This window comes from Crocodylus siamensis, chromosome 3 (genome assembly GCF_052110815.1).
Source record: "Crocodylus siamensis isolate JL-2025a chromosome 3, ASM5211081v1, whole genome shotgun sequence".
Lineage (NCBI taxonomy): Eukaryota > Metazoa > Chordata > Crocodylia > Crocodylidae > Crocodylus > Crocodylus siamensis.
Window position 1 is genome coordinate 96,268,207 of NC_143397.1, and position 72,089 is coordinate 96,340,295.

At 44.9% G+C, this 72,089-nt stretch overlaps 1 protein-coding gene across 1 annotated transcript; it reads left to right on the top strand.

Moving 5' to 3' along the window:
* The first annotated feature begins 11,502 nt into the window (after positions 1-11,502).
* On the top strand, positions 11,503-46,674 carry LOC149868556 (uncharacterized). Its single transcript, XM_090037242.1, has 5 exons — positions 11,503-11,772; positions 30,714-30,836; positions 45,556-45,604; positions 45,992-46,123; positions 46,553-46,674. The coding sequence occupies exons 1-5, from the start codon at positions 11,752-11,754 to the stop codon at positions 46,594-46,596; spliced, it is 369 nt and encodes a 122-aa protein (XP_089893368.1). The 5' UTR covers positions 11,503-11,751; the 3' UTR covers positions 46,597-46,674.
* The last annotated feature ends 25,415 nt before the right edge of the window (positions 46,675-72,089 follow it).

The following is a 72,089-nucleotide window of genomic DNA, read 5'->3' on the forward strand; positions in this document are numbered from 1 at the left end:
TGAAATACCCATCTATGTTTTCAGGCACCTTAAGGCAGAATACAATTACAGTTGTAATCCTGAATACAATTACTGTTGTAACCCTGTAGTAGCTTAAATCCCATGCGCACTCAGAAAGACACCGGTTCTTATATACCTGAGGGCAGCTCTGCACTGCCTCTGGAGTGAACCTGAACATACCTCTGAGAAGTAAGTCCCACTAGGTCACTCTTGCTCAGGCCCAAAAGTTAGACAGTGAAGATATATTGGACTTAAGTGGCTTGTAGTGGAACTGAGCATGTGTACCAACCCTGCACTAGGATTCTCCTGGGACCAGAAGCCCGAGCATGTTGCCAAGGCAAACGCTCCAGTCCACTGCAAACTACATAGGCTTATCTAATATGCAAGCATGGGCACAATGCCAGGGGTCAAGGTTATCTGTTGACTAAGGTTGGTGACGCTGCATTAAAACCCAAATTAATTCAATTTTTAAATCACAGAAATGTTTTTGAAAGTATAGTCTACTATTTCTCTTTTAATGAGGCAAGAAGACTCTCTAACTCTGTATGAAGTCCTGGATCATACTATCTTCTTGAATAGGTACCAGGAAGAATTTGGCAAATCTCACAGCACATCTAATCCATGTCTATGACTGCATAAGGGATAATCCAAACTAAGGAACTTTTAAGTGGCAGTGGTTGTTTTCACAATAACATAAAGGAAAAAGCTGACTGGGAATTGTCTATCCATTGCTTTACAAAATAAAAAGGGCAGAAAAAGAATAACTGGTGGAAGTTTGTACAGATGTTGTCAAAAGAAATGACATTCATTGACAATCATTTTATTTATCTTCCATGTTCAGCTTCCATGGCCTGCTCTTCACTGTCAGATATTATCCCCCTCTCTTCATCTGTGTAAAAGAATTATTTTCCATTATATTGTTTTTGACAAGGAAAAAAAAGAAAAAAGGAAAATAAAGATTCTTGCCCTCACAGGAAGGTTTAAAGAAGTAAAAGGACATCATGCTTGTGCAATGAGCATTTTGCATAAGCTATCTAAGGTACCTAGATAACCTTCATTACCATTGTATCTAGGTGCTTACAACCTGAAAAACATTTATCCTTGTAACTTCCCTGTGTGGTATGCTCTTCCTCAAATGGGGACAAACCAGGTACATAAAGACTTGCATCCAAGGACTCAGGGCTTGGCTCCAGGAAAGGTAATCACAACCATACATTAGGTGTCTGCTTTCTGTATATAGTATACAAATAAAGTTAGGTGCTCAGGAGAAAGATTCACAAGTCATACTCTGAGTGGATGAACACTCAACTAGTCAAAGGAATGCTGAAGAGATGGTTATGTCTGAAATTCTACTTCTTTCTTGATCTTGGATGATTCCCTGAAGCTTTGTGTTAGGAGCCTGTGAGAGTTCACATCCCCAACTTTTTCCTTTCACCAGGAGCAAAATCCATTCCACTAGTGTATAAAAACACTAATTAACTCATTATATGTAAAACATGGGGTGTAGCAGCAGTGCCATCTTTACATAATACTCTACTGGTTGGAGCCTGCATTAAGGAAGTGGGTTTCATACTATTCTCTGCCTGATCAGTTTTAGCTCCACTTTCCTACCTCTCAGGAGCCTTAGCAGGAGAGTGGAAGTAAAACTAATATGCCTTTATAAGCTATTCCACTGTGTAGCCACAAATGCAAACATTATGAGACTCAATAGAAAGAGCAAGCAAAAGCAAACATGGTTCTGTTGCTGGGTGATTAGGGTATTCAGCTGGGGCTGGGGTGGAGGCTGCACCTTTTGCATATGGCAGAGGTTCCTAACCAGCAGGCCGTGGCCTGGTACTGGGTCGTGGCAGGTTGGCTGCAGGGTCATGGCATGAGCCCCCCGCTTGGAGCCCCATTTATCCACCCAGGCAAGTGGCTTCTGAGATCACAGCTGGGCTTCCAGGGTTAAAGCTGGGCAGCGAAGGAGCCCCGGGATGGAGGCAGAGGCTTCACGCACCACGTCCCACCTGCCAGGCTACGGTAAAAAAAAGGTTGGGAACTGCTGGCATAGGGTGCTTTGCAGTTGTGGTGTACCAGACCAGTTGGAGCAGATAATCTTGTGGACCCTTCAAAAAAATCATTACTAACAAACAGAGAATTACATTCAAGAACCATGGCCCTTTCAGTCCCAGGTTTCCATTGGGTGACCAAACCATGGGCAGTCCATAGCAGTTAGGGTCTGGGGTCACAGACCAAGCCTACGTGTCAAGAGATAAGTTAAAGTCAGGCACTGAATTTATAAGACAAAGCCAAAACTTGTACACGGAAGACAGATCCAAAAACCAGGACAGGAACAGAGAAACTACTGAGGAACCAAAAGAAGCTGCAAACCATGAATCATTAAGCAACCAAAGTAGAATGGAAAAGATGGGGATTGCATCTTGGACTTATCTCCCTGCAGTCAATCAAGCATAATTACAGCTCATCTGGAGTCAGGCAGATCCTGTCAGGTTTTCACCTGGGTACAAGCCCCTATGTTCCCTTTGGATGGGTTGAAACTGCAAAACACAATATCTAAAGGTGTAAATATCAGAGGGAAATATATATACCATAACTCCCATAAAATACCCCATAACCCATATTATAATTTAGGAATGGGTGAGGTTTGCAGTGCTGAGACATAAGCAGATAACCACGGAGTTTCCAAGAGCCGTACCTAAAATTAAACCTCTTAAACACTGTTTTAAAGTGACTTCAGATGAAGTTAATTGTCCTTATTGAGATCCTGTGGGGCATATTTGTTAAATTAAGGCTAATTAGTGGATGCCTTGGTGATACAGCAAGCTGATGTAATATATTTCTTAGAGGTCTGTTGCACCAGGAATGAGCTTTGACATGCAATAAGCAGAGGGAGTTGAACAGAAATGTTCTGAAAAGAACATTTCTAAATGAAAGCTTAAGAAAGGTCTTAATAGGCTCCATACTAAGGAATATTTGTGCTACTCAAAGGAATATGCATTTTACCCTGCACTAAAGACCTTCCTCAACTTGACAGGCCTCCATTTTTTGCAGGGAGATATTTCAAATGTAAATATATGAGAAGAATTTGCAGAAAGCAAACAAAAAATATTCCTGTGGCAGAAGAGGTGAATACATTTTCCTGGGGAACCTCCCCCGCTACACAAACATGAGCAGTGGTGTCCAGATTTTATCATATTCAAAGACTTATGGACCTGATGACTACTACTTTAACATTTTGTGTTTTAAAAAACTGTGCTTAAGAAGTATGCTCTGGGAACATCTGTAGTTACCACCATATAATCTCAGCACTGCCCATGTTACCTAGATAGGCAAGTTATTCAGAGTTCTCAAACTTTACCTTCAAAGGGCTGTATCCTGGGAGATTAGAAGAGCAAAGTCCATCTCCCTCACCCCACCTATGAGGTTAGGTCACAAGGCTCAACCTGTATTACTAGCTATAGTCCTTCTGCCATCATTACAAGGGCACACAGAATGTACAGGTATATGCAGATCTGCAGACCTTCCCTAGGCTTGGCCTCCAAGAGAATTACAGTGGATACACCCAGTACAAAAAGAAGATTCACAAGAACATCTCTGTGTTTGCTCACCCAGCTGTTCTTAATATTTAAGATTTAAAAGATGCAAAGGAACTTTTAAAATGCTCTTCAATTAAAGTTTTAAAGACAAGAAGGGTTAGGCATTTGTCCACAATAATATGAGATTATAAAGCCTGACTTTGTGCTGGGGTAGTAGACTACATGACCTCTAAGGTCCCTTCGAGCCCCATGATTGGAATACCATTTTCCACCAACTAGCACTAATATTCCCTGGGAGATATAGTATTTTTATAACCTGCTAACAGCTAAAGCAATTGGGTTAAGATTTGTATTAGTAGAAGAGTTGAAGTAAAGAGATGTTACCTCCCAAAGTCTTGAAATAATACTCTGATTTGTACTCCCCCACCCACAGAACTTGTAAGAGATGCAGTAACATTACTATTGTGACATTATGATGCCTCCAGGCTGGATCTCATCCCAGGGGAAGCATGTTGTGAAAATCTAGATTTACTTTATAAAGAGGTAACAGTACAGACTTCTAAAAAGAAAACTGTTTTTGCTGTTTTGTTTTTTAATAGGAATATAAGATTAACCTGTTACTCTAATCCATGTTTCTGCCATATAGCCTACAAACAAAATTCTGGTTCATTTTAATGTATTGCCATAACAGTTTTTCCCTGCTATGCAGTCACATTTAAAACAAATCATTCTGCAGTACATTACTTTTTGGTGTAGCCCATTCAGTTGAAAAATATACAGAGGTGAAGCAAAGGCTTTATTTATTACTTTTATTGATCCGAGCTCTGCTTCTCACTATTATTCATTCTTTGCTTTGAAGGGGGAACAAAGCTTGTTGGGCAACTAGTTGGTTTATGTTTTGCACATATTTTTGTTGAGGAGTTGATAAGAAGGCCAAGGTCTAGAAGAACCTGGGAGCTCTAGCAATTACTGAACAACAAAGGGAAGCAGGTAGACTTACCTGTTAGTTGTATTTTCTTTTCTTTTCAACTAACTGTTGGTAGCCAGAAGAGGGTGAGAGATTCTTGCTTGCAAATTGACATGTTTACTACATTATAGAAGTTGAATCAGCCCCAGTGTTAGTTTTCTTGAGATGGGCCCAAACCACGATTATGACTCCAAACATCTTTAAACTGAGACCATGCCTCAATCCATGGCTCCACAACCTGAATCTAAATCTTCTAAGCATCTAAAAGGTACTTACAACCACATAAAGTAACTTTCAAAGTCACTAGTTGCAAAGCAGTAGATTAGAGCGAGAGAGAGAAGAGAGAATGATTTAAATTACTTGTCCTGCCAAAAAAAAAAATGGAAATGTTACAAATTGCATGCAAACAGGCAAATGGGCAGATACACCTGAAAGCTGAGGTACAGTAAAATGAGCAATTCCTCTCCAGTCTTAAAATTTGGCTCACCACAAAAGAGAAGGGAAACTGAGAGGGAGGCATCAATGAAGCTGTTACTTTATGGCAAAAAAGGAATCTCCTCAAAGAGTTTCTATGGTGAAAATTTAACAAGGATTATAGGCCCGTTGTAGATGTGCCCAGGTAGTACATGTGTGCTTTAATGCAGAGTGTGCCTAAGTTAAGCCACCAAGTATTCTGGGAGCTAGAAAAACTGGAAAAAATGTACAAATGACTATTGTTATAGAGGCCCCTATAACTAAGAACTGTCATCACTTACAGGGACAAAGGTTAACACTTCTAAATGGAGCTTATCTTAGTGGTCTAGGTCCCATGGGCTTTCAGTTAGACTAAACCTTCTAAGGCTCAAATCCTCAAAAAGTAAATAGCCTCCTAACTTCCACTGAAATGCCATTGATAAATTTTAGGATTGTGAGTTGTAGCCACATTGGTCTAAGGACATATGCAGATCAAGGTTCATATATTCATAGATGTTTGAGTCAGAAAGGACCTTAGCAGATCATCGAGTCCAGCAGGAAAGAGCACTGGGGTCAGACAGCCAGCTGCATGTCTAGCCTTCTCTTAAAGACACTCCAGGTAGGGGAGAGCACCACCTCCTTTGGAAGCCCATTCCAGATTCTGGCAACCCTGACCGTAACAAAGTTCTTCCTGATGTCTAACCTAAATCTGCTCTCTGTCAGTTTGTGGTCATTGTTCCTAGTGACTCCAAGGGGTGCCGTGGTAAACAAAGCATCTCCTTTTCCTTGCTGCCCTCTTCTCTCCCCCCTGATGAATGTGTAGGCGGCCACAAGATCACCTCTCAGCCTTCTCTTGCAAAGACAGAAGAGATTCAGGGCCCTCAATCTCTCCTTATAGGGCTTTGCCTGAAGTCCCCTAATCATATATGTGGCCCTCCTCTGAACCCTCTCAAAATTGTCCACATCCCTCTTGAAGTGTGGCACCCAAAACTGGAGGCAGTACTCCAACTGTGGCCTGACCAATGCCACATAAAGGGGAAGTATCAGTTCCCTGGACCTGTTTGTCACACACCTGCTAATGCATGGTAAAGTGTGGTTAGCTTTACTGATCATTTTGTTACACTGACAACTCATGTTCATCTTGGAGTCAACAGTGACTCCAAGATCTCTTTCTACTGCTGTGGTGCTGACAAGGTCCTCACCCAGCTTGTAAGCATGCTGGTGTTCATTATCCCTAGGTGCAAAACCTTTCATTTGTACTTATTGAGCTGAATCCTATTCTGTTCTGTCCACTTTTCCAGCTTGTCCGGATCCACCTGTATTCATTCCCTGCCCTCTGGTGTGTTAACTTTTCCCCATAACATGAACGGCATATGCCCTCGGCTGTGCCAGCAGTGGCAGGAGCATGGCAGCGGGAGCCCACCGGCAGTGAGCGGGGAGCTCTTGCAGATGCCACCAGCACTGTCGAGGGTGGGGGCAGTGCCAACCACAGGTTGGTGGGCATCCACAGGCGCCATCAGCAGCAGCAGTCAGCGGCACCCGTGTGCACCCCCTATGCATCTCGCTGCCCCATAATTTGATATTATCTGTGAATTTGGACAACGTGCTTCCAACACCCTTATCCAAGTCACTGATTAAGACATTGAACAAGAGCTGAGTGTTGTGGGACTCCATTGCCTATATCTTTACAGGTTGGTACTGACCCATCCACCACCACTCTCTAGGTGTGACCCCTAAGCCAATTTGCCACCCACCTGAATGTGTAATCATCTATGTCACAGCTTCTCAGTTTATCGGTGAGAATACCATATCAAAGGCCTTCTTAAAATCCAAGTAGATGACATCTACCTCAGTTCCTGCATCTAATCATTTTGTGATCTGGTCATAAAAAGAAACAAGGCTAGTCAGGCAGGATCTACCTGATATGAATCTGTGCTGGTTGCCCATTAGCATTGCTTTTGCTGCTGGTCTCCCACAGATGTGACCCATAATAATTTTTTCAAAGGTTTTCCCAAGGATAGAGTTGAGACTAACTGGTCTCTATTTACCTGGATCCTCCTTCCTCCTCTTCTTGAAAATAGGGACCACATTGGCCCTTTTCCAGTCCTCTGGGACCTGACCTAAGCACCAAGAGTGCTCGAACAGCTGTGCCAATGGCTCTGCTATGACACTGGCCAATAGGGCTATGCGAAATGTTACCAGCAGTTTTGTTGCAACTTGCGTTTTAACATTTTGACAGAACAGCATTTCATTTTGAATTTCATTTAAATTTGAAATCACTGTTCCATTTCGTTTTGTTGAAACAGTTTCACTTTTTCAACCGTTTCGATGTTTTACCCATAGGCTATGATGGTGAAGCTCAAAATAGCCTATAACTTTGTTATTTCAGGCCTGACTTGAATTAGACTTGTAAGACTGGTAGGGCATGAAACCTTGCCAAATTTCAAGTAGATTGGTGCAGGGGTTTCAGGGAAACTGTACCTTAAAGTCTTGAAAGCAAAACTCATGTCACTGCATGTGTTAAACCACAGCAGGGTCAAAAACTGCAGGCATGTTAGCCCCTGCTGAGGCCACAAAGCCTGCCAAGTTTCAAGGAGATAGGTCAAGGGGTTTGGGGGAAACTGCACCTCAAGCTGCAGACAAGCAAACCTCATGACATAGGTGACACTGTGGGTGTTAAGTCACAGCAGGGTGTAAGCTGCAGGCCTGCTAGCCCCTGCTGCGGCCACAAAGCCTGCCAGATGTCAAGGAGAAAAGTGCAGGGGTTCTGGGTTCTGGGGTCCTACAACTAACTCTGGCTGCTGGCAGACAAAACTCATGACATGGGTGCTTGGGCAACTGACTGTGTCTGTCTTAGGGCACAGGGGGGTGAAAACTGCAGGCCTCCTAAGCCCTGCTGAGGCCATGAAGCCTGCCAGCTGTCAAGGAGATTGGTGCAGGGGGAGTCTGGGGCCCTCCATCTCTAGCTGCTGACAGGCAAAACCGGAAGACACAGCTCAGTAACTGACACCATGGCAGAAAGCAGCCCAGTTCAAACAATGCTTCCTTTTATGCAGTTCTTCCATCCCTCTCCCAGAGCACTGGGATTGGCAGAGACCTCAGAATAGGAAGGCTGACAGGTGCTGGCCAGCTACAGAGTCAATAATGAGAGCAATGCTTCCCCCCACCTTCCCACCTCTTTCCCCTCCCTCTCCTTACTTTAGTTATTTTCCCTGCATGGAAGACCAGCTTAAGCTTTGAAACTCAAAACTTTTAGAAAATTTTGAAACATTTCAACTTGCCTCATTTTGTTGTGAGGCTATTTCAAAGCTCTCTTTCATTCCAATTTCACTGTTTTGAGCTCAAAAGGAGTCGAAACAGCATTGAAATGAAACTGCTGGCGAAATTTTGCACAGCCCTACTGGTTTCCCTTTTATGCCTGTCTATGATCCAATTGAGAGATTTGTCCTGATCTGAGTTCAAGAATAGAGGCAAAAAAGTCATTGAAGATGTCAGGTTTGTCCCTCCTATCTGTCATGAATTGCCTTAGTTTGTCCTGTAGGGGTCCTATGCTACCCTGCACCCCCTTTTTGCTCACTATAGACCTGAAGAAGGACTTTTTGTTGTCTTTAATTTTGTGTTGCCAGCGTAAATTCCATTTCTGCTTTGGCCTTTCTGACTGCCTCCCTGCAAGTGCAGGCCAAGTAGGTATACTCTGCTTTGGTAGCTACCCACTGTTTCCACAACCTGTATGACACTTTTTTTGCTCCCAGGCTTTCCTGGACTTCCCTGTTTAGCCAAGATGGTTTCTTGGCCCCTTTGCCCCACTTGCTGTGCAAAGGGATTGTCTCCTTCTGTGCCCATCAGATTGCTCCCTTTAAGAATGACCACCCTTCCTGGAATCCTCTCTCACCAATTCTCCTGTTTTTCAGGGCTTCACTAACTAATTTCCTGAGCACACTGAAGTTAGCCTTTATGAAATCTAGCACTTCTGCCCTACTCGTTATCTTTCCCGCCCTTTGCCGGATAGTGAATTCAATCAAGTGATGAACACTGTCCCATCCCCTGTAGCCAGGACCAAGTTCAGTAAGGTGTTTCACCTAGTGGAACCATATACTTCCTGTGTTAGGTGAAGGTCCTGTATGTATGTTAAGAATCTACGTGAACAGTTGGATCTAGCTAACTGCTCCTCCCAACACATCACAATAGTTTAGGTGATCAATGACAACCATGTCCCTTGACTGTATGGCCTGTGAGAGCTGTCTAGAGAATTCCTGGTCCTACTCCTCCTGATGTGGAGGTCTGCAATAGAGCCCCACTACCAAGTCCCTTTTCTTTGGGTAGATGTGATATCTTTTATTAGACCAACTAAGAAGTTGAAAAAATTGTCCTTTGCAAGCTTTCAGGCACAAACGCCCTTGTTCAGGCATAGGGAAAGTCTGCTGGTGTTGTGTGTTCTTCATGGTAGAATAGATGCCAATATTCAAAATGCAGGTCTGTGAAATGTAAATGCATGGCAGTGAGGATCAGAGGGAATGGGAGACAATAGGTGTGAGACAGGTATGTGCTGGGGGGGGAAGGCTGAATGTTGAACTGGTGATAGAATGTAACTGGTAAAATGCTGACAGGTTACCTGGAGTTATTGGAAGGCAGGCAGGTTATAATATGCCACCGCTCTAATGTCTATATTTAGTCCATGATTTTTTTATATCCAGTAGATTTATGAAGTGAAGTCTGTAGGCTCATCTATGAAAGGTATTTTGAAAATTCCCTTTGAGGATTACAGCTGAGAGATTGGACAGAGAGTGGCTGTCTTGTGAGAAGTATACATGTACAGGTAATTGTGTATTTTTGTCTTTGATAGATTTTCAGCATGCATTCATTCTACTGAGCAGTGGTTGTTTAGTTTCTCTTGCGTATATTCCAGCAGGGTGGATAATTTTTGAAACTGAGATGTAGGCACTTCCAATGAGGTTACTCTTCACTGTTCCAGTAGGATGTCCCAGAAAGTCTGAAATTCCCAAATCTCCATCAACCATAACCTGTGCATCTACTTCCAGTTTAGTTTTTATCAGTTAGAGCTGAGCTTTTTGGAGAACTTGAGTTGAAGTGTGAGGAATACTAAAAAGTACAGTTTTGACAAATGTCATATGGTTTCAGGCCTTTGCCATTGTAAACATATTACTTAGTAAGAGAGTTAAGATCTTCCTTGAAACTGAAGGACAAACTGAATTATCTCTTCACTTCAATTTAACTAGATATGATTAATATATTTATTAATTTAGTTTGAATTTCAAATAGTGCAGGGCAAGAGTATATTACTTTAGTTTAATTAAAAAGCAATCTTATCTGCTATGATAGTTTTTTTCCCCCTTTTTAAATTGGCTTATTGAAAAATCTTCATAGTGAGATAAAGGGGTAATTTATAATATATGGGTTCAAATACCACTTTTGCTTACACTACTGCATCTCTCCATGTGTGTCAGGGAGCATATGTCTACTTTCACACTGGGCACTATCAGGCAAATGCCAGCAATTTTTTTATAAACCACTATGAGGAGAACTACATTGTTTCCAACTATTCTGTAGAAGGCTTCTGTGAAAATGAGCCTGGCCCACTCACTTCTGCTTGTCATACACTAAATGCCAGGGCTTCCCATAATCCAGCTGTGCCTGGATTATAGGCAGCATTCAAGATTGAGGGTTCCACACATCTCCTGGGATAAGAACATAACCCAGCTTGAACTGAAACTGCTGTAGCAAGTAGCAGCCTGAAAAGGGTTCTCAGATATCAAGACACAGCAAAAGTACTTGCCTACAGGTTCAGCTAAAAAAAAGAAAAAGAAACTACAACTGAATTCATTTATAGTCCATCTGTGTAGGTCTTTGGTACCAGTTTTTTGGGTTTCTTTAAAAAAATGTTATTAGACCCTGACTCCATGTGGCGCCCAACGATTAGGGAGACAATGATCCAATTGCCCACGGATTCTGTTACTCATTAGCCAGAGCAGGCAGGGAGCAAACACCAGCAGACATTGTTCAGAACAGCTTTATTCAGAATAGAGACAGCTTCGGACTAGCTCCTAAATGTCAAAGATTAAAGTCTTTGATTTCAGATGCCGATGGCAAAAAGTCAGAGGACAAAAGGTCAGAGGCTAACACAACAAACTCTGTGTTCGTAATTTATCCCTCTGTATTAACAGTGTTGCATATGCACACCCCTGTCTGTGCCTCATTTCAAATTTCTTGAGTTCTCATATGAGAGAGAAAGAAACTGACCTTGACAGTCCAGCATGAGAGATATTGGTACCCATAGTGACCAGATAAAAATGAAACTACTTTAATGAAGTTGTAAAATTAAATATGCTACGCGCGCCATCCTGTGACCAAACAGAACCAGTACCACCCAAGTAAAAATAACCCCCCTTTTTTATGAAACCTGAGCAAACAAAGAAAGCACAAGTGCCAACTCATTAATTATTTATGATTGGCGTATAATAATTGGTCACCTGTGTCAAATAAAACTTTGAAGGGACTTCCGCCCAAGGGGAGAACCGTGTATACACTCAAGGCACAACAAATATTTCTCTCCGCCTCTGTATTTTATTTTATTTTTTTTGGCGTACCCCCGTCTCGTCTTACCGGTCCATTTAGCTCTCTATCTTTGGCGTTATCTTTCTTATCAAGAGCTCTAAGTAATCTGCAGACTGCAATGACTTATATGAATCGCTCGGAAGCTGCTGTCTTACCCACCCTGTAAATGCTGGGTAACATGATATCTACATGCTCTAACCAAATCAATCAGCTCCTCTGCCTATGCTGCAGCACATCAGAAGCGTAAGTAAAATAAATCTTTTGTGAAACCATCCGCTGTGTTTAAATCATACTGACTCCTGCTCACCGTTATCACCCACCTGCCCGGTCATAAATCCCCCTCCTCTCGCCAAGCCGGTCGTGCCGACCTAGGCTCACAGGTCAAGGGTGCACCGGCGTTATGGGGCGCAGCACTAAAAAACCAACAAACTGGGGAGCTACAGTGAATAATAGTTCTTTTCACATTTTATACACTTTGATTCATGCTCATTAACATTCATTCCATCCTCGCTTCTCCTATGTTCCATCCATTTCTCCTCCCATTTCAAGCTCCACCTCTGTTTACTGTTTGTTTCATTAGCATGGACTTGCCTATGCACTGTACTCATTTACATGCCTTTCTGCTAAGAGCACATGTCTAAGACCTTGACTTTACTTCTTTGGTCAATGGGTGGACTTTGGAGGCTTCTTTACCAATCATCATTCGCCCTTTTGCATATGTTCATCTTGGATTCTGTTACCAATTATATGTTGTTTTTCACATTCCAGTTTGTTTTTCTGTTCTAGGTTGTACCATCTTCCACATTCCTTAGGCTTTACCTCATTCACAGCACACAAACTCACTTGAAAATGGTTGGCAGTTAAGATGGTTACTTAACATAAGCAAATGGCTTAGATATCATTCTGGCTTGTGGTTAGCAGCTCTGCTAAGGCCATAGGTTAAAGCCTTGTATTCAGCTGCAAATCCAGTACTCCCCAAGATCCAAATATTGTCACCATAACAATTATTTTTTTTACTCTCATGCTAAATTGTAACTTATTTTATTTATACATGAATTCAGTAAACTACTTGTGATGTAATATGCTACTCAAAATAAGTAAAGGTATTGGGATTTGGCCTTTTAAAAGCAGTTCGTGCCCATCTCCGCTCGAAGGCTTGCTCCCGAGCCGCCTTTGCCTGAGCAGCTGGTCTTGTTCACCAGTGGACCTTGCGTAGACCCCAGAGGGTACCTTGATTACCTTCGGAGTGTGCCCCAAATTTTCCTGCCATGACTTTGGATTGCCTTTCAGTGATGGGGGTCTCCTTTGAGGGTGCCTCTGGAGTGGTTACGCGTCCTGGCAGCTGTCTCTGGGGCTCCAACCTACCCTACACCTTGGCCATATGCCAATCTTCTAGACGAGCCTCAAGATCTTTAGCGGCTATTCCCCGTTAATATCTTCCTGGTCCCCACGTCCTTCCATGCCAATGGGAGCCTTGGGCTCTGAGTGGACACAGAGGGTTTGGTGACTTGCTGCCTTTGGAGATGTCCCTTCCGACGCCCAGCACTATCTATGGGAGATGCCACTGTTCCTCTTTGTGCTCTCTCATGGACTCCTTCCTGCCTTCGACTGGGGTCATTGCTACCCTAGCCAGGGACGGAGGGCTACGCTAACCTGCGCTAGACAGGGACCTAAAATAGAACAGCCTGAAGAAGGGAAACACAATCAAATACCTTCACCAACGTAAAGCCCCAAGCCCCAGAAGCAACCTGACGTGAAAAACAAAACTGATACCCTGACAACAAGAACAATGAGACAGGGAAGGACAAAATGGGCAAGGGGGAATCACGGGAAGTGTCCCATACTCCTTCAGTCCCCTACCGCCCCTAAGCAAGCATGCCCTCAGGGTCAGGGACCACACCTCCACCCCAGCCAGGGTCTCCTTTTTCCCCCCCGGGACCCACATCTGCCCTGTAGCTGCAGTCCTCGTCGCCTCTTGTAAGCACTTCCATGCTGGCTCTCCCTGTCAGCTCTTTTGATCCCCATTGGGCTTCTCCGGCACAGGGATTCCCCACAGCTCCTGCCACTGCTGCTGCTGCAGCCAGCTTCCCTGCCAGCATCTTCGATCCCCACCGATCTTCTCCAGCATGGGTATCCTTTGCAGCTCCTGCTGACTCTGCCGCTGCTGCTGCCGGCCTTCCTGCTGGGATCTTCAATCCCCGCCGGTCTTTCTTGGCTCAGGGATCCTTTGCAGCTCCTGCAGCTGCTGCAAACTGCAGCAGCAGGCCACTCTCCATTCACTAGTTCCCCACCGGTCCTCCAGCCCTCGGCATCCCCACTCCCGTGCTTTCCAGGCTGATTCTTATCTTCACCAGGTGACACCTCCTCATTGCATCACCCGGCCCCACCTGGAGATGGGTGTGGCTGATAAACCGCTCGGGCGGTTTTCCACGGCATGCCTCTTCACTCCCCTGGGTCCCTGAAGCAGGGTTTGTTTGTTTTTTTTATTTGATCAGGGGTCTGCCTCTGACTGAGGCTTCCCCTTGCCTGACCCTGTGTCCCTGTGACACAGTTCTCTAATTCAGCTATGAAAAAATAAGTTCTGGCCCTCAGAGCCACATTACCCAGAACCCAGCATTGCCCCTGGTTCTGAATTGACCATATGGCATGCACTGAATTAGACCTATGCATATGGCCCAGGACATGTGCTGCATACAGCATCTGCTTCAGGATTCCTGCAATGCATAGCACCCACCACAGGACTGTACTGCCCATGGTTTCCCCCCAGTCCACGAATCACAGTGCCCACTTCAGCTGGTCTGTGACCTGTGTTGTATGTGGTGCCTACAGGTCCAAATCACAGGCCAAATCAGGGTTCTATAGTCAGAGACTAAGTTACTAAAGCCAAGCAGAATTTCCAAATGTCAGATTCCAGAAACCAAGCTGAGGAGGGTCAGAAGTCAGAGAACCAAGAGCATGGGATTCAGAGATACCTACCACAGCAGACCAACAGGGAGAACTGTTGCTTAACCTCCAATCTGGTGTCACCGGAGGACTAAAATATGGAGGCTGGTCTCCCCACATCCACTCAAAGCCTAGAAAGAGCCTGAAAAGGGTTTATGAGCAAAGGTTGTGCTGTAAGATAGAAACTCAGCCAGCTTTAGCACTAAGGAATTCATTCTGGCTGGGCTGCCTGTTAGAACCCCTGACACTTAGTTCTGGCATTTCCTAGGCTCTGAATGTTTGACTTAATATTCTTAATATATATACACACACTAAATTATATAGAGCCAGTTTCTGCCACCTCTATGCACCCTGCCACATAGTTTAATTCACATAGGAACTTTACTGTACCAGATCTTTTGCTGGTATAAATCAGCATAGTTTCATTAAGGTCAATAGAGACCTACTGATTTATGCCTCCTGACCATTTGGCCTATGGATTTTAATAGGGCTACTTGCACAGTGAGGTGCTGTTCAACTTGAGCAGCCACGGGAGAATCTAGTCCATGAAAAGAAGTCAGATGAATATGTAGTGAAATATCTCTAGGTTATTTAAATATGCAATCTACTTCAGAAATCAGTGAAGGCAAAGTATTTAGGACACCATTTAAAACATATTTCATTTATGCCTAGTGCAGGAGGCTAATATAAATTTCAAGTTGAAACCCTTAGAGGGTTGAAATCAGTATAACTGTTTTGGCTGCAAAGAAACTACACCCCTTTATACCTAATGAGAATCTCTTGGATTTCAAAAAAATCATCCCTACTCTATTTCAAGTCCTCAAATCACTCATTTATCTACCATTTCAGTCATGCTGAATAAAATCAGCCCTGTTGACACATGTATACTTTTTTTAGATTAACTTATTGATTTTTTTTATATTCTAATGACATGCAACCAAAAATAACTGTGAACATGAAGTCACAATAGAAGAGAGAGAACAAATTTAAAACCTGATGTTTCAGACAGAAGCAAATACTAACATTATTTGTTATACAGTAAAAGCTCTGTTATCTGACATCCCCCGGGAATGGGGCATGCCAGATAACAAAATATACCAGTTAATTGAGTGGCCCCAGCTGCCGCTTCTCCTGCTGTGTCTGGGGCATCCCTCCACCCCTCCTGTGGCATCGCTGCCCTTCCCATCACATTGTTCCCCTTCCGTGGGCCCTGCAGGCCCTGTGGGATAGGGGGGCTGGCCCCACACAACCCTACACAGCATGTTATGCCCCCAGGCCATGGGGGCTCAGAGAAACTGGAAGTCCCACGGTGGGCACTTCCAGTTCCAGTTTCACTTTTCCTTACAAGCCGGCATACCAGTTAACAGAGCATGCCAGCTTGAAAGGTGCCAGTTACCAGAGAGTTTACTGTAGTAGTTATTTAATCCAAATGATTTCAAGTACATTAACCAATTAATGGGAGTTGAGATCAGTTAAATGAGACTATTCTCTTTTAATTAAAGGAGAAAATGGATGGAGATTTTGTTGGTTCTAAGTAGTCACAAATATTGAGTGTAGTAGAGGGACAGAAATGGGAGGCGAGTGTTTGTGTAACCCCTGAAATGGGGATAAGAATATTTATTAGTCTTTTGTAAAGCATTTTGACATTCACAGATGAAATATTACTGGACGAGAACTAAATGACTATTATTTCTAAGAAGTTAATCTGCAAGAATAGTAGTTAAACCTCAGGACTATCTAATACATACTTCCCCGTACCCAGCCCCTGCCTGGCAGATTTTTAGAAACTACACACGTACGATAACCATTACCTAGGCCAGTACAGCAGGGACTTAGATGAAAGCCTTCAGAGCCAAGAACATGAACTACTATTGTTTGAGTTGTAGCTGAGGGAGTACCAGACGTACTCCCCTCTCCAATTGAAGATATGTTAGCAGCGCATGTGCGCTGTGGGGTGAAACTACCTACTACATGCAGATTCATAGTTTCATAGTTTGTAGGGTCGGAAAGAACCTGAGCAGATCATCGAGTCTGATCCCCTCCCATGGCAGGAAAGAGTACTGAGGTAAAACGACCCCAGCAAGATGTTCATCTAACCTTCTCTTAAAGACCCCTAGGGTAGGAGCCAGCACCACTTTTCTTGGAAGCTGGTTCCAGATCCTAGCCACTCTGACCGTGAAGTAGCGCCTCCTGATATCTAGCCTAAATCTACCCTCTGCCAGCTTGTGACCGTTATTCCTGGTCACTCCTGGTAGTGCTTGGGGGAACAGGGACTCCCCCAGTGCCTGCCGGTCTCCTCTGACTAGTTTGTAACAGGCCACTAGATCCCCCCTCAGCCTTCTCTTGTGGAGGCTGAACAGGTTCAGGTCCCACAGCCTCTCCTCATAGGGCCTGCCCTGCTCCCTCCTGATCATGCGAGTGGCCCTCTTCTGGACCCTCTCTATGTTGTCCACATCCCTCTCCAAGTGCAGTGCTCAGAACTGGATGCAGTACTCCAGCTGTGGCCTGCCCAGTGCCGCATAGAGGGGGAGGATCACCTCCTTGGATCTGCTTGAGATGCATCTGTGGATGCATGACAAGGTGCGATTGGCCTTCCTGACCACATCCCCACACTGCCAGCCCTTGTTCATCTTGGCATCAATGATGACTCCAAGATCCTTTTCTGCCTCTGTACTAACAAGAAGGGAGTTCCTCAGCCTGTCGGTATGGTGCTGGTTCTTCCTCCCCAGGTGCATCACCTTGCACTTGTTGGTATTGAATCCCATCCTATTCTCATCTGCCAACCCCTGTAACCTGTCTAGGTCTGATGCAGCCTACTCCTCCCTTCTAGCATGCCCACATCCCTCCACATCCCCCCACATCCTAGTGTCATTAGCAAATTTGAACAGGGTGTTATTTACCCCCTCATCCAAGTCACTGATGAAGATGTTGAACAGTGTGGGCCTGAAGACTGAGCCCTGCAGAACCCCACTGCCCACATCCCTCCAGGTCAAAAATGACCCATCCACCACCACTGTCTGGGTGCGGCCCTCCAGACAGTTGGCGACACATTTGGCTATGTAGGTGTCAACACCACAGACCCCCAGTTTCTTAATGAGAATGGGGTGAGAGACAGTGTCAAAGGCCTTCCGAAAGTCCAGGAAGACTATGTCCACTGCTACCCCTGAATCTAAGGATTTGGTGATCTGGTCGTAGAAGGCCACCAGGTTGGCCTGACAGGACCTGCCACTAATAAACCCATGTTGGTTGCCCCAAAGCATAATCTCCCCTGTTGGCCCCTCGTGAACATGTGCCAGAATAATTCAAAAAGCTTACCCAGGATTGAGGTAAGACTAACTGGCCTATAGTTTCCCGGGTCCTCCTTCCTCCCCTTTTTGAAGATGGGAACCACATTGGTCCTCTTCCAGTCCTCTGGCACCATACCAGAGCACCACAAGTGCTTGTAAAACCATGCCGGGGGTCCCACAATGACCTCAGCCAATTCCCTCAGTACTCAAGGGTGGAGATTGTCTGGACCAGCTGATTTGAATACATCCAGTCCCTCCACAAGTTCTCTGACTAGTTCCTGATTAATCCTTGGCCTAGGTGCACCTCCCCTGTGGTCTAAGAGGGGCCCGGGGGGGGGGGCGGGCTGTTCCGGTCCCTGCTTAGGAAAATGGAGGCAAAGAAATCATTAAATATGTTAGCTTTATTGTCTGGTGTGACAACCAAATTTCCTAGCTTGTCTTGCAGGCGTCCCACATTACCCAGAACCTTCTTTTTGCCAACTATGTATTTAAAAATGGACTTCTTGTTGTTCTTGATCCGGGAGGCTACTCCCAGTTTCATTTCCGCCTTGGCTTTCCTGACTGCCCCCCTGCATCCCTGAGCAACTAAAGTATAATCCTCCCTGGTGATGGCCCCTCCCTTTCATTGGGTGTGTGCCTCTCTTTTAGCTAGAAGACAATCCCAGATGCTTCTGGTGAGCCATGGGGGCTTTTGCACCCTCCTGCCCCCTTTGATCCGTGTTGGGATTACCTCCCTTTGGGCTTGGAGGATCGTCTCCTTAAGGAGTGACCACTCGTCTTGGACACCTGGCTCCCCTCCCCTCTGGGACCTCAGTGCTTCCCTGACTATTCTCCTTAGCTCATTGAAGTCTGCTCTCCTGAAATCTACAGCTGCTGCCTTGCTGTAGGCCTTTGCCACCTTGCACTGGATGGTGAATTCCAGCAGGCAATGATCGCTGTTGCCCAGGTGGCCAAGCACCCTCAGCCCCCTAACCAGGTCATCACCCGTGGCTGGCACCAGGTCCAACAAGGTGTCTCCCCTGACGGGGCTGTGCACCTCCTGGGTTAAATGGAGGTCCTGCATTCTGGCTAGGAACCTGTGTGAGTGGTCAGACCTGGCTGACTGCTCTTCCCAGCAGATGTCTGGAAAGTTCAGGTCACCCATGATGACCACATCCTTTGACCTAACTACCTCTGTGAGCTGACTTAAGAATTCCTGGTCTAGCTCTTCCCCTTGGTTGTGTGATCTGTCATAGACCCCCATTGTTAACTCTCTTTCCCCTTGACTGCCCTGTATTCTAACCCAGAGCACTTCAGAGTGCCCCTCTTCTGATTCTTTGCTAATTGACAAGGATGTGTATTCCTCCTTAATGTAGAGTGCCACGCCCCCACATTTCCTCCCTGTCCTATCCCTCCTGTACAGCCTATAAGCCTTGATATTCACCGCCCAGTCATGCACTGGGTCCCACCACATTTCAGTGATCCCCACTATGTCTGGGTTGGTGTCAGCTAGCAGGAGGGTAAGTTCCTCTTGCTTGTTTCCCATACTAAAAGCATTTGTGTAGAGGCATTTGAGGCCTCCTGTGGATGTGTGCACTGGCCCCCTACTTTCAGCATTACCCTGGCCCCTGTTGCTTACCTGTGTATATGTTCTGCTCCTCAGTCTAGGCTGGGTTGTACTTGTGGGTGTTGCTTGGTTTGGCAGTCCAGGGTTTCCTCCACCCTCGTCTTCTCCTTCCTCCTTCCCATATACAGTGAAGCTAGGACATGCCTGAAGAGTTTAACTATATACTTTTTTTTTTAATATATAGGAAGAGTTAAAAATGGAACATATATAATGCTAATGAAATACGAGTCTACAAAGTGTGAGGCACAGGGCCCAAAAAATATGAGGGGGAAATAACTAAACAATAGCTATGCCCCAGGGAAAGGAGGGAGTGAGGAGTCCCAGATGAGAGGAGGGGAGTGAGGAGTCCCAGATACCCCAGCTGCCCCTTTAACCAACTTATATATAACAGTTGCTTGTCACAGGGGAAAAGACCCTCCTCCCCTGTGGAAATCCCCTTCCCAGGCAACTCAACTCTTCCAAAGGCCCAGTGAATCTGTCCTCATCTTCCAGGGAAAGGCATCTCTCCCCTCAGCAGGAGGGTTTCTGCTGCTTTGGGACTCTCCCAGCTTCTGGCCCACTCGGGGCTCCATGCATTGCTCCATGCACTGTTGGCTCTGCCTTGTGCCAGGTATTGGAAACCCAAGCTGCCTGGTGCGGCTCCAGGGTCTTGGTCTGCTCCCAGACCCTCCGTGCACTGCCTGTGCTCCATGTTCCCACCCTCATGCTGGGGACTAGCGACCTGAAATGCCTCAAGAAGCTCTGAAATCCTGGTCTGATCCCAGACCCTCTGTGCACTGACTTGTGCACCACAAGCCTGGCCTCATGCCAGGGGTTGAAGACCCAAGCTGCCAGGGTCTTGGTCCCTCTTGGACCCTCCATGTACTAGCCTGTGCACTGACTGCTTGGCCTCATGCCAGGGGTTCGATCCCCAAGATGCCTTGTGCCAGTCCCAGGGTTTCAGTCCCTCTTGGACCCTCCATACACCGACCCGTGCACTGCTTGCCATGCTCCCTTGTGGCGGGGCTGGGGGGCATGGCCACTTGCCACTCCCTATCCAGTGATTCTCTTCTGGGCTCTTCAGAGGCAACAACTCCACCCCACTGGCCAGCTTTTCTTTGCCCTCTTCTCTGTCCCTCATCGCAGCCGCCCATGTGCCAGGCACACCGCTCTTTTATTCCCTTTGGGGTCTCCTCCTCCAGACTGGAAATGGACCAATCAGAGAGGGGGGTGGTAGTCCCCTCTCAGGTCCAGCTCTTTACCTCACCCCTGCAGTAGGCATGAGGCTATCCTGTTCCCTGCCTTCACCTAATTGGTTTGGGAAAGGGAAATACACAACCAATCATTTCAAACTTTTCCAAAGCTGGTGCACCAGTATGCCACTGGCAAGCCCACCACAGAGTTAAAGAGCTAAAGCAACATAGCTTTATCTTCTCTGAATTAGGCACACGTATCACGCACACCTACTGGTGGGTTGCCATCTTTTCTGTCCCCCAGTTTGAAGCCTTCCCAGTGAGGCTTATGATACCTCTTCTACCTCCTTCCTCTTTAAAAGAGAAATAATGCCATGATGGCTGATACTTACAGTGCCAACAAGGAGTGGTATCTCCCACAAAGGGGTACCCATAACAACCATACTGTATCCATGTCCCACTGCCTCTAGCACTGAATATGACCTATTCTATACTATTTTTATGGGAAGGTATTTTCTTTTCAAATCCCAGATTGTGTGTTCTCTACAGTGTTTGATTTGTAATAAAGTATCAACATTGCACTGAATTCTAAAACTGGACATCTTGTTCTGAATCTAATTTGTGTGTTGCAAGGTTTTTAATCAATATTTTACAACCGTGCTCTGAAGTTCTCTACAATTGAGCATCAGTTTACTGTAGAGAGCAATATGGGGAAAATTATGTCGTTTGCAGACAGCAGTTAAGCTGAATGACCTTCTACAAGTTAAACACAATGCCGAATATTTCCAGTGCAACTGTTAGGCATTGATTAATCAACCCAGTATCTAAACATTTTAGAGAGGGTTTTTTTTTTTTTTGGTTTTATTTTAATGATGACTATCTGCTGCTAAAATGCCCTACCAAAACAAAGCATTGTGTAGGATTGCACAAGCAATAATGTTCAAAAATCATTTCACCTTAAACTGAACTCTTACCATTCTTTCCTGCCCCTGAAAGCCCAGTCTCAATTCCCCTTTAATTCCCTACCTTTACTCTTCTTCTTGCACTACCTTTGAAGAATTGCATGCAGCTGTGCCAATTTTTTTCCAATTTTATTCATTTCTCCTTCTCTTTACCCTGTTCTCCTCCTCAGCTTAAATTGATCACTTTTTTTAGAGGTTGCTGTCATGGAGTTTTCCAACTACTCCCTTTCATTGGAGACAGAATGGACCCTTGACATATTAAGTGCTCCTTAGCTCCCATTTTTTGGTTTAAAGCAAGAATCTTTGAGAAGGTGGCTGCATAGTAATTAGTGCAATTTAGAAGCAATATAAATGGTTCTGAGGAGCAATAGTTCCCATTTGAAATGATCCAGGTTACAGACACTGCTGTATATCATCCAAATGCTCTGTCTACATCGCTTAATCATGCTGAGCAGCACTTAACTTTATGAGTGGTCCCAATGAAATCCAAAGAGGCTCCTTGTTGAGTAAACTATTGCTTTTCATAAGAGAAGGCCCAAACCTCTTTCCTCTGTGAGGAACACTCTATACATCTTTGGCATGTTCCTTGGACATGGGAACTGCATCTCTCCCACTCCTGGAATTTGTCAAAAAACATTTTTACTGCACATGCCTGCATCTTTTTCTTGGTAACAGCATGGAAAAGATCCTGGGCTCAAAGCCAAAGTTCTTGTAAGCAACTCTGCCACGTTAAATAAGTAATAAATTTAGAAGAAAAAGAAGAAGAAAGGTTGAATAGGTTGAGAAATACTCCAGTTTCCAAAAGGTGTTACACTGGTGCTCAGATTTAACTGAAATGTCAGCTCCTAGGCCTTTTATCTACTATCCAAATCATGGTTACAAATCTGCTTGTCCCCTGATCTTGCTGCTGATCACAAGACAATTCTGTTTCATTACCCTATAAAGCAAAAATCAAGAAATCCAAGGTCCATTGGGGTTGCAATAGAAGATGTGCCTTGGGAATCTAACATTGTTGGTAAAGTCTAGCAATGCTTCTTTAAAAGCTGTTCAATATTAAAATATTTAAAAATGAATCAAACATTAAAATCAACCATTTTAACCATGAACCATTAAAAACAAATATCAAAAGGCACATATTGTTGAGAAAGACTTTTTTGATTTTTTAGTAGGGCTGTGCAGAGCAGCTAATATTCGATTCGACAGCCATGTCAAATATTAAACTGAGTCCCACTTTTATTTGTCATCCGCTTCAAGTCAAAATGGGTCTGCTTTGACTCAAGGTTGAAGCTCAGTGGAATATTCGAGCTGCTTTGACTTCCCCCATAGGCTATAATGGGGAAGGCTGAAGCAGGCTATAACTTTGGCATTTCTTGTCTGATCTTGATGAAACTTGCAGAAATTGTAGCTCCTGAGGAGCCCACAAAGCCTGCCAACTGTCAACAACATAGGTCCAGGGCGTTCAGAGATACAGCACCCCAAATTCTTGAGAGAAAACCTCCTGTGACTTCTGTGTGGAAAGCCACAGGGAGCTCAAAATTGCAGACTTTCTAGCCCCTGAGGAGCCCACAAAGCCTGCCAACTTTCATAGTGATATGTGGAGGGGTTTGGGGGAAACTCCACCTTAGGTTGCTGAGAGACAAAACTCGTGATACAGATGGAGTGAGGAGGGTGGCTTTTGCTCCATCTGCACCTGGCGCTTGGGGAAGCCCGGCGGTGGGAGGTTCACCTTGAGGAACACCAGCTGCTCCTCCAAACCAGGACCCAAGCAGGCGCGGTAGGGTGTCACAGTATCCGCAGCCATACTGAACACCCTGGTCGGTGGACAGGACAGGTATTCCTGGGCAACTGTGGCCAGATCCGACCACATTGGGCTGCGGGTTCCCCAGTAGGCCAAGGGGTCACAGTCCAGGGGCTCCACAGGCTCAGCAAGATAGGCAGACACCACGGTGTGATGGCTGTCTGCCTGATCCTGGGGTCTGGTGGGTCTGGATCCCCTAATGTTTGCCATGGCCTTAGCCCATATTGGCAGCACCTGTAGTGGAGAGGAAGACTGGCTCATGGATGGCAGGCTTGGATCAGGCAATGGATCCCCCTGTCCCACTTCCCCCCACCTCCGCCGTTCCGCCTCCATCATTTTCTTAATAAGTACCTCCCTCCAGTGACTCAGTGTCTCGCTGCCACATATGATGCTGGGTCACAGCATATGCAATGCGTTGGACCCCCAAGGGTTCAAGTCTTTTCCTAAGGCCCTCCTTCAGCCACCTCACCAGTGCCTGCACGACTGGTGAAAGCCACCTGCCCCAGCCAGGAACATTGGCCCCCATTTGGCTGCAGAGCTCCTTCACTATGGGGACCACCTGGCTGAGGAAGGCATCAGCAGCACTGAGGGTCTCAGTGCCCTCAAGGAAGAGCTTGAGGACCAGCAAGATCTGGGAGATGGCTTCCCACTCAGCTTTGGTCAGGGGGCTGCTGATCCCAATCTCCCCAAGCAAGGCCAGCTCATGGATGGCCTTCTGTTGCTCCACCAGCCTCTCGAGCTCCAGGTGTGTGGAGTCCCAGCGAGTCTCCACATCCGGCATGATTCTGCGCTGCAGGACATTTAGCTCTGCTTGTTTGTCCCGCAGCATCTTGCCCCCCTTGATGCTCCAGTGGAAGGAGCCTGCCACCTTCCTCCATCTGGAAATGAGCCTGCTGGTGTTGCTGGCGCCATCACTGGCAGCCCTGTCCCCTCCAAGACATCCCTCACAATCAGATGTAAATTGTGTGCCACACAGCGAATACCAGCAAAGTTGGCATCAGGGACTGCCTTGACCATATTGGCCCCATCGTCAGTGACCATAAAGCCGCGGGTGAGCTCAGCCTGCCCAACGCCCAGCCACCCCTGCACCATGCGGTTCATGGCCCCCCTTATCTTTGCGGCTGTGTGGGACTCATCCATCACCTTGGGGTGAAGGATTGCCCACTGACAGCCTGACTGACCACACCAGTGCCCTGTGAGGGAGAGGTACGCATGATCTCCACCCCAGCTGCTCCAGATGTCCGAGGTGAAATGTACGGTCACCTGCGGACCTGCCTTGTGCAGCTCCTCCCTCAAATGCTTCCTGCATGCTTCATATAGTGAGGGCATCACCATCCTGCTGAAGGTGGTGTGTGTAGGCACCTGGTAGGATGGAGCCAGCACTGCCAGGGGCCGCCTAAGCCCTGGCCGCTCAACAAAGGTGAAGGGCTGGCCATCCAGAGCAAGCATCTCCCCAGGGGTCTGGGTGACCTTGCTCGCATTTGCAACTGGTCCCTTTTGCCCCCAGTGTTCCAGGGTGCCCTGCCTCTGCTGTGGGGGGATGGGGGTTGTGAAATGAGTGAGGGTCATTCCTGTGGCAAAGGGGTGGTACCTGCTGAGATGATTCAGCATCCCCGAGGTGGTCATGTGCTTTGTTCCCTTGCCCCGGCTGATTTTGGCTCAGCAGTGCACATATATAACAAACGCGGGATCATCTGCCAGCTCATAATGATCCCAGACTATGCTAGTACTAGGCCTTTCCCTCCGGCATGCGGGTGCATCTGTGGATGCTGCTGAACTCTCCCCCTCTTCAGCAGTCGGAGGCACAGTAAGAGAAAGAGCGGACTCAGGTAAGCCACTTGCCTTCACCTGCACAGAGGCAACTTCTGAGGTGCCTTCTGGAAAAGACCTCGCGGCTTGAAAGGAAAAACTGGAGGGGTGCCGAGCACAAACTCGACTGATTCCCCCTCCTTCCCCAGAACTTCCCTTGCCAGGGCACTGAGATCCAGATCCAGTGCCAGCTCTTCTTCTGGCACTGGAGGGCTCAGCATAGGCAGTGACAGAGGTGGAGTGCGCTGCTGTGCTGGTTGCAGTTATGGTGGGAGAGGTTGTGGCTGCTGTGTCTGGACATGAGAGAGTCTCAGGCACAGGCAGTGGCTCTGGTGGCACTGCTGCTCCCCTCTCTTTACTGCTTGTAGCAGCCTCATCCCTTGTAGCGGGAGGAAAGCGGCTGTGTCTGAGTTTGGTGGGGGGGAGAAATTGCAGCTCTCTTGCTTGCAACTCCCCTTGCTCCCCTTCATGCAGGCTGGCCAGTGTGGCCACCTGCCTTTCCACCCTGCTTCATAATGTGTTCCTTCATATGTAAACTGGACCTCTAAGTGTGCTGTGCGCCATGGATTAGATTTCTGGATGTTATGTAAATGTGTTTGTGTGTGTGTAGATAATATATTGAGAATCGTTGGTATGGTGGAAAGAATGAATGATGTATAAAAATATATATATAAACTAAATTCCTATATATAGAATAGATCTTAGACTACTACTAACCCTATCCAATATAAGCGTAAAATAATATGAAAAGTAGTTATAAAATAAAAGCCCCAAGTTCTCAGAAATCCCTGTTGCTAGCATTGCAAACGGGGAATCTGTTGAAGATCAGGGCTTCTAGCCATCGTGGTCTGACGCAGAGGTGCTGGAGAACACCAGCAGCTCAGAAACTGACCCCAAAGCAGAAAGCAGGGGAGCTGAAAAACTGCTGCCTTTTATGCATTTTCTCTGGCCCTCCCCCAGAGCACTGGGACTGGAAGAGACCTCAGAGAATGCTGACAGGTCACTGGCCAGCCACACATGTCAATCATGAAAGCACTCCTTCCCCCTCTCCCCCTTCCTCCCCTTACTTTCCTTTTTTTCCCCCTTACAGGGAATCCAGTATAGGCAAGTTGAATGTTCGACCCCTGTCGAATATTCGACTCGCACTGTTAATATTCAACCCGCACTGTTAATATTACACTTGGGGTATTCGATTCGACAGCTATTCAACCAGCTGCTATTTGACTCGACTTCCACTTTTCAACGTCGAATATGCTGAATATTTGTTGAATCGAATATTAAGTCGAAGCTTTGCACATCCCTATCCTTTAGGGCCCCTCCAATACAACAAAGGTTAGTTCTAAATCTCCTGTGGCATCCCAGAATGCATCATCCTCTTCCAACATAGAAAAGCTCAGGAATATGGGAGTGAATGAGCAGAGGCCTTTTTCTGTAAATTTGTTAAAGGTTACAAGGTTTGTTTGTATTTGGTTATTTTATTTATTTATTTACCATCATCCATAGTTATCATGGCTACATAAGCTTCAACTTTCTTTTGCTTACAGGCATTGAATTATGTTTTTTCCTCTTTGTTTGGATTCATATTGGCTCCTATCTCTTCATCTCTAGATTCCTATTGTGTTTTAGATTTGAACAAGAATTTATGGCCCACCTCAGTTCATGACAGTTGATTCCAGCCAATGAATTCTGAAATGGAACAAGATACCCATCAGAAATCACAAATCCTTTCCTCAGTACATGGGTATAGGTTGTAGCAGAGTTGGTCTAAAGACATAGGCAGACAAGGGTCTTTGGGTAAATCTAATATCTTTCACTAAACCAGTTCAAATAGTTGGAAAAAATTATTTGCAAGCTTTTGGGTATAAATACCCTTTGTCAGGTTGAGGAAGCACCTGCAGTTGAGCACGTACCAACTGCAGATGCTTCCTCAGCCTGACAAAGGGCATTGATACCCGAAATCTTGTAAAGAAGAATTTTTCCAGCTATCTGAATTGGTCTAATTAAAGATACCAGATTTAATCAAATAACTTTGTCTTCCTCAGTATATAAATCTCTGCCCAGCTTTATTCTAGTAACTATGGATCAAGACTTGAAATCTGAAATTTGGAAAGACTCACAAATAGCTCTAGGAATTTTGAAAGACAGGACAGTCTCCTGGTTAAGGTTATGGTACTCCAGGTCTGCTTGAAACTTTGCCACAGACTTTCTGTGTGTCCCTATGGAGTCAATCAAGTTTCCTTTGTCAGCTTTCTCTCTTTAAATGGCAGGATTCTGGGTACAAGAATTGTTTCTTTTGATGCATGTGCACTATGTCTAGCAAAAAGGGACCTTGATCTCATGTACAGCATCTAGATGCTGCTATAATAGAAATAATGTCATTTTTCTGCTTCTCTTCCACTTCTGAAAGTCTAGAGAAGCTATTTTTCTTCCATGGTAATCAAAAGAATGATATCTGCAACCTTTTTACAATAATACACCAGCATCTCTTATCCAAGAATTTGAATGACAATCTCTTTTTCTATACATGCATTTTCTAAGAATAAGATAAATAAATAGAGCCTCTGATTGACAGCATCTTTTCCATCAGAATTACAGACCACTGTTTAGTCCTTAAAAGCAAATAAAAAAAGGAAAAGGAAGTCTAAATTGTAGTGTAAATCTCAAAGGCTACCAGCTTTTCTTGTGAAATATATTCCCTAAGAACACTTGCAAATGATACAGTTACTTTCCTTCCATTTCTCTTTACCAAGATGGCTTATTTAAAGGGCAGCCTGGATCACTTGCTAAGTGCCATGTTAGAAATCCCACATCTGTGATTGCGGCATGACTGCTGTAAGAGGCATGTAAGATTTAGAGTGGGCAATCAAGTCATAATACTTCAGTCCCCCAAAATGAATGATGGAAATATAAATTGGAAAAAGTTGTGCCTTTCAAAGAGAAGGATGTGTAGCCTCTTAGATCACATGGAGAGGTTTGCTCTTACCTGAGATGCAGTAGGCTACTGCACCAGAAGGTTTTGTGAATAATGTACATCATTCAGCAACAAGAATGATTAATTTCAATTGCAGTGATCCCTGTCAGTAATTTTCAATTTTATCCTGATACAATTCTTTTTTCTGAGAGTCCCTCTGACTGTAATGAAGCAGGCTTGCTTCCAAATGCCTCTCAAATCAGAGTATTTGAATCACTAGTCTGTAACAGAGACCCTGGGGCAACAGATAATAAGTTGTTCTGTTGATTTCATTTTGTGTCATACCAAACTTAAGCTGAAAAAGTCTTGTTCAAGTTGGTTAACTTTTATTTGCCCCCAGAAATCTATTAGCACAGGGAAATATTGAGGTGCTGACACCCCATTATTAAAGAAACTAGAATGATGGTGTCAGGATGATTTAATTCTAACACGTTTCTGACAGTTTTCCCTATGTTCAGACAGCACTCACACAAGAGAACATGACAGTCATTTTGGCATCTCCCTTATAATGTGTGTTATTAATAGAGCTCCAGTTTATTGATTTCTCCAGCTAGATAATCATTCTTGAGAGGATGCATAATGCTGCTTGAACTGAATAGTTGATGGCAGTGAGTTACTGGGCAGGCTCTGACAAGCCAGAGAATGGAGCAAGAAGAAGCCCTCCCTGATTAGATATAAATGTAGTCAGGAGAGGCCAAAGCTGTCAAACCTGGAATATCATATGATTAATCACTTTATTACTGTTTGTATGTAGATAGAGAAGAGAGAGAAGAGAGAGAACTGAGAGCGAGAGAGAGAACACAAAAGCAAATAGTGGGAGAAATAAGGTAACAGGGAGTGATATAGTGAAAAGCCATTTCTGTTCCCTCTTCTACCCTTTTGTATTCTGGAGCCAGCACAAATCCAAAAAGGGTGTCATTAAAGTTGTGTATTTAAAGTAACCCTTTAAAAGACTTAAAATGTTAGGACTGTAATGGAGCTAAATTGATTTACACAGCTCTGTCTGACCTACTGTGGCCCAGCTTTGGTTCTTCCCAACTGGTAAGTCTACCCTGGATTTTGGCATTCCTCAAAATTAACATTTCCAGATATGTATTTCAAGAAATAACACTGAATTTGGAAATTTGGACAATATTCTGTGCAGAACTGCATCCCCCCACTCTAGCAGAGGGAATGTCTCGGAGTAAGGGGGGGGTAGGATTCTCAAACTTACGACACACTTGGTTCCTGAAAACTGCATCTTAAGTTGAAACATTGCAACTCGGAACCAATTTTCTCATAAGAACAATGCTATAAATGGGCGAATAGTTCCTTTATGATGCTCGATACAATTGCATCCAGCTGGTAAGTCTGTTGGGGTGGTAGGGAAGGGGGAGGAGAGAGGCAAGGGACATGGGGGAGCATATCAACACCCCCACAGTGAAGGAGGGATTGGGGCTGGGGCTGGGACAGAGGCTGGAGCAACAGCTGCCCAGCCATGGTGGGGGGGCATAGGACGAAGGCACAGCTTGCCCAGGAGGTGCAGGGCGGGTGAGATGGCCCTGTTGTCATGCACTGTTGGTCCAGGAGTTGCTCATCTAGTGGCTTCTGCCACTCATCCAGGAGGGTAAGAGTCGGGGGGCATGTGCACCCAGATCTGTGCAGGGTAAGTGAGGCCAGAGCTGCATTGCACCATGCTCTGGGCAGGTGGCATGGTTTATAGGAGAACTAGGACAAAATTTTAGCTGGCTGCAGCCCTTCCATAGGCCCTGCTCCACCCTGATCCAGGGGCACATATGCCCACCCCCATACCTCCTGCAGCTCACCCAACCAGGGTGAGGTGGGGTGGAGGCGGCATGGGATGAAGGTGCAGGTCATCCAGGGTTCGTGAGAAGTGGGGTGGCTCCTGCCACTGTGTGCCGCTTATCTGGAAGCAGCGCAACAGCTACACCCCATGCCCACCTTGTCCTGGCTGGGCAAGTGGCAGCAAGGTATAGACCCTCTCCCAGTGCCACTGCGCCTGCCTGGAATACAGTGCGGTGCAGCCCTAGCCCTGCCTGCCCCACAGAGATCCATAAGCATACATGTCCCCCTTCCTTACGCTGTCCTGGATGAGCAGCAGGAGCAGCAGCGGGAGCCACCAGATGAGCAGCTCCTGTACTAGCGGTGCACCACAGCAGGAGCCATGCCCCCCCACACCTTGGACAAGTCACACCTTCCTTCCATACCCCACCCGCACCCCGGCTGGGCAGCGGTGCCCCAGTCCCTGTCCCAGCCCCAATCCCTCCTTTACTGCAGGGCCATTGATCTGTGCCCCCCCCCCCACACACCCCTTTCAGACTTACTAGCTGGAGGTAGCTGTATTGAGCATTGTAAAGTTGAAACACGCATCAGAACCTCAAAACTGGGTGTCAATTTATAAAGGTCATCGTAAATCCAAAGCTCCTAAGTCAAGGAATGCCTGCACTGGAGAGAGGGCTTGGGCTGCAATTTTTGTCCTGCTGTTTTAAACATGCTGGGAAAACAGGCCAAATTCAGAAAAAAGGATGAGATTGCCCCCATATATTTGGGTGCACTCTGATTTTGAATTATAGTAAGAAAGCTGCCATGCTTAAGTGGACTTGACCTAATATAAATCTCTGTCTGTCTGTCTCCAGAACCTGCATACAACTTATTCAGGCTTGACAGTCAATGTCAATCCAATTCTCCACCTGAATCAAGCAACAAATCTCCTGGAATTCCATCTTTCCCAAATGCTTTGTGGTATTGGTTGTAACATGGTGAGTTTCTTTTTATCAGTTGAATTATTTTTATTAATATGTTAAACCACACAGCAATAGCTTCAGGAAGCTGCAGACTGGTTTTGTCAATGGCAGTCTAAACACCCATGCTTTCCAAAATGAACGATGACCTTCTATTTCTACTACCACAGCAAAAGTATACCTTCCTTTATGAGTTTGACCTTAAAAAAATGCCTGTGTGTCAAAACTTTATATTGAGAGTAGCAATTACTGCTACCCCAAAGAGTTTCTTGAACACTGGTTAAGTGCAAGCAGACAGCATTTTTCACATACAGTTGAAACAACCATATAAAGTCTGGCAGTACAAAGTTCCTGCAACTTTCTTTTATTTAAGTATGATTCTTGGCTTAGGCCGTGATTTATGAGCATACAAATAGAAATAATCTTTTGTCCATACAACCTTTTTTTTCTGGAAAAAGTTGTTGGCCTAAAATTAAACAAAGAAACAAAAACGTAGTAAAGATAAAATTTAGTCTCCAAGCCTGCCACTCCTTACATACCATTTTACCCAAGGAAAACAAAAACACGTTCCATCTGCTAGTAATTAAATAATTGGGGTTTTGGTGTGTTTTTGTCTGATTAATTGTTGTTACTGTTTGTTTGGCGGGGGAAATCATTTATAGAGACTAAATTCTCCTATTAATAAATAGAGATAATATGATGTCATTTATATACCAGTATGCATTCACTTAGGTTCAGTATCAAATTGCAATATACATTACTCATAGGAGTGTGCACTACAAAGTATCTGCCACTGAATCATGCTGTACCCTCTGAATGTTCTTATTCATGTGTCATGTTGAGAAAATTGTCTGTCCAGAGATGGAAATACCAGCCAAGGTCAGCAGATGCTGTGTAGGTTGAGGAGGTTCATGGGGGGGCAATGCCAGTAAGAATAGTTGTATAAAGTGAAATGACTTTATACTCCAGTGTTTAATCTCCTGGGGATAAATAAGGACTAATTAGAAGTCCCTCAAAAGCAAGACTTTTAAAGCTTAATAGTGATGTGGAGTTCTTTAATGTTAAGTTAAATACCTGCAGCTTCTTAAAAAGTGACTGGTTTTCCAGAGTTGAGTGGCTCTACATTTCTTGAAAGTTAGACCTATTTAAAATGCCTCAAATCAGGTGCCAAAGATGTCCTACAACAAAACTAGTGGTTTTTTAAAATATTGGCCAAACAGAATGTAAGAAAGACTTGGGAATCATGTCCTAAATAACTACGCTTAAAAGAAAAATATGGACAGGAGAGAAAGATATTATAAACATTAAATAAAAATATGGCAATTACTAATATAAGGCAACATGGTCCAATAACCACTTAAGCAGAATATGCTTTGAAGTTGGAGAGTGATGGGATTTGAAGGATTACTTCTGGAATTTTGACATTTTTACCTCTAAGGGTGCTAAGGGTACACATGACAAAGGTTGAGTCCTTAGGGTACTATGACCCCTAAACTGAAATGATGTTTTTTTATTTGAAACCTACCATTTCAATTTTTCCATCATGTTATGGTGAGGGGTCCAATACTTTTGTTTTGTTTCGTTTTGTTTTGTTTTGGTGAGAGCTGGAGCCTACCCACAGTCAGAGGGCAAGCTGCCAGGGGGCTGAGTGGACCCTGAGCTGCAGGGGCCACTGGTTCTTCCCTTCAAAGTGGTGGCACCCCCCAGGGCAACCTGTGTGGGCTGCTAGCAGGCTGGGTGCTGCTCCAGCTCAGAAGCAGCACCTGGCCCCATCCAACTGTTCCCCAAACCCATCCAGGGAGCAGTTGGATAGGGCCAGGTGCTGCCTCTGACCTGGGGCAGCACCTGGCCCACTAGCAACCTAGCTGGGTAGCTCTAGGGGGTGTTGCTGTTGCAGAGGGAAGGACCAAGGCGCCCCACAGCTCAGGGGCCACTCAGCCCACCAGCAGCTTGCCTCCTGCTTGCAGGAGAGGTGGGCAGGCTCCCCCCACCAAAAAAATAATTGGGCCCCTCACCACTTCTGCCTTCAGCAGCTTCTGCAGGCAGCAGGACAGCTAGGGCCTCCTGGGAACAGGCTGGCTTGCCCCTGGGGAAGTACGAAGGTTGCAGAAGTATATATATATCTGGTAATATGCATCTATCTCTAGGGAATGTGTGAGGAACAAACAGTCCTCAAAAGGTAACAGCTAATAAGATGCATATTCAAATCTTAGGGCGCTTGTACACGTGATGCCATTACCATGTACACATGACAAAAACCTTACTTTGTGTGGCTTAATGACATCATGCTATACATGTGCAAGAGTTTTGGGGCTTTTAAATGAGTTTATATCTTACAATGGCAAGTTGCAATGATGCAGCTCTCAACTTGCCCCCAACTGCTGCACAAGGTGCTGGAAGCCTGGCTAGGCTGCTAACTCAGCTTTGAGGTGCCTGTTCCAATGCTTCCCTGAGCCCGCTCAGGCTTCCAGTGCCCCATGCACCGTCCCCGCTACCCACTAGCAAACCAGCCACCCTCCTGCCACCTTCATGCTGCCCCAAGGGCAAGACAGTCTGTTCCCAGGAGGCCCTAGCTAGCCTGCTGACTTCAGCAGCCTGCTGAAGGCAGAAGTGATGAGGGGCTTAATCTGGGGGAAAGGGTGTTGGGTGAACCCTGCCCACCTCTCCTGTAGCAGGAGGCAAGATGCTGGTGGGATGAGCAGATCCTGAGCTTTGGGGGACCCTGGTCCTTCCCTCTGCAGCAGCAGCACCTGCTAGTGGGCCAGGTGCTAAGCTGCTAGTGGGCCAGGTGCTGCCCCAGCTCATAGGCAGCACTTGGCCCTATCCAACTGCTCCTTGGATGGGCTTGGGGAATAGTTGGATGGGGCCAGGAGGGGCATCTCCACTTTGGAGGGAAGAACTGGGCCCCCTACAGCTCAGGGGCTACTCAGCCCCCTGGCAGCTTGCCCCTGGCCATGGGTAGGATCTAGCTCTAACCAAAAAATACAAAACAAAAGTATTGGACTCCTTGCAGTAATGTGACAGAAAAAAAAATATCATCACTATAGCTTCCATTATTTCTAATCTTGAGCTTTTACAAAGAATATTGATTGAAGGCAATGCAACTATGCACAATAACACCTGCTGGGGGATCTGGCCCACTGAGTCTGCAGATGAATGGCAAAAGAACCAATCACATTCTTTTAAGGGCAGAGCAGGGCAGGGTTGAGGCTGCACATGTAGAGCTGGTGAATGGAAGATACCTGTAAGCTATAGGGCTGTGTGAAATTTCAATGAGTGTTTTGTTTCAAAGCTGTTTTGACACTTTTCAAGCTCAAAAGAGCAAAATCAAAATGAAACAAAAGGCTTCAAAATGAAATGAACATTTTGAGTTTCAAAGCAGCCCGGTGGTGGAAGGCAGGGGAGAGCCAGGGATGCGCTCTGCCTCTGTTGCTGGGCTGAGCTCTGTGGGGCTGGCAGAGCCAGTTGGGACACAGCCCTGGCTCTTCCCTGCCTCCCGCCACTGGGCTGCACTCCAAGCAGCTCTGCCAGGCCCACAGCACTCAGCCCAGCGGTGGGAGGTGGGACAGAGACACTAGCCAGGACTGCATCGTGAGCGGCTCTGCCACTGGCTCTCCTGCCCCTTCCCGACACCAAGCTGAGTTCCGTGGGGCTGGTGTAGCCGTTCAGAGCACAGCCCAGCAGTGGGAGGCGGGGAGAGCCAGGGCTGTGCTCCAAGCAGCTCCATCAGCCCCAAGGAGCTCAAGCTGCCCTCCCAACACTGCCAGTCTTCCTGGGGGCATGAGCCCTCAGATCTGCATGCAGGATGACAGGAGGCTGCTGCTGCTGCTTGGGGCTAGTTGCAGCACCAGACTTCCTGATGCAGGGTGCAGGCTGTACCCAGTTCCAGTCCCAGGCAGCAGCGGCAGCAGCCGCAGCTGCCTCCTGCCATCCTGAGTGCAGATCTGGGGGCCCACACCCCCAGGAGGAGTCTGGCACGGCCCCATGGCCCTTCTATGAGTGCAGACTCCCAGATCTGAATGCAGGATGATAGGAAGCTGCTGCTGCTAGCAAGTGACATGAGCTTTGCTTATCAGCCTCTTGAGGTACAGTTTCCCAGAAACCCCTTCATCTATCTCCTTGAAGCTTGACAGACTTCATGCCCTCAGAAGGGGCTACCATCCCTGCAATTTTCAGCTGAATCAGGAAAGAAATGACAAAGTTATAGGCATTTTCATGATTCTCAATTATAGCCTATGGGTAAAATGTCAAAACGCATCAAAACAGCGAAAGAGTTTTGACAAAATGAAACAGAACAATGCTTCAAAATTAAACAAAACACTGTCCCTTTGAAATGGTGAACCAGAAGTCAAAACAAAATGGTGCTGTTCCACACAGCCCTAGTAGGCAACATCCTTAGCTGGTGTTAATCAGCATCACCGCAGTGACTGCAGCTGAGCTCTGTTCATTTATGCTGGCTAAGGATCTGGCCCAGTTACTGTTGAATTCATTAAATCAATTCAAAGAAAATGTTCTGTACCTGGTGGGAAATACTTGCTAGTTACATAAATAAAACAATAAGCTACAAGATCTCTCATGTAGTAAAAGGAACAAGTGCCCGGCATAGAGAGACAGAAAGGCAGACAATTAAAAATAGGTGATTTCTTTCACGCAGTTTCAAGATTCTTTTAATTTTCAGTGTATAAGCATGGCTGTACATTCTTGCAGAGTCCTCTAAGTACTGGTTGTATACCCCACCAGGGGAAGCTTCCAGCCTGACTGTATCCATTTTTAAATTTAAAAAATATATATATATGTGCCTTTTCTGTGCTCAAGAATGAAAGTCATTCATTCTGGTTTCTCCCTAGCAGCTTTTCAGATCCAAGTGTCCCATTGTACAAGGAGATTAAGTCTTGAGGAACACTGACTTCATGCAGTTTGCATATCTGCACACAAATGTCATATAACCATTGTGGAACTGAGCTCTCAGATTAGAGGTGACCTTGGGCTGCAACACCTTTTTACAATCTGCTGAAGCCGCAACTCCCAAGTCTTTCTTTTAACTTTATTTTCTGTTTCTACCATGCGCCATACTATTTTTTGAAGCCTGTCACACTGACATATTCTTATTCATTTTAATTCCTAACTCTGAAAGAAACTCTAAGAGAATTTCTTGTTCTCAAGATACACTCCACTGCATAATCGGAAACATCACTGAAGAAGCCCAGTATTTTATAAAGAGTGCTAGAGTTATTCTGTAACTCTACAACGTAACCATACTTAAACCTGAACTTGGATTCTTTTATGTACTCAGAACACCAAAATGGCCAGATCCTCAGCAGGTATAAATCTACGTAGTTTAAATGAAGTATATGGAACTAAACCGATTCAAATTAGCTGAAGATCAGGGTCAGTTGGATATTCTTGGAGTGCAAGGGATGCAAATTAGGTCTTCCTCAAATGTGACATTCTGGATGATTACTTAAAATGATACAGAATTCTGAAAGGAAATAATAATTTTAATCCATTTTATTCACACTGGGGAAGGATTACCCTAGACTCCATTCACCTTCCTCACATGAATAGTCAACTCACCCATGTGAGTAAAGCTACCACACTGTGATTCTTCCTAAATGATACTAAAATAAAATACTAATCCTCGAGGCACTCATTGACACTAAGCCCTTTTGTACTGATATGAGAATGTTTTCATACCATAGATTTTGGAAATAAGAATGCAAATTGAACCTAGAGATCAAAAAGCAGAAAGTTAGACTTTTTGAAGTAGCTGCTTTGGCCATCTCCATAAATAGCTTTTATACCTCTAGATAACATGGTGATGAGGCAGAGTGTTTGTAAAAACTTGAGGTTCAGAATGAAGCTATTGCTTCAGCTGCTTGGAGAGAACGGCCCAGCATAAAATGGAATGGAAAAGATTGTTGTTTGTCAGTTCATTAGTCCATCTGCCCTTGCAGTTACTAATGTCAGGTACCTTTGCAGATTTCCCTTGTTCACCCCTGTTTAAGCAGGAACTCACTGGAGTGTGAAGATGAGTTGAGAGACTAGCAAAGACATGTCTGTAGCAGCTGGGAATAACTTCTTATTGGCACTTAATGTTCTGCTGATTATTCATGACATTCCTGGAAATAGGCAATTTTGTCCATTTTAAAAGAATAGATTAATTTTTTTCTACTATTTCCTATCCTTCACAGTCTCTGCTCTTCCCTTTCTCCCTCTACCCGCAGAGTACAGAGCAATTCAAGACAAACAAAACCCTCTGAATCTGAAGCCAAAAAAGACAACTTACTTGGCCTAGTTTATGCCCAATAAGGAAAACTAAATCTGGATCTGAAGGGAGGAGAAATTAAAGTGATGTAAATACTGATTTGCTGAAGTCAATTTTCTATTCTGCCACCACTCCCCTTTTCATTTATAAACAGCATCTTTATCCTCTCTGTTTTAGTTCTGCATAAACTGAAAAGATTACATCCAGAAAGCCATTTTTTCTTTGTTTTAAAGTGAACTTGTTTCCTACCTGCTCTCTCATGGGTGCTGTTACGAGTTACCTTTAAACATTTTAGATCCATCAAATGTTATGCCATCATAAAGTTAGAACAGTTTCAGAGCAGTCACAGGTTAAATCTTATTGCCATCTCAGAGCTGTACAACTGTGACTTGCCACTGGAGGACCTGGGGAGCAGGGCATGGACAGGAGCCAGAACTCTATCCATCTGAAGTGGGGAGGGTGGCATGTAACTCCCAGGCAGAGAAACCACAATGAGGGCTGTGGCTTCCCTCACTCCAGAACCAGCCAAAGCCACAGGTGGGAAGGGAAGTCTGTGGGAGGCAAGAACCCTTTGAAGTTTCATAGGCCCTATGAGGAGAGACTCCAGGAGCTGGGCTTGTTCAGTCTGAATAAGAGGAAGCTGCGACGTGACTTGATAGCTGCCTACAAGTATGTCAGGGGGGAATACTTATTCAGGAAGGCACCCATTGGGAAGAAAAGGATGAATGGTCACCAACTAATAGAGGGAAGATTTAGGCTGGAAATAAGGAAAGAAAGAACTTCTTCTCCGTAAGGTAACTAGAACCTGGAACACACTTCCGACAGAGGTGGTGTAGTTGCCATCCTTGGAGGTGTTCAAGAGGAGGCTGGATAAGCACCTTGTTGAGCTAGTTTGAGCTTATTAACCTCCTGCCTATGGCAGGGGTCCAGACAAGATGATCTTACAGGTCCCTTCCAGTCCACTGACTTTATGAAGTGAATGGGCAGTGGGGAGAAGTAAAGAATAAGGAGTTAAAAAAAAGAATAATTAGAAATTTAAAAAAAAGGTTGAAATATATTGTATGCATTTCGCTGAATTGGTACTGGGTTCAGGGTGAGGGGGGAGTGTTGGGTTAGTACTACACTAGGCAAGAGCTCACTGCATACTACAACAAGGCAGGAGCTGGGTTAACATTCATAGCTTGTAATGCTGGAAGGGATCTCGGAAGATCATCGGGACCAGCCCCAAGCACTAGCACCAGGGCAGAGCTGAGACTGAGTGGACTTGCTGCACGTATATGTGGCACCAGGGCAGAGCTGATACCCAAGGGCTCACTGCATGCTTGCCACACTGGAATTTAGCTGAGATTCAACAGAAAATCCCCATGTGCCCTTGCAGCTAAAACAGGAAGGAGAGCAATAATTTGGCCGTCAGTGTGAAAAGAATAGACACAGAAGTATTTTAAAGAAGAATGCATTCATTTTATCTTTTTTTTCCCTCTGGAAAAAAAAAATCCTTCCTCCGCATTATTTATTCCCTACACAAAGATCAAAATTAACCCCTCAAAAGATAGGCAAAGCTCTAATTTCATTGTGGCTATAAAGAACAATTTGATTCTAGTTATTCAGTAATTATAAGTGAAGCTCAGAAAATTAAATGACACATTATAAAACCAGGCACAATTACCATCAGTGTCTATTTTCTCCCACTGTCATGCAACTTATGCTGAAAAATGTCAAGTTAAAAATGAGCAGCAGCATTTTTTTTGGTATGCATAGTCTCAGATCTCCCCTAAAAACAATGGGTTACTTATAAGCTACAAAATGTTTAAACAGTGACACACTTCCATAGAAAAGTACGTTGTAACACCAGGGCTGCTCTGCGTTTTATATTACCCATGCATCTTCAGTGCTCCTACTTGTATATAGCTTATAAATGACTAAAGGGCCCATTTGCCATAGTATAGAGTGACTTCACAGGGTTCTAGAAGCCTGCAAGGAATGCCTGGAGGCATAGACAATTTGCTTTAATGCTGGGCTAGAAACTTTAAGAAATAAGTTTCCCCCCTCCCATCCTACAGAACTCTTTGGAGATTTGATTGGCTGGGAGATGACAAGTAGAATGGTGTCAAAAGATGATCCTTAGAGGAAATGTTCCCTGAGGAAAGCATTCTAGAATCTACATCAGACAGAAGTCTCTGAATCCTTCACCCTAATTTTCATATACTACCAATGTCCAGAGCAAGCCTGCTGGGAGCAGCTGAAGTTGTTTAAACAGGTTCTACCAATTTTTCACCAACCTCTGTTTTGCCTTTCAACACATTTGAAAATCAAGTAGGAAATGTGTCTATGTTTATTATGCAAAGTGTTGTTGTTCTCAGCAAGAATAAATAGGATAGAGTTGTCCAAAATGATGCTGTAAAATTAAGTTGGAGCTTTGAAAATCATTTAAAAAAAATACTGTTTCCTCCCTTGGAAATCTGCAGCAGTAAAACTTAAAAGTAACCCTGGGCTTTGTTTTGGATACTGCATTGTTGGCCCTCTATATGGATTATTAAAAAGAAATACATAGTCAATTTAAGTTAATTTTACTCCTTTCGAAAAAACATATGGATTGACAATCTATGAAAACAAACTTGTAGGTTCTGGACCACAGCTTGCTTTAACTTATTTTCTCAGACAGCCAGAAGTTCTTTTTGCCTTCCATTTCTGTTAACTTATCTCCCTAATAAAATTCCAAAAGAATTAGAGTCATCCCTCTTGTTTATTGACAATACAAGTATGAAACAAAGTGAAAAACCTGAAGATCAAACAAACAGTTCTTTAAAGCTCTTTTCCAAACAGATTTGGGACTAGCACCTAGGACCTTCAGTGAATGTCATTTGTGTGGCTTTAACACAGTAGATCACGCCTTTCAGATCAACAATCTCTACAACTAGCCTTTCATTTGAAATTAAAGTAAAATGTACAAATTAGGCCTGAGCCATCATCAAAAGCAAATTGGTCTTTATTAGCTCGTTTCAAAAACCTGCATTCTGTTTGGGATGGATGCAGGCAGGATCTTGAGTGCAATGGATTCATTTGCAAAGAAGGAGAGGCTTACCTGTGTGTATTCCATGTTACAGTTACCTCCCTGGACCACAACATTTAGTGCAAAGATCTGGGTCACATATGTGTAACAAGGCTTGGGGTGTCTCAGACAATCTGTAGTGCCCTGGGATCCTGCTTACCTCTCTTTGGCACCTGGTGCACACTCCCACCCTTCCTGCCATACCTTGATGTGGCCAATGATAAGTTTGGCAGACCGCGTTCAAACAGACAGGCTGCCAGTCCAGAAACCCCTTCCCCCATTGAGATCTTTGTTTTTCCCTTGTTGGGATGTTGGGCCCTCCTCAGTCTTTGGCCTTAATGGGCGCGTCCACACATGCACATATGCACTTGCAGCAACTCAAATAGAAGCGGTGCAAATTTGAGCCGGGGCTTTTTGCCTCAGTGCACGTGCTCGGACATGCACTTTGTTGTGGAGCAAATTGTGCCACTTGGGACAAAATAACCCTGCCTGGGTTATCCTCCTGGATCTGCAGCCAGGAGGAGCTAGAGCCCGGGGTCAGCACCTGTGCTGTCCCCAGCAATATGAAAAGCTGCCCTGCCCTGGTCCCATCCATACAAAAAGCTGCCCTGGCAAGCAGCTCAGGGCTACTTGCTCTCAGGAGCTTCTGGGGCCCAGCCAATTGATACCTGGGGACACTACCCCTTGAGCCAGCTGGACTGCTGCAGCAGCATCCCAAACCCATTTTTTAAAATACCCCAAAATCCATTCTGTTCCACACTTAAAACAAACAAACAAACAAAAACACTCTACACACACATATATATATATTGAGAGAGAGAGAGACAGTGATAAGTTGGGTAATGCTTTATTGGTATATTTACAAAGTTAAAGCAATTTGGAAGCCTATCTTCATGCAAAAATAAATAAAGTCTAAATACCTATATGTGTTGATCTGTGCTTTTGGTTTTCTTCATACATGATGGGTATGTGATGGGGGGATGTGGTGTTTGTGAAGGGGGTGATAAGGGGTGTAGGGAAAGGTGGGTGGATGGATGTGGAGGGATGTGGGTTGGTCTGTGGGTAGGAGTGGGGCAATTGCGGGTGGTACTGTGGGGGTGGGGGACCTTGTGTGGGGGCTGCTCAAGGAGGGGTGGGTCCCCTGACCCCCACAGAGTGCAGCCCCCCCCCCACAGCACATGGAATGCCCCCCCAGCCATGGATCTCAGCTCCCTCCTGGAGCCCTGTGACCCACTCTGGTGCAAAGCCGGACTAGTGAGCCACATGGGGCTGGGCCAGGTTCTCACCCCCCCACAGGCACAGGGGCCAGAGGTGAGACCCAGCCCTGGGGACCAGCCCATGCTGGCAGAAGCTGGTGCAGCATGTGATTCCCGCATGCCACGCTGGGTACTGCCACGGCCGGGCCCTTCCTATAGCTGAAGGACCTGGCCCAGTGTGCAGTGACTGTGGAAAGGTGAGTCGGGTCCTGCTGGCCCTGGAGCTACTCAGGCTGCCTGGATGACAGGCATGTGTGCTTTCATCTGGATGTGCCCAATGGGTCCATGTGCACAGTTCCTGGGCTTTGCAGCAGCTTGCAAAGCATTTACCTATAGTGTCTTCACCAGGTGCCCTCAGTGGCCTCCTCATACCCCTTCAGATTATAATAGCCTTGCAGCAATTAGAAGTGACCATGAAAACACAGCAACTTCTCTGTGCCTGAGACTTGCTCTCCTCATTCTCTTGAGCTTTTTCTGCTACCACAGCCTCAGCCAGACTCCTCCTTTAGCACAGGAGTCTCATTTACATCCCTACATTACTCCACCCTTTCTAGGCACCAGCCCCCATCCACCTAATGGGCACAGGGATTCCTCCTTTACCAATCAATTGGCTTTACTACCCTGGTCCTCTCCTGTGGCAGTAAAGCCACAGTCTCTTCAGCTCTGTTGCATTCACTACCTTACTACTTAGCAGAATCTCTGCCCTTTGCTGCCTATTGCCTTGCATCTTACTCCCAGACAGTCATTTGCACGTAGACCCTATTTTCCCCTGACTGCTTGCCTCTCTACAACTAGCTCTGACCCAGCCACCTGTGCCAGCCCTAAGGGTTGCAGCCCTGTCTCACCCTCAGAAACAGAGGTTGGGTCCCCTGTTACTATATGTCAGTGGATGTCATTAATTTGAGAATTTGCTTCCTAACCCCTTCCCCAACCTCTTGTTAGGTCAGGTAACTATCTAAGTCTTCCACCTATGGATACCTGTCCTACAACAGCATAAGCAGTAATGGCAGAACCATCCTCCATTTATTACTGCTGGAATGATGCACTTGACCAAGAAGGACCAGAATCAAAAGGGTAGTTCAGTCCACTTCCACTCTTCCAATGGAATTTCTAATAAGTTTGTTACAAATAATGCCTGGCTGCAATGGTGAACTATATTATGTGAATTCCCACTACTCCACAAAAATAAATCCAACTAAGACCATGGTTATTTCAATTGGACTGCAAAACAAAATAACTAACTATCTGATGACCTTCAGCCTCATTCATAAATCAGGGACCCAAAGAGCATTGTAATTAATTTTTCCATCTTCAAAATAATATTGCTTTCCCCCAACCCCACTGCCTCCTTTAAAGGAGGTTGAGTGTCTGCCACTTGATACAATGGATCTAGTAGAGCTGTACTATCAAGGAAATGTCACAGGCAGCAGAGACCCAGACATGACACAGGCATGGAAGTGTTATAGGGATACTCCCAGATTCTTGTGGGCTTGTCATAGATACTTGGATTTTATGGTCTGGACTCATTTTTAACTGACTCTCTCTTTATGACAAACGTTTTCCAGTGGGAGTGCAATTCATGATGGGACCTCCTAAGTAAATTCTCTCCCTCATAAATATTATCTTGTGGGGCAGAGGGGAGGCAGGGTTTATGGCCCCCAGAGCAGGACCTGACATCTTAAGTATATTGAGGAACAGAAGATAAAAACATAAATATAAGAAGATGTAACATCTACACTGCAGCCAGTGTTGACAAGAAGCCATGAAAATAATTTAAAAAGAGAAAAAAAAATATCAATAACTTACATGCTCCAGAACACATCCTAAAACAGCTGCACCACCTGTGGAAAACAGGGGGAGGGTTCCACTCCACCTCCTGACTGAGTGCTTGGGAGGATAATATTTGCATTATAACCATCAGAGCATCATGGTGACACAAACAAACAGCTTGATCTTGCAACACAAACTTCACAGTACCCAAAACCTGCACATTTCCTCTTTGCTTCTGAGATATTTTGGTTGCTGTCTATTCTTAGATTAAGCAAAAGGTGTAGCTGTGTATTGGAAGCTGACCTCGAATATTTTCTAGTGGAATACAGCAGCTTGTCCCCAAATCAATTCCTTCACTCACTCACATTATACAGCCTTCACAAACAGCATCATCCATAATCCTCAGAAGCTTTGAGATATGTTTATAGAGATAGAAAAACATTTTAAAATCACCAGGTATGTGACCAATACACAGTCAAGATACCATCAAAAGCAGCTTAGGTACTTAGGGAACCCATGTTTCATTGTAAAACAGAAAACAGTATTAGGCACTTTTAGGAATTTTACCTCTAGGCATCTCCTTACATTGTTCCACTAAACAGAAATCCCATGAAAAGCCTACTGCCAATAACTGCAAAAAGAAACATGCCCAGAAATCCAGCACATTCAGATATGGCAAGAAGGAGGAAGAAAGGGGCTGTAGCCGAACTAGCCCTGACAGGCAAGCAGTAGTCCTCTATGACTAGCTAGCCTGCCCCCAGTCCTACTCTTGTGAACTACCATCCAGTGTGTTGCCTGCCAAGCCTTGGTAGAATAACCAATTATGCAGGAAGCTTCCTGAGCCTCAGAGTGGTGTTTTTTCCATTGGGCACTTGGTTCCACCCTTTTATACTTGTGTGGATCCTGACTCTCTTGGTTTGGAGCTACTGTAGCTACTGCCTTTAGCCCTAGGCCCACTTATTCTAGCCTTGGCTCCTCAGCAGCAGCACAGCTGGGGATTAAGCCCCATGGTCAGGTTTTGTGCCTCTTCCTCATCCTCCAGCATCAAAGGGATTAAACTCCCTCTCTCATGTGCATTGCCCACTTGTCTACAAGGGGTTAAGCTCACAGGGTGCTTTAAAGACACTTGTAATGCTATCTCTTCTCACAGCTGCTTCCAGTCCTCCTGTTAAACAGAAAAGAAATGCTAACATTTACTTCATACCAAAACTTCAGCCAATGTGGATTTAAATCTTTTTTTGAGTCCTGTGGCAAGGAGAAAGGGAAGGGGGAAAACCCTCTCCTCTTAATCCCTTTCCCGTAAGGACTCCCCTTACTGAGCTTCTGAAATCTGAATGGAAGTCCTGGCTCCTCTCCCAAAAATGCACCTCTAGCTTGAAGGTAATCCTTCTTATTCCCAGAACCCTTCTCCTTCTGCCCAGCCAGACCTATTGTCTGGCCTGAGCCCAGGGGTAGCTTATTAGACTCTACAGCCCTGCCAGCTGTCTGCCTGTTGGCTACAATCACATGAGCATTCATCTACTCCCCAGGGCAGAGCTACTGGCCATTGCAGGGGCCTTATCCCTTGTCCTTTGACTACTTGTCACCTGGGGTTCTCCCTAGAGCTGTTTCCCCACCCCTCCTGCCTTATGTTCCCTTTTGTTTGGGCCACAGAGTCACTACTCCTAAAAGCACTCTTGCTGGTCCTGCTGGCCTCCTAGCCTTCCCCCAGTAATAAGGTAAGGGGTTCCTGTTACAGGTGCTTTTACAGAAAGCATTCTGCCAGTGGACCTAAAGGAGTCAAATGCAAGAAGCTCTGTCAATCACAGCTATGGCAGTCTGGCACACGGAGAAAAGAGGTCTCTCAAAGTGCAGCTCCCAAATAATTTTGTTCTTTCTATAACAAGACCAACAGTTAAAACATTATCCAAAAGTGAACACTCAGCAAACAGAGACTAAATACTACTGATAATTATGTTCCTCATAAAAAAATACCATTTATAAGTATGTTGGTCAGTTGTGTCCTGTCTTGACTCTTTCATGCAACTGAAGTAGAGAACTCCAAAAACTGCATACAGGAGCCCAAGTTACTCTATCCTTATGTCACAAAAGCAAGGATCATGGTAGCAAGGTCCTAATGCAAGAAATATGGTTGCAATCTAGTCAGGAGATGAGGGGAAAAAAAGCATTCTGATCAGAGCTTCAATATTTAAGCGAAGCTGAGGTGATCAGTGATGACACCACACCACATCCTTGAGTATGCAAGTGTACTTAAAAAGCAGACAACTGTACTTAAATCAAAAGGAGAAATTCTACCCTCACCAGATTTTCCTGCTGGTTTCTGAAACATAACATCAGCATCTTCATCTTATCTGAACTGAATGTCACAACACTTACCTTTGTCCTAATTTCTTTCAGGCTGGCTTGAGATATATCATCAATGTAAGAACAGTATTATATGCCATGGGTGAGTACAGACGTTCACCACACCTACTCTCTGTTCATGAGGCTTAGTTAACGCCATCAAACAGACTGGTAGTGGCATGTACAGTAATTTGCCAGTCTCAAGAGCTGCATGGATAACCTGATATGAGTAACACAGAGTGGGTGGAAGAGACTGGGGGAGGGCAGTGGGTCCCCAGAGGGATTTGATGGTTCCACAGAAGGGGTCTGCCCAGGTGCTCAAAATAGTCCAGCGGGGAAAGGGGAGAGAAGGGGAGGGGAAGGGGGAGGGAAGGAATAGCCCAGCTTCAGGGCTAGGGCAAGTGGCTGGGATTTCCTAGCCCTGGGGTTGCACTGCAAATGTGTGCAGACCTTCTTAACCCTTTCCCAGATTGGATTAACTCTTTCCCAGGTTGGGTGCTCAACCTTTTTTGTCCAATGGGCCAGATGGGAATTGCCCAGTCCCTCTCCAGGCTGGACCCAGCCAGTGAACCCAACTGGACAACAAGGTCATGTGCTGTGGGGCCTCATCCAGCTGCACAAGGTGAGCAGGGGGAAGCCCAGCCCCAATCCAGGCATGCAGGGAAAGAGGGATTGGCCAGGTCCCAACCTGGCCCTATAAAGGAGAGGGGGCTGGATCTGGCCCTAATCTAGCCACACAGGAGAGAGTATGGCCTTACCCTAAGGAAGAAAGGGGGCATGGCCCAGCCTCAACTTGACTGTGTAGAAATTAACAAACAAGATCATAGATAATAGTGTAGAAATTAACTACAAAGCAAACTCAGACTTCAAGGACACAGCCTGATAAGACTCCAGAATGACTAAACCTTAGTTGCCTTGAAGTCTGAAACAATCAAGGATGTAACCCCCTCCCTATTAGTTAGCATTTCAAAAAACAAGCATGTAGTCAAAAACCAGTTTGAACCAATTAAGAGTTTCTCACACTGACCTGATATCTTGTTTTCTTTCACAGTGGAAAATTCCCACCTGCTCACGCATCTTGTATGTAAACTATAAATCGCCTCTGACAGTTTTATTTGGGGCCTCTGAGCTTGCTCAGGGTGCCCAGCATGCTGAATAAAATTTGAGACTGACAGCAACTCTGTGTCTTTGGGAATAGCTCTGCAAGGGGTCATGGACTCCTCAACAACTGGGCCCGGCTCCATGGTGGGAAGAAGGGTACGTAGGCCAGCCATCAATCAGCTATTCAGGGTGAGGGGATATGCTGAAGCACTATGGAGTGAAGGGCCGCATTTTGGCCATAATCTGGTCATCAAAAGGAAAGGATGAATGGCACTGTCCTGATATGGCCATATCAGGGGGAGGGCTGTGGCTTGACCCCAGCTTGCTGTATTTTGGCAGTGGGGACAGGTGACACTATTAACTGCCACAGCTCCCCTGCCCTCAAATTTCTTGACTCATGGGGAGCCATGTGGGCTGGATTCTAAGGCTCTGCAGGCTGCATTTATCCCACAGGCTGAAGGCTGAGCACCCCTGGGTTAACCTAATCTTGATTTAAGTTTGTGCACCACCTGAGGTGCACTAATTTAAATCAGGTACACCACTTTAGAACAATGTAAGCCCTCTGGAAGCCTGCATAATTGGACAAATGTAACACCTGTATGTATTCAATGTTTCTTCACTCACATTCTAAACAGTACTGTATCCAGGCTGAACACAAGAAGGGAAAGATATCATCCATTCCCATTGCCACAAGCAAGTGAACAATACCTCACTGCAAGCAACAGCATCAAAGGTTACTAATGGATAATAATTGCATAGAAATTTTAGCTTAAATCTATTGCTAAGAGGTCATCCACCAATGCTTATATAATATAGTACACAGGAGTAAAATTTTTCATTGTTTTCAACATTAGATCTGTGTGCCTGCTTGCACTGCCTTCATTATTTTTGAGCTCTACAGCAGAATTACTAGAGCAATGCCAGTTTGAGCTATGCAAGACTACTCCACCAAAAGATTTGGACCCACTAATTTAGCTTTGTAACTTTTCTGTGCCATGGGAAAATATTACAAGCCCCAAGTGATGTAGGAAGAAGCATGAGACAGTGAATGACAGTACAGTATCACAGTGCAGAGGTCCAGTGGAAGGTTGAATATGCATCTTAAGTCCTATTTTGAAACCTGAGTACAAGGATGAATTTCACTTAGAGAAATGAAGTGACCAGCCTTAATTCACACAGGAGAGATATAGAAAATCCAGAGCACACATTTCTTGTGTCCCAACTGAGTGCTTTAGCAACACATACATCTTTTCCCCCTTTTTTGTTAGTATCATTGAGAGAGGTGACGTATTTAAAAAAAAAATCACACAGGAAGCTATCTACTATCTGATATGCTAGCTAATATGCTATTACATCACTGTTTTAAAAAAACTATTGTGAATTCCTGGAACACAAACCAGCCAGAAAAATATAATCAGCTTTCACATATGGGTTAATTCTTTCACTGTCACTGTATACCAATGAAGGTGTTACTCACTGGGAGTGAGGATATGAGAATCAACCCCTGGTGAATAGCCAACATTAAGTAATACCAGCTAAAAAAGAAAAAAAAATGTAGCATCACCAGATGTTTCCTAAAAGGCAAAATTACATTATTTTAAGGTCCTTTTAAAACATTACATGGAATCAGCTGGTTTATAGGAATGGAGAGAAAAGAATGAATGTATATCAAGCACTTTTCAGGACTACACTAGGTGAAAAGATGAGCAGTGTTTTTATTTTTTAGTGCCTGATGAATATTGCAAGCTTTGCAAAGGTTAAGAAAGTGAAATTGTAATATCAGTCAGAGACATTAAAATATTCATCAGACTATGGGGCGGGGAAATCATAAAAATTCTCACAATGGATATTTTTTCTACAGAAGAAGAAAGGTAGAATCCATTAATGACATTCACTATAAGCAATTGCTCCTCCATTTCCTAGACATTTGCTATAAACCTGGGTTTTTGCAGATGATTAAATAATGTTATGTTGTCAGAAATCCTCACATGATATTTTACAGTCTGGTAACTAAGTCAGTTAGTTTTCTGCTGTAGCAAAACCCCCAGTTTTTCCTTTTCTTTCTTTTTTTTTAATACTTTCCCTCCCTTCCCCAACTATTTCTGACTTTCTCTCCCTATAGATAAGTATGAGTAAGCTAAGACATAGGGAAAGCTTTAGCATTTTTGTAGCAAGTTTTTTTCCTTTTCTCTCTCCTTCTTTGATTGACTACATTGTACGATTATTATGTTTATATTGATTTTTACTGTGTGATTACTGTTTTACTGATGTTTACTTTTTTTTGATTGATACTATATGACTTACGTTAACTTACACATGTAAGGCCTAAGTAGTGTCAAGTTATGTCATGTTTCCATTTTGTTTATCAATCCTTCATCTTGCATCCTCTACCCTGGTGTAACCTATGACTCACCTTTAACCAGTCTCATGTAAATTGGTTCCTCAATGAATGGGGATGAATGAGGGTGCTTGAGACACAATGGTAGCAGGCCTCTACTGAATAATCACCTCAATGACTGAACCATCAGCTCAACGACTGGACCATTGCCTTGCATTGACTCATCCAGGAACCACACATCACACCCAGGAACAGAACAGTACCCCAGTATTTGAAAGACAAAGACCCTACAGAAACCAGAAATCCCACCATTGTGTCCTACCAGACAATGAGGACACCTGGATCTGCATGTAGGCATCTAAGCAGGACTGTCCTTCCCTGGACATATCCCTCCCATAGGAGACACAGGTAGCCAACCCCTATAAAAGGGGTGGTAGAGTGTGATCTCCTTGGGAATCCCTCTCCATCTGGACCAGCACTACACCACACCACCTATCCACCCAGAGACCATGCTGGAGACCCTCCTCTGGACAACACCTTGCTGGAGAAGACCCCAACTGGCCATCAAGGATCAACTCACAGCCCAGGATAAGTAACTATCACCCCTCAAGCAAGGATCTGGTCTCTGCTGCCTCTATCTTCCCCAGCTCTGGCTTTCTCTCTATCTTCACTGAGCTCCCTGCCCTACTCTTCGGTTTCCCAACCCTAGCCCTCTGTCCTCCACTGTTGCCTTCCCCCGATCACTCTCCCCATTCCTACTTGTCTCTCTCTCTGCCTTCTCCCTGATCTCTGTCTCTCTCTGCCTTCTCCCTCCGATCTCTCTCCATTTGTGTCCTGCCACCCTGTCTCTCTGTTTCCCACTTGTGCCTCGTTGCCTCTGCTTTCTTTCCCTGACCTTCCCTGTCTCTTCTTCGCTCTCCATTCCAGTTTGTGTCTGCCTTCTCTCCCTGATCTTTCCTGCCTCCCTCTACATTCTCCATCTCCCCCCACCATATCTGTGGCTCCCCTGCAGCCTCTCCAGCTCCCCAGCAGCCTCACGGTGCTCCCTGCATCTTCTCTAGTTCCCTCTATGCATCTCCAGTTCCACCCTCACCCCCACCCCCACCCCCACAGCATCTCCAGCTCCCCCGCAGCCTCCCAGTTCCCCCTGCAGCCTCTCTTGCTCCCTCACAGCTTCCCCAGTTCTCCCCAGTCCCAGGTTCACTTTCCCCATGTACCTTTTGGTTCCTCTGCAGCTCTGGCTCTGGTCCCGGCCTCTGTGCCAGCTCCTCCCCAGCATCACTCCTCTGCTCTCCCAGCTTTGGGCATTTTTAAAAAATCAATAAACACCAATTAACCCCAAAGTAACCCCAGCACCCCTCCAGTCTGCCAGTTCTAATCTGGGCCCTGGCTACTTTCACTCTTAGCACTTTCATTCTCTTATTTTTCCCTTTCTCATTGTAACCCCCATCCATTTCCTTCTTTCCCCTCCTTCTGAAAATCTTTGACCCTTGACTCCCCCTCCCACAGTCACCAAGCGCATACATACACACCACATCACTCAAGTTAGGAACTCACTTGTGCATGTGTGTAGGTGTGTATGTGTGAACTGGCAAATACAACTATATATATATATCTGTCTATCTCTATCTATCTATCTAGATAGATAGAGAGATAGAGAGATAGAGAGATCATCGTATGCATGATATATGAATTTGTGATCCATGTATGTATTGGGAGCATGGGTATTGACAACTGATTTTTTCTAATTTTTTGGTGTGTATAGAGTGTATGTGCTTGAATTGGTGATACATGTGTATGTGCCCAGTGGGTGTGTATGCCCCTAATTGTTTTTTTCCATGTGCCCCCTCCTATCTAACAGTGCAATGTTGATATCCTGAGAGCAGCAGTATCACACTGAAGGCTCAAATTCATCGTGTGGTCAATCATGACCCCCAAGTCCCTTTCATCCATAGTGCTAGTCAGCATAGCACTGCCGAGCCTATAAACATGCTGCAGATTTTTCTTCCCAAGGTGGAGAACCTTGCATTTTTTGGTGTTAAACACCATCAGGTTCTCATCTGCCCATTTCCTGAGCCTGTCAAGGTCAGCCTGGATCACCCTCCTGTCCTCAGGTGTGTACACTTTATCCCAGAGTTTGGTGTCATTGGCGAACTTGGCCAGTCTTCTTCTGATACCAATGTCCACATCATTAATGAAGATGTTGAATAGTATAGGCCTAAGGACAGAGCCTTGAGGGACACCATTGGTCACAGCACACCATGACAGTTGGCTCCCATCAACCACCACCCTCTGGTTCCTACCATGGAGCCAGTTCCCCAGCCAGTGGATTGTGGTGAGGTTGAGACCACAGTTAGCAACTTTTGCTAAGAGGTGATTATGGGATACAAGATCAAAGGCTTTTTTAAAGTCAAGATATACAACATCAATCTCTTCTCCGTTGTCCAGGTGATAGGTCACCTGGTTATAGAAGGAAATAAGATTGATTAAGCCAGACGTACCCGTAACAAACCCATGCTGGCTATCCCTCAGGATGTTGCCATTGTCCAGTCTGTTAGGAATGGCCTCTTTGATAATCTTTTCTAAGACCTTCCCCAGGATAGAGGTCAGGCTGATGGGCCTATAGTTTACCGCATCCACTTTCCTCCCTTTCTTGAAGATAGGCACCACATTGGCCTGCTTCCAGTCTTTGGGCACTTCACCAGAGCACCAGGAGTTGTCAAGGATCCATGCCAGGGGCTGAGGTGTGATACTCACCAGCTCCTTGAATACTCTGAGGTGTTAAACTGTCAGGGCCAGCTGACTTGAAAGTGTCCAGCCTCTCAAGGTGTTCCTTCATGAAGTCAGCATTGATGAAGAGTAAGGAATCCAGAGACTAAGGGAGTATGGCCCCCCTGTCCCGTAATGGGCATAGGTGTCCCATGGGACTGGTGAAAGACCAACACAAAGTACCCATTTAGCAAGCTGGCTTTTTCCTGGGTGTTGGTTGTCAATTGTCCCATCTGTTTTAACAGGGGTCCAATGTTGCCCTTGCTTTTCCTCTGGCTCCCCCCATATCTAAAAAAGGATGTTTTATTGTCCTTGATACTTGTAACTAATTAGAGTTCTGTCGCAGCCTTGGCTTTCCTGGTTTGCTCCCTGCAGATCCAGACCAGTGCAGAGTATTCCTCCTTGGAGGTGGAACCAATCTTCCATTCTTCGTCGGTCTTTCTTTTTAGATGCAGGAGGTCCACTAGTTCCCTGGAGAGCCAAGGGGACTGCTGTGCCCTTTTGCTGCCTTTCCTCCAAGATAGGATACACTTTGCTTGTGCATCCAGGATTGCACCTTTGAGGAGCAACCACTCATCCTGAACTCCCCTCTGCTTTTCTTGCAAGGCTGATCTTGCAAGGAAGACACCTGAATGTGATTAAAGAAATCAGGGTTCATTGTTTAGCCCTGTCAGGTACTCTTTCTGTGACCTTGAAAAAAAATTTAGGTCCCAATTCTGCAAATTACTTTCATAAGTATAGATAAACCCATGTTTAAATCAAGTGCATGCTTTAGCTTTGCTGTGTTGAAGGCTTAAATCTTCTATGCATCAAATACTCCATAAGAATCCCTCCCCCTTCATGTTGCTTATTTACATTTTAAAGATTGCTACGGCAAGGGTCATCTTTTAATATGCATATGTACAGTGCCTTGGAGAATAAAGTGCTGGTAGTAACTGGCTCTGTTAGGTGCTTCTGCAACATTGTTGATAATTATTTACTCTTATGTGCTAACAAAACATGACAGCTAGAATGCAGAGTGAAATAAAGACAGAGTTGCTGAAACAGAATTCAGCAGGAGGGGAAGAAATCCTTTCCATTTTTACTTAAGTTTGATAGAAAAGGTTCCATCTGGAAGAAAACAAACTGAGCATATTCTACACAGTGAGCTTAGAATGACTAAATTCATTTAGCGATAAAATGGAACAGATCAGATCTGAGTTTAATTCAAAAGATGAGCTGTGACTGTGGGAAATTCTTGCTGCACAGAACTAGTAAAAAACTCAGAAAGGTTTCTTGAGCCAAATTTATCCCTTGTGTAACTCTACTGACATCTGTAGAGTAACAACAGGGATGAATATGGTTCTTCTCATGCCAAGAATAAATGGGTTTTTCTGTATGGAGAAAGTAGGTGGGGAGCGTAGCGTCAAATGCTTTTTTGGTTTACACAAAAGAAGCAGGAGTCCCTTTAAGCACAGGGGTTTCTTTCTCTTTATATAAATTGTACTCAATTATGAGAAGAGCCATTTTAGAAATGTGTCTAAGGACTTATCTCTATTAGGGATATTTGCATGTTCATTGTTCAAGCCCTTCCTGTTCAGGTTTGGACTGGAATAAAAACCTACTTGCCCAGTTAAAATACTCAAATGCAAGTGATTTCTTGCCCTGGTAAAGAGCATATACACTAAGGATTGCTGCTTCCTAACTACACAAAACCCAGTTGCAACAAGCCTTGAGTTCCTGTCACTATGTTTTAAGGTTTCTGAAGTTCAAATGAAAAGACCCCACCTCATTTGAACAGAAAAATCTGAAATGTCTTTTCATATCTTGTGAATCATCTTTTACTAAAGGCCAACATGTTAAATGATAGTTGAACCAACATGTTAAATGACAGTTAATGGTGGGGTTGTCAAAGGAGCAAAAGGGACATAAGTACCAAATCTGTGTGACAGCCAATGTGATTTAAACACAAAGCTTCTCTAGGTTACATGGAAAACCCCACCCTACACATATGTATTTTCTTGTTCAGCTACACAATGGTGAACTTGTCCAAGTTCCTACCTCAATTCCCTTAAGTTTATGCAAAAAACCCCCCAACAAAAATAAAACATACAAGGGAAAATAAAAGCATCTCTTGCAAAATATTGGCTAGAGGACGTATTGCTCTGCAGTTATACACTCTCCTGGGTTACATTCCATATTCGGTTATTTACTGGTCTTAATAACACCTAGGATATCTCAACATTTCTTTTGTCAGTATCATTACACTCCCTTCACTGATGGGGATGTGTGGCTCAGAGTGGTTCAGTGGTAACATTACAAAAGAAAAATGCAGCCAGTCAGTGTCACAGCCAGGTCAGCAAGCATTAAAGTGAGCACTTTACAGATGCCTGAGAGAGTTTCAAATTGCTCCCACTCCTTGGCACAACACATGCAGATGCAGCTATTATTGGTACACACATGGGTTCACTGCTTCTTGAAGTTGTTGTGTATTCGCAGGTGATGGACAGGTGGTTAACAAAAAATGTGACCTATTGGTGATAAGCATGTCATCATGATAAAATGCCATAGTGATATTTTGCATGACCTGTGATGTGTGCCAGTCACTATGCAGATTTACATTATGGATTGTGTATAACTATTTGTCACACCCTGGTCCCAGCTGAGCAGGGTGACTCTCAAGATGGGTATAAAAGCCATTCCCTTTGTTGTGTTTTCTGCTACGGTGGGAAAGTATGAATGGCATCGCCAAAACCAGTGGCATTTAACTGCTGATCAGAAAATGGAAGGAAAAAAATCACAGTTATTTTAAAAGTAATCATTTTTTTTAAATTTTAGCTTTAGTTTTGAGTCAGAAGTTTCAAATGAGTTCTCACATTAACAGGTACATTTTATGTGTGCTGCTGTCCCAGTGAAACTATGTTTTGAAGGTTATATGGAACTTATATGCCATATATCTCTCTCTTTTGTCCTGCCCATACAGGGTGTACTTTCACCCAATGTGAACAGAGCACCCTTCCAGAGCTGACAGTCATGTACAGTTGTAACAGGAAAACCGTAAGGGTTTTTTCTACAGTAGCTGTACTGCATGGCTACCTGCTTGCCTGGTCCCTACTGCCACAATTTGTAATTCCTAACTTGAAACTGAGAGTCTGGCATTCCCCTTCCTTTATATTAAAGTAAAAAGGTGATTAACTGTATCAAACAGTTAGGCTCCGGAGTGGTGAGAGACAAGCGGGTGAAGCCCGCTGTGCCCCCGCTCCCCCGAAGCCCCCCAGACACCCCCTCAGCAGCCGCAGAGCCCCCTGCCAACCCCCAGCACAGCTGGAGGTAAGCGGGCTTGTGGTGGGAAGGGATTAACTCCTCGCTTCCTGGGAGGAGGTGGCTGCCTGGAGCCGGGCCGGGTCAAGCCCCCACCCAGGCCCCTACTTGGCCCAGCCCCCCAGGGAGAGAGGAGTGAAGGAGGGGGTACTCACCAGTCCCCCTCCTGTAGGGAAGGGCACCCCAAATCCCAGGCAGGGCCCCCCCGGCCTGAGAAATCAGCTTTCCCCGACGGCAGGCCCACTACTCATGTGCGCAGTTTAAAACGTCCGCCAAACAGGGAAAAAAGCTCAGTTAGGCTCCAGAGCAGTGAAAGACGCGTGGGTGAAGCCTGCTGTGCCCCCGCTTCCCCGAAGCCCCCCAGACACCCCCCCAGCAGCCGCAGAGCCCCCTGCCGACCCCCAGCACAGCCGGAGGTAAGCGGGCTCATGGTGGGAAGGGGTTAACTCCTCGCTCCCTGGGAGGAGGCGGCTGCGTAGAGCCGGGCCGGGTCAAGCCCCCGCCCAGGCCCCTACTTGGCCCAGCCTCCCAGGGAGCCACACGACTGGAGCCGCGGGAACAGGCTGCGTAAACAGGTGCTCGAGTTAGCGCGGAGTTCGCGCAGGAGAGGGCGTGGGAGGGCACGAGACCCTGCCTGTGAACCCCCCAGAGTAGTCAGTCCCAGCCGTAGCTAGCCTATCAGAGGCATGACACGGATGGGCACATGCCGCACCTCTCGGATCCCTTCGGGCTCTGCCGCCCCCCCACTGGGCACCTCAGAGATGGCCGCCCAGACGGAGCCCATGGTTCCGGGCTCCACGCAGATGGAGCCCCTGGCTCTTGGCTGTGGGGGCTGCCTGTCCCTTTTTCAGGCTCTGGGGCCCGGGAGCATGGCCACCTCCCCTTGCGGGGTCTGCTCCCTACTGGGGTCTCTGGCATGCCAGCTGGAGGAGCTCCAGGCCACAGTCCAGAGACTGCATGCCATCAGGGACTGCAAGCAGGAGATAGATTCCTACTGCCAGGCCCTTCTCCCCCGGGAGCCGCAGGGTAGAGCACCATCTCCCTCCAGGACTAAGGAGGACTCTGGGACCTCCCACTCTGCCCAGTCACGGGCATGGACCAAGGTGGTCAAGGGCCCTAAGGCCCGCCGCACCAAGGCCCCTCCCTCGCCGGAGCTCAGCAACAGGTTCGTCTTGCAGCCCCAGCAGAACCTTCTCGGTTGCCGGCTCCCGCAGGCAACCCAGGCTCAACCACAGCTACTGCCCCCGCTCTCCCCAAGTCAAAGCGAAAGGTGTTTGTTGTGGGAGACTCCATCCTGCGGGGCACTTAGGGGGCAATCTGCTGCCCTGACCCCTTAGCCCGGGAAGTCTGCTGCTTCCCAGGGGCCCGCATCTGAGACATTGCGGAGAGGATCCCAGAGCTCCTCCGGCCCACAGACCGTGCTCCTTATTAAAGTGGGCACCAATGACATGGCTCGGAGCACCCCCAGCCAGGTCATGAGGCGCTACATGGAGTTGGAAGCGTGGCTTAGGGGTCTGGGAGCTCAGGTGGTGTTTTCGTCGATCCTCCCAGTCTCGGGCTATGGGCTGAGGAGGGAGAGGAGGATCCACGCGGTGAACCAAAGACTGTGGCGCTGGTGTCATTGGGAAGGCTTTGGCTTCCATGACCACAGCCCACTCTTTGGTGAGAGGGGCAGTGAGCTACTAGGAAGAGATGGCCTCCACCTCTCCCCCCTGGGGAGGAGGCTCTTCTCAGCCAGGCTGGCTGACCTGCTCCACCGGGCTTTAAACTAAGCCCGCTGGGGGATGGGGGGACTACTGCCACTGCTGGCCCACTGAGCGACCCTTGCAAAGCCAGCAGACCAAGGCACTTAAGGGAGCCCACCCCTGCCCCAGCCCTGGCACAATCTGTGGGCAAGGCAAGAGCCCCTAAGGGCACACTTGCCTGCCTGTACACTGCTGGGTGGCACGGAAGTGGAAAGGGATCTTGGAGTCCTAGTGGACTCCAAGATGAACATGAGTCGGCAGTGTGACGAAACCATCAGAAAAGCAAATGGCACTTTATCGTGCATCAGCAGATGCATGACAAATAGGTCCAAGGAGGTGATACTTCCCCTCTATCAGGTGCTGGTCAGACCGCAGCTGGAGTACTGCATGCAATTCTGGGCGCTGCACTTCATGAAGGATGCGGATAATCTGGAGAGGGTCCAGAGAAGGGCCACTCATATGGTTAAGGGCCTGCAGGCCAAGCCCTACGAGGAGAGACTAGAGAAACTGGACCTTTTCAGCCTCCGCAAGAGAAGGTTGAGAGGCGACCTGGTGGCTGCCTATAAGTTCGTCAGGGGGGCACAGAAGGGAATTGGTGAGTATTTATTCACCAAGGCCCCCCCGGGGGTTACAAGAAATAATGGCCACAAGCTAGAAGAGAGCAGATTTCGATTGGATATTAGGAGGAACTTCTTCACAGTTCGAGTGGCCAAGGTCTGGAACGGGCTCCCAAGGGAGGTGGTGCTCTCCCCTACCCTGGGGGTCTTCAGGCGAAGGCTAGATGTGTATCTAGCTGGGGTAATGTAGGCCCAGCACTCTTTCCTGCTTATGCAGGGGGTCGGACTCGATGATCTATTGAGGTCCCTTCCGACCCTAGCATCTATGAATCTATGAATCTATGAATGCCAGAAGCCTGGGCAACAAGCAGGAGGAGCTCATCCTCCTGCTCGGTGAAAAGAATTATGATGTCATTGGGATAACGGTGACCTGGTGGGACTCCACCCATGACTGGACCACGGGTATAGAGGGCTATACCCTGTACAGGAGGGATCGTGTTGACAAAAGGGGCGGGGTTGTAGCTCTCTATGTGAAGGAAAGCTACATGTCCCTGCAAGCTGATGTTGGTGACCAGCATGGGCAGCTAGAGACCCTCTGGGTAAAAATTCATGGGGAATACGGCACAGGGGACACAATGGTGGGAGTCTACTACAGACCTCCCACTCAAAGTCCTGAGCTTGACCAGGATTTCACCCGGGAACTGACTGAGGCCGCTTGCTCCAGGACCTTGGTTGTCATGGGTGACTTCAAATACGCAGACATCTCGTGGGAAGACCACTCAGCAAAATCCGAGCGGTCGCAAAGCTTTCTCTCATGCGTGGATGACCTCTACCTGACTCAAGAAGTCTATGGGCCAACGAGAAGCAAAGCGCTGCTCGACATGGTACTGGCTACAGGGGATGACCTAATCGGCGACGTAGTGATCGATGGGAAGCTGGGTGACAGCGACCACGAGCTGATCACCTTCACCATCTGCCGTAAGGCTGGCAAGTCAGTCAGCAACACAGAAGTCCTTGACTTCAGAAAAGCCGACTTTGATAAGCTCAAGAGGCTTGTCGGTCAGGCCCTTAGGGACCATGACCCCAGGGAGATGGGAGTTCAAGAAGAGTGGTTGCTTCTCAAGGAAGCGACCCTCAATGCACAAGCTAAATCTATTCCAACACAGAGGAAAGGCAGCAAGAAGGCACAGCAGCCCTCCTGGCTCTACAGGGACCTAGCAGACCTCCTGTGGCTAAAAAGGAAAGCCTACAAAGGATGGAGGATGGGATTCACCTCCAAGGAGGATTATTCTGAGGTGGTCTGGTCCTGGAGGGAGCAAACCAGGAAAGCCAAGGCTGCAACTGAACTCCAACTAGCTTCAAGCATCAAGGACAACAAAAAGTCCTTGTTCAGATATGTGGGGAGCCGGAGGAAAAGCAAGGGCAACGTTGGACCCCTGCTAAACCAGATGGGGCAACTGGCAACTGACTCCCAGGAAAAAGCCAACCTATTAAATAGGTACTTTGCGTCAGTCTTTCGTCAGTCCCATGAGATGCCCATGCCTGCTATGGGACAGGGAGATCCGGGTGATGGGGATCCCCTACCCTCCATAAATGCTGACCTCGTGAAGGAACATCTTGAGAAGCTGGATACCTTCAAGTCAGCCGGCCCTGACAATCTACACCCCAGGGTACTCAAGGAGCTGGTCAGCATCATAGCCCAGCCCCTGGCACGGATCTTTGAAGACTCCTGGCGCTCTGGTGTAGTGCTTGAAGACTGGAAGAAGGCCAATGTGGTGTTGATCTTCAAGAAAGGGAGGAGAGTGGATCCGGCTAACTACAGGCCCATTAGCCTGACTTCTATCCTGGGGAAGATCTTAGAAAAGTTTATTAAGGAGGCCATCCTTGAGGGACTGGCTCAGGCTAACATCCTAAGGGATAGCCAGCATGGGTTTGTTGCGGGTAGGTCTTGTTTGACCAATCTGATTTCCTTCTATGACCAGCTGACCTATCACCTGGACCAGGGAGAAGAGATTGATGTCATATATCTTGACTTCAAAAAAGCTTTTGATCTGGTATCCCATGATCACCTCTTGGCCAAACTGCCCAGTTGTGGCCTTGGCTCCACCACGATCCGCTGGCTGGGAAATTGGCTCCGTGGTCGGACCCAGAGGGTTGTAATTGATGGCAGTCACTCATTGTGGTGCCCTGTGACCAGTGGGGTCCCTCAAGGCTCTGTCCTTGGACCCATACTGTTCAACATCTTCATTAATGATGTGGACATTGGAGTCAGGAGTGGACTGGCGAAGTTCACCGATGACACCAAACTTTGGGGCAAAGCATCCACGCCAGAAGATAGCGGGGTGATCCAGGCTGACCTGGACAAGCTCAGCAAATGGGCGGATGAGAACCTGATGGTGTTTAACACCGAAAAATGCAAGGTTCTCCACCTTGGGAGGAAAAACCTGCAGCATCCTTATAGGCTCGGCAGTCCTACGTTGGATAGCACTACAGAAGAAAGAGACTTGGGGGTCATCATTGACCACAAGATGAACATGAGCCTGCAATGCTATGCTGCGGCTAGTAAAGCGACCAAAATGCTGACTTGCATCCATAGATGCTTGTCAAGCAAATCCTGGGACGTCATTCTCCCCTTGCACGCGGCCTTGGTGAGGCTGCAGCTGGAGTACTGCGTCCAGTTTTGGGCTCCACAATTCAAAAAGGATGTGGAGAAGCTTGAGAGAGTCCAGAGGAGAGCCACGCGCATGATCAGAGGTCAGGAAAACAGATCTTACGATGACAGGCTGAGAGCCATGGGTCTCTTTAGCTTGGAAAAGCGCAGGCTCAGGGGTGATCTGATGGCCACCTATAAGTTTATCAGGGGTGACCACCAGGATCTGGGGGAACGTTTGTTCACCAGAGCGCCCCAAGGGATGACAAGGTCGAACGGTCACAAACTCCTGCAAGACCATTTCAGGCTGGACATAAGGAAGAATTTCTTTACTGTCCGAGCCCCCAAGGTCTGGAACAGTCTGCCATCAGAGGTGGTTCAAGCACCTACAATTGAACACCTTCAAGAGTAAATTGGATGCTTATCTTGCTGGGATCCTATGACCCCAGCTGACTTCCAGCCGTTTGTGCAGGGGACTGGACTCGATGATCTCCCGAGGTCCCTTCCAGCCCTGATGTCTATGAAATCTATGAAATCTATGAAACAGGCAAGACAATAAGAGAGACAAGAATTCTGCTCTTGCTTCTGTTCCATCTGCTACTAAGGTCTGCTATGTCTGCTTCTCTCCCAGAGGCCCGAGGAAGGGAACTACAATACCCAAAAGCTTGCTCATGTCTATTCCAACCATGTGGTTGCTCCAATAAGATTTTCACCCACAAAATGTTTTGGCCTCTAACACATTTCCTGGATTTTCACATCAGTAACATCCCTTCAGCCCAAGCAGGAAAAGATAAGAAAAGCAACACCCCCCTACCACAAGTAACACATTTCCATGGGAACCAATTAAATTAATGCTGTGGGCCTAGGTGGTCAGGACTCTGAGCATCTGTAGAGAACATACATGGGGAGCTGATGAAGGAGCAAAGTGTTATCAGAAAACACTAGGAGATTTAATCCTGGTGTAGATATTTAAATCTGAAAACATAAGTTAATTCTACAAATATGGAGTGTCAACCGGTAGCAGCTTGGATTTTAAGGCCAAGACATTACCTACAAGAGATATCATCCTTGTAGAATGGAGGACTATGGCTTCATCACAGGCTCCATAACTTTCCTAGGCTACAGCCATGTTTCTTCCCCATTAAACTGTAAACTTGTCCATTTGCAAAGGGATTAAACAGGGGGGAAAAATTGTGCAAGGAACCTAAAGTAGAGGATTTATTTTTTTAACATCTATACTGGTATACCTTCTAGAGGCCCCAGTATGGGATCACGGTCCAATTTGGTATGACACTCTACACATTAATTTTAAAAAGTACAATAATAATAATAATAAAAAACGTCTCCTAAAGAGTTTTAACCTAATTAAATTATAGTGGGGTTATCCCCTGCTGCAGAGGTTATCCACTAGAATGGATAACTACAAAAAAAAGAATGTGAGGTTTCAGAAGTAGGAGGAAAAAAATAACTGAAAGAAACATCAAACTCAGCACCACCTCTCAGATTGTAATTTTGCCCTGAAGCAACAAGCCATTGTCACATTGTATTAATATATTTAATATTCAGTTTAAAAAAAGCATTTGATAGATACTTAACACTAATGATTTATTGTTACATTAAACAAAAATCTGTGTGTTTGAGTCAAATCCTCAAAGCCTTTTCCTTGTCAGAGAAGTCCATTGTGCCTATCGCAGATCTGCCAAAGTAAATGACATATTATTTAGGCTGATAGTGCCTCTGAGCAACATACAATGCCAAAAGCATTTATGTCACTGAATCTAACTAGTTTTCTGGTAGATGAACTTCAAAATGTCAATAGTGTCAATTCATATTAATGATTAAAAATGCTTCCTGGTATTTTTTATAATGTAAAGAATACAAACATGTTATGGTGAAAGAGTCTGTCATCATGGAGATAAAGGGCTTTCAAACATCTAAGGGAGTCAACTGTTGTTTTTATATTCTGTAAAGAATAAAATGTTTGCTCCAGCACAGCAGTTACAATATGGTACATCAGAATTTTGTTCTGTGCCTCAGGGGACCCAGTTACGTAGACCTCTGGGATAAGAAAAACCTTTCTTCAGTGGCTGGTGCATGTTCTGTTACACAACTCAGTCTTTGAGGAGAACAGCATTGTCAGCTGTGTCATAGCACCTTTTTATTGAGCCGCCCATAAGCAAGAGAGAGAAAAGATACCTAGCAGCCCTCAAAATCAAACAAAGCATACCAGCTTGGAATGACATTAGTATCTTCTAATTTTCCACTGGTCCCTATCCTTCTCTTCCTCCTTACCAAAAGGTTCTGTCTTTTCTAATAGGCCATCTCTGTGTCTGTACATTTATTTGTAAAACCATGTGTAGCACCTTTAACATCAGCAATAGTGCAGTAGAAAAAGGAGTAATGCAGGAACCCATGGAGAATACTCCAAGGTGCATCTCACATTGAAAAGGTCTCCACTGCATCCTCCTAATAAGAAGGGTAAAGGTGTCACCGTGTACCCACTCATTGCCACAAATGGCAACAGTGTTTCAAGTAGGGGTTGTTCTACTTCTATCAGAAAAATCATGTTGCCAAATTTGGCAAGTAGTGCATGTAGCCACCATCAACTCTGTTTCATTTCAGATTACCTCGACCTAAAAACCTCAACCTGAAAACCTCTGATTATTAGACTCACCCTTAAGCAAACATTACACTGGAGTCAATAGCATCACTGAATCCAGCAAAATCTGGGAGGTACAACTCAGAATTATATGATGCATTGTATGTCTCAAAGTAGGTTCACAGTCAATGATTAGCCAAAGTACACCTGCTGGAATTGCATGAATCCCAGTGAAGTTCGTCTAATAAAAGTTATCAGATTCACCCAAAGAACCTTGTCTGCCTATGTTCTTAGACAAACACAGCTACAACCTACACCTCTGTAACATGAATAAATGAGGCACTCATTCAGCATAGGACAGTTACTGAATTCAACACTAGTTATGGCAATATTCATCACAGCCTATCATGTTGTGTTGATCCTGTACTGCATTATTCCTAAAGCCTCAATTGCTATGGTTCTTGCTACAGTTTTTACATACAAAGAACCAGTGGCAATGCATAGGGGATGCATGGGGGTGCATATACACCCCCTGTCAGGCTGTGCTCCCTATTTAGGTGATGGGCAAGGGGGAAGGCAGGAACATCAGTGCCCCCCTGTGAGCACCAGCCGGGGAGCGGGACCGCCAGCAAAAGCCATGGGACTTTTTGTCCCACCATCACTGACTCAAGAGGCACCAGTCATCCATGCAAAGAACATATTGAGGGACTATTAATAAAGTCATGCAAGGTAAAAGATGAAAGGGAAACCCTACCAACATCAGGTAAAGAACACACAAGGACGTCAAGCAAATCATCTCTTCCAGAACTTCACTGGAGAATGTACATTTTCTGCCAGAAACATTCTAATAAGAAGAGACAGAGTCAAGTGTTGTCATTTGAATTGGCCAATGCAATACACAAGCTGGCATAGAAGAATGAAGTGTGAAATTGCAGAACTGGTATAAAAGATCCAATAGCTGCTGAGACATTACCATCCTGAACGCAGGTGGAAGGAACAAAGGAAACAATGAGTCTCTCATTTCCTTTCACATGCAGATACTGTACAAGAAGGTATTCTTCTTTCTCCTGAAGTGAGAACCATGGCGTCAAGTGACTGATGAACTTGATGCTGGTTGTGCATGGAAAAATGTGTACATAGAGAGAAGAGCTGGGGTTGAAAGAGTGCTTGCCTGTAGCTGTCCTGTTGCTGAGGCAAAACACTGCTGAAAAAAAAGGGTTTTCTTCTCTCGGTGCTTCTGGCAGGGAGGAGAAAGAAGCCTGAGCACCAGTATGAAGAGAAACCCCGAGAAGACCAGAGGGAGAAGACTGGAAGTGGATCCCCTTCACTCTGTGGGGGAGAGAGCCAGGGCTGCCAAGGAAGGAAGAGGGGAAAGCCAGAGACAGCTTTCCTGAGGCTGTCTGCAAGTTTGCAGCAGACAGAAACCCAGTTGTGAGGACTGCAAGAGCAAGAACCGTGGCACAAGACTCCTACGGCACTGCTGATGGGGAGCAGATCTGCGAGCATGGTGGAGGCTGAGGTATATGAACAATGGTAAAGTAATTTGGTTTGTTTGTACTGGACTCAGTGAGGGTGAATCACTACAGAAAACAGAGCTGTAGCAGAGCTTAGCAGCCTACAAAGGGGTTATCAGGCTGCATAGCCGAAAGGATGTTCAGTTGGAGTTCTTGTGAAGATATTAACAAGAACCAAGCTTGTTTTGTTTTACATATGAATTAAGTTTCAGTTGCAGGGAAACCCTGAGAGCCCTTCATCATTAATGTTGACTACTAATTATCACCCAGTGGATCGGGAGAGGAGATAAGGGAAGTTGGAGCCCTCATTATACTAAGGTAAATCCTAGGATTATCCTCACAGGATCTTCCCTCCCAGACATCTCTTTTCTTATCATCAAGTTGTGGCAGGTGAGATTATGGGTGCAAGGTCTCCTGCACAGAGGGACATCCTGGGAATCTTCCACTGAATAGCTGCAGAGTGGAGACAACCTTAGGATAGAAAAACTCAAGGAAACAATTACAACCTACTGCAGCAGGTTATAACTCTAATTAATAATTGACATATGACAAAGGTGCTATTGCTGTAATTAATAAAGGACACATGACAGAGCACACAAGATACCATTCAAAGGAATATGACATATTTTAATAAAAAAAAATCATTGTGGGTTGCCCAGTTCAAGTAAAGGTTTAAATTATAATTTTATTGACCAAGTTTCCAGTAGCATAGCTGTCACATTCAGAAACAAGGACTACAAAGTGGGAAGGAATGTGATGAAAGAATTATTACTGCAGCTGCCAAAGACTGTCAGTCTACTTCAAGAATTTGTGGAAGAACACTTCCGTCAAGGTACATTCAAGTACTGGATGAAATATTTGGAAGTAGTCAATACTTTTTTGTGCTTCATCAGGCTGAACATGAAGAAAACTGAAATGAGCATATACATGCCTTTGAAGAAACACCATTGATAGCTTTGAAGAAACTTCCATTGATAGCTGTACATGTTCATACCAATTACATGAGATGGGGTCCAGTACATCTTGAATGTATGAAGGATTTAGGGGTGTAGGTTGTAGCTGTGTTGGTCTAAGGACATAGGCAGACAAGGTTCTTTGGGTGAATCTGATATCTTTTATTAGACCAACTAAAATAGTTTTTTAACTTAAAAGGGTTTTTGAACCTGAAAGCTTGCTTAAAAATTGTTTTTCAACTATTTAAGTTGGTCTAATAAAAGATATCAGATTCATCCAAAGAACCTGGTCTGAAGGATTTAGCAAATTTTGCTCCTATGGCTCCTTTGCTCCTATGTGGAAGGAAGATTTGGGGTCAAGACAACTAATGTCCCATTTGTAAACATTAACTGACCAAGCAATGGAGCACATCAACAAGGTTTGCAAAATTGCCAGTGGTATAAACATAACATGCAATGAACCCACTAGAGAATGACAGGTGCTGAACAACAATGAAAGAGGTCATCTAACCGAGATGGTAAATCAAATGTTTGGGATCATTTTAAAAACATCTTTCGGTTATAACAAGAGGCAAAGGACATGACTGAAATGAGATTACAATGACTCAAATTGCTACAAGAGCAGCTTGAAAAGTTCCACTTGTTGATGATTTTCAACGATAAGCTGCTATCTATTTGTACGGAAGACACTGTGCCCAAAGATACTACATTAGACATTCTGAATGCACATGACAGAGGAAGCAAAATTGTGAATACTATTATCCAGAAACATTTTACTGTAGAAGCTACTGGGAGCTTCTACCCAAACATACCCAAATCAAAACTGAAAACCTTAAAGGATGTAAAGTCAAAGATGAGACAGCATAGCAAAATTGAACAGATACAAAATGCAAAGAAGATCCACCAAAGACTGCTCACAGAGGTTGCAGCATGTAGAAGGTCTGACATGTACTCTCTCCTACAGCACAAAGTGCCTGGATACCCTCTTTCAGTTTTTAAACCTGACAAATCACTCAACATGGCTGACAAAGCCTGCCTTGTCATGGATCTCTACTGAAGATAAAGCAGTAACTGTTTTGCCAGATACTACTTCTGAGAAATCAGCTGTTATTATCGATGGCATGGCTCTTGTACAGAACATAGGAAAACTGAAAACTGCACAAACTTTTGGAGACTTGGCTGATATCTTTCTGCAATAAGTGTATGCCAGTTATTCCAACGTGTGACCAAGTCAATGTTATCTTAGATCAATACAGATCACGATCCATAAAGGCAGACACAAGAACATTAAGGACTCAAACTACTAGGCTGATCCACAGAATAAATAGCAGCAGATCTCTTCTGTTACCAGCTTCTTAAGGAATCACACCAACATTTCTGAAGTGAATGAGCGCTCACTATTGGTGGTTTCACTGACAGAAGAGCAGAGGATTCTGGCTCATGTGTCATTTTACAACTAAACTCACAGCCAGAAGAGGCTGACACAAGAATACTTTTACATGGTAAAGATGCAGTTAAGCAAGGATACCCCTGTATAGTATCCTGCAATGGCATAGATGAACTGGTCCTTCTTCTATGGCATAGTCTAGCACCTAAGGTTTGGATGAAGGGAAGCAACTGAATAAGATTAATTCCAGTTCACGATATTTATACCTTGAATTTAGCATGGCTTTTGATACCATCTCCCACAGCATACTTGCAAGCAATCTGAGGAAGCATGGGTTGGATAAATGGACTATAAGGTAGATAGAAAGCTGGCTGGATTGTCAGGCTCAGTGGACAGTAATCAATGGCTCTATGTCTTGCTGGCAGGCAGTATCAACTGGAGTGCCCCAGGGGTCAGTCCTAGAGCTGGTTTTGTTTGATTAATGATCTGGAAGATGGGGTGGCAAGTTTGCGGATGACCCCATGCTGGGGGGAGGGGAGGGTTCATAGATACACTGGAGGGTAGAGCTAGGATTCAGAATGACCTAGACAAATTGGAGGATTGGGCCAAAAAAGTTTCATGAGGTTCAACAAGAACGAATGCAAAGTCCTGCACTTAGGACAGAACAGTCCCATGTACTACAACAGCCTGGGGACTGATTGGCTAAGCAGCAAGTCTGCAGAAAAAGACCTGGGAGCTACAGTAGACAATAAAATGGATATGAGTCAGCAGTTGGAGAGAATCCAGAGGAAAGCAACAAAAATGGTTTAGGGGCTATGGCACAAGATTTATGAGGAGAGTCTGAGGGAACTGGGCTTATTCAGCCTGGAGAAGAGAAGACTGAGAGGGGATTTGATAGAAGCCTTTACCTGAAAAATGTTCCAAAGAGGATGGAGCTAGACCATTCTTAGTGGTAGCAGATGACAGGACAAGGAGCAATGGTCTCAAGTTGCAGCAAGGGAGCTTTAAAATGGCGATTAGGGAAACTCATTCAAGGAGGGTGATGAAGCACTGGAACAGGTTACATAGAGAGGTGGCAGAATCTCCGTCCTTGGAAGTTTTTAAGGCCTGGTTTGATAAAGCCCTATCTGGGATGATCTAGTTGAGGATGGTTCTAATTTGAGCAGGAGGATGGACTAAATGACCTCCTGAGGTCCCTTCCAACCCTCATTTTCTATGATTCTATGATATTGTGTCAGAATTGCATTAGCCTGTCTGTGAATTTCTATTTGGAGTCCACAGTGTCACTGGGTATGATGCCACCAGCCAGTTCAGTGGGCACTCTAAGAAAACTGCTTGCAAAGTGTTAATTCAATATCCACATCTACTGGCAGGTCTAGGAAGTAGGTCTGATGTTGATAAGGATTTGTACCATTGTGTAGAAAAAGTTTGTTGTGGTGCTGTATCAGTCATCAACATCTTTGACAATCATTCTGGATGTTAGGGTAAAATTATTCCATCATGGAAAAGTTCTGAAGAAACTTCCACCTACATACAACTCCCTAGTGCAGCATGCTGTTGAGTTGTATATTATTACTACCTGACATATCTGTGTTCTGAAAAAAATGTATTGTGTTATTCAACAACTTGAATAAGTAGGCTAGCCTGAGTTATAATGTTTTCAGTACTGTAGACCTGATATGCAATTTTTAGTACTAGACTTCATGATGTTTTAGTAGGTTTTTTAATTACATTGAGTCAATACATACATGCTAATTTGTTAGCCATTTTGGAATCCAATATGGCTACCATGTCAGATATGTTATGACTGAGCTCTTCACTTCATACAGTGTTAATTTCATCATTAAAATTAATTTTCTAACCCTAATGGGGGCTGAAATATTGCCCAAAATAGGAATTTACAGCAGTCATCTTGAATTCTAAAATGGTGTCTATAAAAACTACTTGTCAGATTGGTAACATGATTTTTATGACCCAGATAGACTACCTCTACCTAAAACGCACTGTTGTTACTTGTGGAAATGAGTTACCTATGTCTAGAGACCTTATTGGTCAACCTATACTGTTTTAAGAGCAAACACTGGGCAGCCCCAAAGTGCTACTCTCTACCTCTGCAATGATAGCCTTACTCAAAAGTCATTGGAGTTAATAGGCAAATTCCCACAGGCCTCTCTGGACTTTTGATAATGCTTTATTGACTCTGCTGGGGCTGGCAGCAAGTAGACATCTCCTTAGGTCTTTCATCTTACCAGCTTGCTACTTAGCTTATACCTATGCTCTCCTGTGTAAGTACCTTAGCAAAAATCATTGCAGAAACAGCTTTACTATCATTAAAAAAAATCAGTGACCATATCTTGAAACATATCCAAGTATTTTTTGTATCACAAGTGTGAGTTAGCCTAGTTTTACAGGAGATCCCATGCATTTATTGCTCCAAAAGTGCTCATTATTCCTGCTCCTGATGAAATGTCACCACCTTCACCCTTCTCATCCTCCCTCTCTTCATGAACTTAAACAAGGGAAGATGTTTTCCCACTTAAATATAATTAAAGCTACTAATTTAAGCAAATAAATAAAGCACCAGAGAGGGAGATTAAAAAGAAAAAAAAGACACTCATGTTTCACCCAAACAGTTGTTGAATCAAAATCAAAGAAACAAAATAAGAGTTAATATGTTGTCAAAAATAGTCTCTTTCCTTTCCTTTTTCAACCAGACAGCAACAACAGATATTAGCAACTCTCCATGACACCTGAGGTATTCAAAATGCTAGCAAGAGCACCCACACCCAATTACATGGATCTTAAATTACTGTTGTTTTCATTATTTCACCCTTAAAAGTGAGGCTTTAAAACAAACTGAGCTAAATGACAAATCCAAACATGCCTTAGGCAATAGATAGATATTTAGGTTTTGTTGGCAGTGCTTTTTTTTCTTTATTTCCCATGTCTCTGGTGTTCCATGTCACTGATAGATGAATAGATTAACATTACTAACTAATTATATTTTGGAATAATAAATTAATTAGTAAGAACAAAATGTCTTTCACAGACACCTTCTGCAGTTTTAGCACTGGAGCTTCTCTATGGGATTGTCTCTTTGTTTGGTCTTAATGTGGAACGGCTCACATCGGGATTTGGTACAGCCAAGATAAGATACAGTAGATCAAATACACTCCAGTCCCTCAATAATATGATGATGAAATATGGGAATCACTCTCAGGTTAGTTCTGGGTTAGTAATACTTGTTGAATATTAGATCTTCCTATATCTTCATGGCAGATCCAAAGACCACTTCAGAATTTTTATATAGCATAGTATATGATGGCTTTTAAACTTAAAGAGCCAGGCCAAGATATAGATATAGATATAGATATAGATATAGATATAGATATAGATATAGATGGACTCCTCAATCCATTTTTAGGTAACTAAACAATTGACCTAATTTCAAGAGCACTGACCGGCCTATCAATTATCTTGACCAAAGGGTCTTTCTGACAATAGGGCAGATATTCAAGTACTCAACACCAAGGGTCAGAGCAAGGCTTTCAAAAGTGTTCAGCACCTGGCCGATCCTACTATAACAATCAGATTTCTGAAGAGCAAGACCTGAAATAAACACTACTCTTCTGAGAATTTTAATCAGGGAAGGAATTTAATTGTGATACCTAAATGAGTGCTGAGCCTTTTGAAAAAATTTGTCCTAATTGAAAGAGTTGAGCTTTTGAGGAAAATAGTCCTAACTTCCTAACAGACTCTTAAAAAATTTCTGCTCCTACAGTTTGGTGTTATTTTTTGGTATAATCCCTCTCCTGAGAATACTGAACTTCATTATACTGTGCTCATTATTAACAAATCAGTAATAGTTATTACTTGACAGCTCCAGTGTGTTACTTTAAAAAACTCAGTCTAGAATGGCCCATCCTCTTGAATGGTCAAGTACTATGATTTTTGTTTTTCCACTAGGTTTCACAAATGTTTGTTATGTTAAGATCCCCTTCCACTGCCAGGTTTTGTGGTGTCACCCTAATCCTCGTCCCACCTAAACTGCTTTATCCTTAGTTGAAAGATGCAATACTGAGTTACCTTAACTTTATAAATGACCCTACAAAGATGTTTTTGGTTAAGACAAGCTCTTCTTATTATCTGTTGGCTTTCCACTGTATCTGAAATTGAGTGACCTCCCCCAATTTCTTGGTGTTCAGTGCCTGCCATCAAGCTTTGTTTTGGAATAGGTCAAAGCTATATACTCTGTGTTAGTACTCATTTCTCCAGGAGGTTCATTTGTGCTTAATAAATTTACACTTCTCCTCTCTATGCCTTCCACAGACTAATCAAGGGTGAAATGAGTAATTTTGCAGTTACTGAAGTTATGAAAGGATACATTTACTATAGAATACTAGTTGTAAAAATCTGACATTTTGAATCATATATGCTAACACCTGTGGATATGACAATATTCTCAAACAAAATGGAAGTATGAGGAGTTCAAAATTATATAGACTTATTTCTACCTACTTTTTCTATGGAAATACTGTTTAAAGAGAAAGGGATGGATTCTCCATCCTTCTATCTTGACCAGTTGTGCTACTTCCTATTTGCAAAGAAGGAATAAAACTTTACTAATAAGAGGAGTAGGGATATGCATTCTCTGTGTACAGGTTTGAACAAATACAGAATGGACACTGAAGGTGAGAAACAGGCCTTGAAAGCAGAGTGAAAGACTGAATAAAGGACATGAGAGAGAAAGGAAAGAACAGTGTTCTTACTGTATGTAGTCATAGGAACCATGATCTCCAGTACATCTTATGCTAGCATCAAAATGAGAGGTGGAAAACAGGCTAGGTCATCATGTCCATGCTAGTTATACTCTACTAGATTACAGCAGCTTGCTCATGATGATTCATGCAGTGATGTGAAAATATAAAAATGGTAGACATAAAAGCCTGAATAATAGTTGAGATTTTTCCTATATGAACGTGATGGCAAAAGCAGCTTATTTTTGGAGATATTTGCTTGATGATACGGCAGACACAGATCCCTAAATGTCCCACATCTCTTTAGATGAGAAAAATTTTACTTCTGCAGCCATTCCACAACACTTTTGCAATGAATTAGTGTTGTATAAAATGTGCAAAGGCATGCATTCTGTCCAAAGTCACCCTGTAACGTGTAATATTTTAGGGGAGATGGCAAAATTGCTTTCTATAGAAAAGTGTCCCAAAAAATCTTTAGGCTGTCAACTCTTCTGGGATCTTTCAAAGGAAAGCAGTTCAGACTATATTTACTGGATCTGAGAAATGATTTACAGGGCCTGGGATTAGCAAGGACTTGTTCAAGCAAATGGAAAGAAAGAATGGTGTAGATACTTAAGATATTTGGTATTTTGTTTTAAAACAAGCACTACCTATGCTTCATTATAAGTGCTTCGTAGACCTCCACAATTACAGCAGTAGCAGCAGCATCCAGGACACAAGAAAGGAAGTAGAAGTCATTACTTTAGGCAGCCTTTCTTTTTTGCTTCACATTGTTGTTTCAAGTCAGGGACATTATTACAGATATCATCTTCAGAGCCTTTGTCAGAAATAAAGTAGCAGTAGCAAGACGAGTATCTGCTCAATGTCATGGGGGAAATCAATAAAAAGGAAAAATATTACAGCTCTGCAAACATAGAT

Bases quoted from the DNA above. Each gene is read 5' to 3' on its own strand.
- LOC149868556 (XM_090037242.1), top strand. From the start codon at position 11,752: ATGCTGCAGCACATCAGAAGC. The intron at 45,605-45,991 runs GTGAGTACAGAC...ACTCTTTCCCAG, and splicing joins AACAGTATTATATGCCATGG to GTTGGGTGCTCAACCTTTTT. The intron at 46,124-46,552 runs GTGAGCAGGGGG...TTTCTTTCACAG, and splicing joins GCCTCATCCAGCTGCACAAG to TGGAAAATTCCCACCTGCTC.